Raw genomic sequence first — 72,089 nt, 5'->3', positions numbered from 1 at the left:
CCTTCACATGTAAATAAACACGTATCAGAAACAAATTTCCTCCATCAAAATTCATTTTGTGCATCCTCATTTACAGATGCTAGTCGTAAATCATTATTGAACAGCTCAATATTCAGATTCTGTTCATAAATAAGACTTATTTTTCTTTATAAAATGCAAAAAAAATCAACAAAAAGACTAGTAGCTTTGCACGTATTTTGCACGCATATGTCGCACCAATTAATTTTTACAATATTTGTACCAAAAAGCTTCTATTTGCATACATTCTGAAACTATTTTTTGAGTTATAACATAGAATTGAAGAACAAAAAGTTACAATTTATTTTTGGCTAACAATTCAGAAAAAACTCTATGGGCAACACATAAAAAGTCTATTATGCAATCAATTTTATAAATTTTTTGTATCGCGTGCAATTATTTTGTGTATTTTTTACTGACAGTTCAGACAAACATTAATGACTTAATAGGAAAAGTCTATTACATAAATATAAGCATGATCTTTGATTACTTTTGACAAGTCTTGTAGAGGCCCATTTTAAATCCAACAAAATTTCGATGTCTGCATATACATTCTCAATTCTATCCCCATCTCTGAACTTGTATGCTATCTAACAAATAGAGTGATAAGCAAAGAACAACAATCAATCTGCAGAATCTTTGGCAAAGCACACATGATGAGAAGCATGAATAGATAATCTCCATAATGTGTCTGTCAAAATACAAGAAACACAAACTTAAAATAATGTTGTGGATAATTCACGGCAAAAATATAGATTTGACACGTAAAATAAACCAATGCACAGTAAAAATAATGTCTTATGACTAGTCTTTATATAAAATGGATCGTCTTTTGTACCTTCATACAGAAAATACTTTTCAAAAAGGGGAGGTTTTGTTTTCAAATTTTTGTGTTCAACAAATTCTATTCTTCATTAAAAAAAATAGAATAATTGACGTAATATATATAAGTGCGACACACGTATATATTGACTAGCCTTATATTAGATATATCTTCTGAAATTGGAATCTTTTTCATTTTATTTCGTCAATTTTGGCTAAGAACTCAGAAGTCCAATTTGATTCAAATTAGTTAATAATTAGTTTTGACTGACTGCTTTACGTAAATGATAAGTACTTCAATGTTAGGAACCAGATTAAATATATGCAAGAATATCTACTTTCATAATCTCATCGATTTTTTACTTCGCAATAATTCAGAAAGTAGCCTTTTCTAGCAAATGTTTTTCACAAAGGGGAGGTTTTATCTTCTGGACTTTTTGTTCTTTAATTTATGTTCCTGACACAGATTTGTAATAACTGTCGTGCGAAAAAACGTGTGAGGTCCGTGTTAAATGACTAGTCTTTATAAAGATATATCTTCTTCTGTAACATCTTCTAAATATATATTTCTTTGGTCCAATATTCATTATGGTGGCAATTGCCACGTGCTACATAAAAGCTCTTAGATTGATTACATTATAAGCTTTTTTAGTTAGGCTGATAAAGTTTATCTGAACTTGCTATCAATCAGAAACATAGAAAATAGTTACGCAAGAATAGTTGAAGAGGATAAGATTAGAAATGTGAAATCAATAGTTTAAAAGAAAATGTTTAATGGAGAAGGTTTGGTCTTTGGTACTTGTCGATTTACATGGAAAGTTCTTTAATACTTGTCAAAAGCCATCAAGGGCTTTTCCTGAAAGCATGGGGAGAGAACGAGATTAGATAGCCTGGTAATCCATGCCATAAACAATGAGCGTTCGCCTTTGATCTACGCGGATCAGGGACCCAACTAACACGTGAAATCTCCGCCTAGTGTTTTGTCGGTATAGTTTGTCTGAATTATCAGTCAAAAATACACAAAAACAATTGCCGCGTGGTACAAAAAAATTATAAAATTGATTGGATAATAGACTTCTCCTATAATACCGATAAAGTTTGTTTGAACTGTCAGTAAAAAATAAAGAGGAATTTTTCGTTCTTGAAATTCTCTTTTACAACTCCAAAAATAGTTTTAAAAAGTTAGCAAATAGAAGTTTTTTGGTACAAATTTTGTAAAAAATAATTGGCGCGACATATGCGTGCAAAATACGTGCCAAGCTACTAGTCTTTTATGCAAGAAACTTTTGGCCTATTAGAAAAGAAGAAAAAGTCTTATTTACGAAGAGTGTGTAAATTTTGAGTCCATCCATAAGTGGTGCTTATGGTCCATTACGATAATTAAAGTTAACCCTATATTTCATATATGAGTACACTTACAATGTAATAATTAAATATACTTTCTGCAATATTTTCTTTAACTCTCTACTCTTCTCTACAATAAAATGAGGATTTAGAATGTTAGGGGGTTACTTTCATATAACGTGACAACTACAATCGGCCAGTAATTTTAATTAGCTGCGGTTCGCTAAAGATTTCCTATTCCGCTACACGAAGAACACATAAGTTCTCGTTTTATAGTTTCTACGCTATATAATTAGTTTAGATTAATGTGTTGCATGTAAACCTTCACATGTAAATGCACATGTATCAGAAACCAATTTCCTCCATCAAAGTTCTCTCCACAAATAAGAATTTTGTTTTGGCAAAAAAATTCCTACATAAAAGACTAGTAGCTTGGCACTTATTTTGCAAGCATATGTCGCGCCAATTAATTTTTAAGGAAGATTGATCATACATTGCAAGAAAAAAAAAAAAGGAAAAAGAAAAAAAAAAAAAAAAAAAAAGAAGGAAAAATCCAAGTAAAAAATGAAAAAGGCGAAGCAGAAAAATCAAAAAAGGAAAAAGAGAAAATTATGCGGGATCAGGAAATGTACACGTCTCCTACTAAGGCTATACAAGGAAAGCAGTCAATCTCTACCACTGACACACCAATCAACGTCAAGGAATAGATCCCTTCAACCATCAATTTAGCAATTGCTCAATCATATCCCACTTTCATAAACTTAATTTCCAAGTTTGAATAAGACAACAACTTGCTTTCCACACAGTTTACTACCACAACACAACACAACACCATGGCAAAACAACAATACCAAAAATAGGATAATACCAGTCCAAACAGAAACCAATATCTACCCTATCCTCACAGCTGAACCCCACCAAAATCCAAAATACCACAACACCCCTTTCCATATCACATATGCTGTTCTCTGCACACAAAACTGGAACTGAAAAGACCAAGAAAAGAACAAGTTCAACAAAATTGAATGGGACTCTAATAAGTTGGTATTTTATCAACTCATTTCTTCTTTAATTTTAGATTCTATGTTTGATTGATAAAATAGTGCTTTAATGACGTTTAGTTTCATTTTGCAGATTTTATGTGATTTAGAAATGATCAAGAAGAAATCAAGTGAAAAACAAGTCAAAGAAAGAACCAGAGACATTTCTCGCTTTTTTCACAGCATTATTGTAAGTTTGTGTTTCTTTTATTTTGACGGACACATTTAGAGATTATCTATCCATGCTTCTCATCATCATGTGTGCTTTGCCAAAGATTCTGTAGATTGATTGTTGTTCTCCGCTTATGGTTCTATTTGTTAGATAGTATACAGGTTCAGCGATGGGGATGGAATTGAGAATGTATGCGTGGACATCAAAATTTTATTTGATTTAAGATGGACCTCTACAAGACGAGCTCAATTTGTTTACGGATAAGGCACTATTACCCCCCTGAACTATAGCCGAAGTTGCTATGACACACCTTACCTTTTCCTGGGTCCTATTACCCCCCTAAACGCTGACGTGGCACGGAGAGTGGGTTTCACTCTCTTTGAGAGAGTGAGAAACATAAAAAACGGGAAAACTTAATTTTTTTTCTCAAAAATTTGTATTTTCTTAAAATTTGAAAATAAATCTAGTTTTCCACATTTTAAGAAAATAATTAATTTTTTCAAATTTTTATAAAAATTCAGTTTTTTCACATTTTGACAAGAAAAAACACTTTTTTCGGAGTTTATTTGAAAAATAAAAGTGTTCTAAGAAAATGAAATCATGAAAATAAAGATTTTTTAAGACATTTTTTTAAAAAAATAATCAAGTTTTCCATATTTTTAACAAATCCATTTTTTCATATTTTAAAAAAAATCATTTTTTAGTTTTGTTTTAAAAAAATAAAAAAACGGGTTTTAAAAAAAATCAATTTTAAAAATCATTTTTTTAAAAAGAAAATTCAATTTTTTAATCCATGTTCTCAGTTTTTTTTTTTTATATAAGTACACTTACAGTGTACAATTAAATATATTTTCTACAATATTTTCTTAAGCTCTCTACCCTTCTCTACAATAAACAATTATTAGGGTTTAGAATGTGGTTTAGGGGATTGCTTCGATATACTGTGACAACTACAATGGGCCAGTAATACCAGTTGCGGTTCGTTTCTGACTTCCTCTTTCGCTACACAAAGAATATGTTGGAAATCTTACGGAAAATACTTCATCACTAACACGTGTATGGACTTCTCTTCATCACGAACACTTGTAGGAACTTCTTCTAAGCTTGAGGAAAATACTTGATCTCGAACACTTGTAGAGATTTCTTGGTAGCTTGAGGCATGCCAATGGCACTGTCCTTAAGGATATTTCACCCAGTATGGGTGTATCTCTCAGGATTCAACAAGCTCTTCTAGTACAAAACTAGGAGCCAGAATTTAACAAAGATTAACCAAAAGAAACCCAGCACAAGAAAATAAGAAGAAGAAATATGTTCTTTGTTGCTCACCCAACGAAGTAGAAAAGTTGGAGAATATATAGTCTTAAGACTTGCCAAAGAAACGTTGTAGCTGTGAAGATTAATGCCACCAACGGCATTATATAAATCAATGACAATAAAAGAGGGAGGATAATAGTTAATGGCAATAGAGTACCAATTCAATTGCCATAATCAGCCATTCAATATCAAATATCTGTTACACCACATTAAAAATATCCAAAGATGAATTATATTTTTGAGATATTATATTATTTTTTTAACAGAATACGTAAGTTCTCGTTTTATGATTTACGCGCTATCTAATTAGTTTATATTAATGTGTTGCGTGTAAACCTTCACATGTAAATAAACATGTATCAGAAACCAATTTGCTCCATCAAAGTTCATTTTGTGCTTCCTCAATTACAGATGCTAGTCGTAAATCATATTGAACAACTAAAAATTCATATTCTCTTCACAAATAAGACTTTTTTTTCTTTCTAAAACGCAAAAAAATTCCTACATAAAAGACGAGTAGCTTGGCACGTATTTTGCACTATGTCGCGCCAATCAATTTTAAGGAATATTGATAACACATTGCAAGAACAAAATTAAGAAAAGGAAAAACAAAAAAAAAAAAAAAAAAAAAAAAACGAAAAAGGCGAAGCAGAAAAAACAAAAAAGGAAAAGGTACACGGTACAGAGAAAATTATGCAGAATCAGGAAATGTTCACGTCTCCAACTGAGGTAATACAAGGAAAGCAGCCAATCTCTACCATTGACACACCAATCAAAGTCAAGGCATTGACCCCTTCAGCGATCAATTCAGCAGTTGCTCAATCATATCCGACTTTCAACAACTTGATTTCCATATACCGTGAAAACTACCATCGGCCAGTAACTCCAGTTATGGTTCACTTCAGACTTCCGCTTCCGCTATACGAAGAACACATAAGTTCTTGTTTTATGATTTGCGTGCTATCTAATTAGTTTTGTTGTAATTAAACGAAATTACTAATCAAAATTTATTTAGGATTTGATATTTTATATTTATTTAATTCAAATTTAGTTAGGATTCATTTGTCTAGTTCATATTGGAATGAGTTTTCTAGTCCTAGTATGTGTTGGTTTTCTAATATTATAAATAGAGATGCTCTGTCACATATTTTCATTGTAGTGAGATTCAAGAGTTTTGAGTAAAGTAAAATCCCCTACCTTCTCTCCTTAGTTTGAAAAAATTCTTCTATATAACCACTGTTAGGTCTTTCACTTGTGTACATTATTCCTTTAAGTATTTTTATTTCGTTCAAGTTTAGATTAATGTGTTACATGTAAACCTTCACATGCAAATAAACATGTATCAGAAACCAATTTCCTCCATCAAAGTTCATTTTGTGCTTCCTCAAGTACAAATGCTAGTCGTAAGCAGGGGCGGATCTATTAAGGGTCGGGAGGGTGCCACGCCACCCGCAAGCCTCACCCGAAACCCTGTGTATATATATGTATATATACAGAAGCTATGTACAAATATTTAAAGTGGCACCCCCACTACAAAGTAACTTGCTGGTGCCAGTGGACAGAGGCTTTGATTCCTGCTCTCTGGTCGCGGGATTGAGCCCCAGCGACTGCATAAATGTTTTTATTAACCCTTGCTGCAGTGCTGCTCAACAGATAACAATGAGCAGAACTTTCCCTCTTCCTTCTCATTAAAAAAAAGACACAAACCCTCTCTCTCTTCTCAATTCTCATCAAAGAAACAAACTCTTCTCAATTCTCATCAACTAAACAAACCCTCTACATTGCTCCAAAGTCAAAATCCCATTCTGCTGCTTCCTCCATTGACCCATTGTAATGCTTCCTCCATTGACCCATTGTAAGGATTTTTTCTTTTTTCTTTCTTGATTTCTTTTGAGTTTTTTTTTCTTACAAAAATGCTTTTTTGTGTTAAAATTGCAATCTTGCTTGTGAGTTTTGTACATTTATGTATAAAAGTTGTCATTTTGCTTGTGGGTTTTGTACATTTACGTATAAAAGTTGTAATCTTGATTGTGGGTTTTGTACATTTATGTATAAAAGTTGTAATTTCTTGTGGGTGTGTACTGTTTTATAGAAAAGTTGTAATCTTGCTTGTGCTTTTTGTAGAGTTATGTATAAAAGTGTAATTTTGCTTGTGGGTATGTACATTTTTGTAAAGAAGTTGGCATATTGCTTTGCGTGTTTTTTGTTGGCTGCTTAAATTTGCGGTGCTTTACTTCAGTTTGTTACATAGAGCATGATGTATTCACAAATGTAAGTAATGATGTCGTCATTGATCATTTTCAGAAGATGAAACCTCGTCGAGGACAATTGTAAATGAATGATGGATATTTATGATATTAGTAATATTATTGAAAGTTTTATGCTTTTCTCTTCTGTATATTGCTATAAATAAATGTTTCATCGGAAAAGACTAATAACCCGAATCAAAGTTCGAAAAGACGAATAATCCGACCCGAAGCCCAAATTAATTGAATGACGCATGACACCCGGAAACTTCAAATCCTGGATCCGCCTCTGGTCGTAAGTGAATCATACTGAACAACTCAAAATTTAGAATCTCTTCACAAATAAGACTTTTTTTTTTTCTTTTTCTAAAAGGCCAAAATTTTCCTACGTAAAAGACTAGTAGCTTGGCACGTATTTTGCACGCATATGTCGCGCCAATTAATTTTTACAAAATTGGTACCAAAAAACTTCTATTTGCTAATTTTTTTAAACTATTTTTGGAGTTGTAAAATAGAATTTGAAGAACGAAAAATTACTATTTATTTTTTACTGACAGTTCAAACAAACTTTATCCATAGCATAGAAGAAGGTTATTATCCAATCAATTTAATAATATTTTTGTACCACGTGCCAATTGTTTTTGTGTATTTTTAATTGATAATTTAGACAAACTCTACCGACAAAACAGGAAAAGCCTTTGATTGCTTTTGACAAGTATTAGAGATCTTTCCATGTAAATCAAAGACCAAACTTTCTCCATTTAACCCTTTTCTTTTATACTATTGATTTCACATTTATAATATTATCCTCTTCGTCTATTCTTGCATACTATTTTATATGTTTCTTATTGATAGCAAGTTCAAATAAACTCTATTGAACTAATTGGAAAAGTTTATAATGCAATCCATATAAGAGCTTTTATGTAGCACGTGGCCATTATCACCATAATGAATGTCGGCGACAAAGAAAAACATATTTAAAAGATGTTATAGAAGAAGATATATCTTATATAATAAAAAAAAATAGTCACTGAACATGGTCCTTGCACGTTTTTCACAGTTTTCAGTTATTATAAATCTGTATTAGGAAGAAAAATTAAAGAACAAAAAGTTCAAAAGAATAAAATTCCCCTTTATGAAGATATTTGTGAGAAGAGGCTATGAAAGAAGATATATCTGACATAAGGCTAGTCATTATACAAGTGTGTTTGCGTATATCTTAAGTCAATTATTCTAATTTCTTTTATCAAGAATAGAAATTGATGAAAACAAAAATTTGAAAATAAAACCACCCCTTTTTAAAAAGTATTTTCTATATGAAGGTATGGAAGACGATATATATTATATAAAGACTAGTCATAAGATATTATTTTTAGTGTGTATTTTCTCTTTTACATGTCAAATCTATATTTCTAATGGTAATTCTCTGCAGATCATTGTAAGTTTGGGCCTCTTCTGTTTTGAGAGACACAGTTCTCCCTAAAAGAAAAAAACAGAGACGTTTCTCACTTTTTTTACAACATTATTGTAAGAATGTGTTTGTTGTATTTTGACGAACACATTTTAGAGATTATCTATCCATGCTTCTCATCACGTGTGTTTTGCCAAAGATTCCGCAGATTGATTGTTATTCTTCGCTTATGGTTCTATTTATTAGATAGCATACAGGTTCAGGGATGGGGATGGAATTGAGGATGTATGTGTAGACATCAAAATTTTATTGGATTTATGATGGACATCTACAAGACGAGCTCAATTTGTTTATATTTGAAGATGGTTATTTAATTAAAAAGATTTTAAAATTTTATTTTAATGTTATATTTACAAAATCGAAAATTACATGACTCGACATACACGTGTAACGCATGGGTCGAGAAACTAGTTACAAATAAAAACACGATCTTTAGTTAAATTTCATGACAAATATCTTGAGATTCTCATGCATATTGTAGGAAATTTGAGTCCATCCATAACGGGTGCTTAAGGCCCATTAGGGTAATTAAATTTAACCATAATATTTCATATATAAGAACACTTACAGTGTACAATTAAATATATACTTTTTGCAGTATTTTATTAAGCTCTTTACTCTTCTACAATAAACAATTAGGGTTCAAGTAGTGGTTTATGTGGTTGCTTCGATATACAGTGACAACCACTATCAGCCAGTAATTCCAGACGCTGTTCGCTTCATGCTATTGCTTTTTCCACTCGAAGAACACATAAGTTCTTGGTTTATGATTTACGCGCTATCTAATTAGTTTAGATTAATGTGTTGCGTGTAAACCTTCACATGTAAATAAACATGTAACATAAACCAATTTCCTCCTACAAAGTTCATTTTGTGCTTCCTCAACTACATATGCTAGTCATAAATCATATTGAACAACTGAAAATTCATATTCTCTTCACAAGTAAGACTTATTTTTTTCTTTCTAAAAGGAAAAAAAATTCCTACATAAAAGACTAGTAACTTGGCACGTATTTTGCACGCATACGTCACGCCAATTAATTTTTACAAATTTGTACTAAGAAACTTCTATTTTGCATCCATTCTAAAATTATTTAGTTAAGTTATAAAATAGAATTGAAGAACGAAAAGTTACTATTTATTTTTGACTAACAGTTCAGACAAACTCTATTTTTTGTTACTTACGCTAAGGATATATTTATGTTTAACTATTATTCAAACTAAACACTACCGACGACATAGAAGAAGTCTAATATGCAATTAATTTAATATATTTTTGTACCACGTGGAAATTGTTGTGTATTTTTAATAGACACAGACAAATTTGTAGAAAACACAGTATAGAAAGGGAAAAAGAGAAGCCTTGTATATATTTCAAGTGATGATCTACAAAGTGTACATGAAGCCTTCTTATGCATTGATGTGCCGCAGATTTGTGGCACATTCGACGCCCTTTTATTATGAATTTTGGTTGTTTTCAAGTAAGTCTGGTTCTCGTTAATATGTTTTGTTGTGTTTTTAGGAAAACAATGGCCCAAAAGCAAAAAGCAAAGAACAACCGAAAAATTGGCCAGAAATGAGAATCGACGGTCCGTCGATCAGTCGACGAACTGTCCTTTGAATCGTCAATAAGCCTGATTTTCCAGTGATGACAAAGTTGAAGACGACAAAGGACGGAGGCATCGACGAAGCGTCGAACTGATCGACGTTTCGTCGTTTGTGTCGTCAAGCAGGATCTCTCAACAGAGAAGAAAAAGACGGAATACTCGACGGAGCGTCGAACTGATCGACGACACCATCGAACGATACACAGTGCTGAAGTTACAAAAGACGAATAAAGCGACGGATCGTCGAACGATCGACGGTCCGTCGATCTTGCTATCGGGGGCACTTTTGTCAGTTTTCTGCTGTGCGTTTTTGTAGCCTATTTAAAGAACATTTTAGGTTTTTTCTTTCCATCCAGATTTTATTGTACTCAACTAAAAAGTCCCATTGGTGGGTGAGCATTGAATACTCCCCTTTTGGAGCCTAGTGAAGACACAAGATTCTATATTGCATCGTCTTTATTGCATTTGTAAGCTTTATGTCTCATTTATTGCTTACTACTTTTGAGACCATAATGTGTGAGTAGTCTCTTTAATCAAAGTTGTGGACCTAAATGATGGGTGCTATGTAATGGGTATCTAACATTGTATATATATATATATATATATAATGGGTTGTGATGTATTTTATTAGTTCTCATATTCATTGTTCTATAAGTGGTTGCAAACACTTGTTCAGGCACAAACCCTAGTTTATTTGGGAAAATGAACTAGGGTGTGATTTGAAATAATATAACAAGGACTCGGGGCGCTAACCCTCGTTTAATGAACTCGCTTAGGAATAAGATGAGTTCTACTTGGCATATTTAATCAACCTTATTTATAACTTTTCTGCATTTGGGAAAATCATGAAAAGAAATACTTTCTAACTATTGGAAAATATTAGAAAGTGTGTTTGAGATTAAGTGCATACATACCCGCGACCCATTAGAAATATATCATATTGACACCCATGGCATAACGTCTAATCATTGGGGGGACACAACTTTGGTTCTCCAAATTCAAACAAATTTCAAACAGTTCAAAATAGCAAATACAAACCAAATCTCCTTTTTAAAATACTCGGAATAGGATTAAAGCCTTTAAAGACTAGTACCGCATACAATTAGTACTCTTTTCTCTCCATATTCCCTGTGGGATTCGACCCCAACCTTGTTTGGGTTACTATATTTGACAACGTCCGCTTATAACCATTAATAGGTGTAATTTGAGCGTATCAAATTTTGGCGCCGTTGCCGGGGAATACGGTTCAGAAATTACTGATTGTTGTGTACTCTTCTTTAAAACTTTTTCTATTCCATCACACCTCATTTGCTGTTGTGGTGAACCAGGTGGACATGGCAGGAAGACCGAATCGGAATCAAGGAAACCAATGTGGACTCCAAGTGAACCCACCTGCACTAGAAGAGGATGATGATGAAAATATATTTGCGGAATTCATCAATGAAGCTGATTATGCTTCTGATGTGGTTCCTCCTAGAACTGGAAATGCCACCTTCAAAATTGATAGTTCTATCTATCAGCTGCTGAAACTTGAAGGTTATTTTCAAAATTCTTCGGAGGATTTTCCACTTCGACATTTGATGAACTTCTTGCATGTATGTTCTCAACAATCCCAAGGTGTTGTTTCTGCCGATGCACTTCGATTACGGGTCTTTAAATATTCCTTGGCTGGTCAAGCCAGGGAATGGTATGAAAAGCTCCCCAGCAATTCTATTCATACCTGGAACGAGTTAGCCAATATATTTTTGAAGAAATGGTTCCCTACAAGAAAAAAGGTTGAGCTTCGGGATAAGATCTTTGAGTTCAAACAACTTCCGGGGGAACAATTATATTCAGCATGGGAGCGTTTCAAGTATTATATTCAGCATGGGAGCGTTTCAAGTATTATCTAGCTCAATCTCCTACTCATGGATTTTCAGATGTTATTCTCACGGAGAAATTCTACAAGGGCTTAGATACAATGAACCAGATTGCTGTCAATATTGCCGCAGGAGGATGCTTTTATGGACAAGTCATGTATAGTTATCACCCGTTTTCTTGATAAGCTCACCACTCACAATCAAGCTTGGCACTCGAGTGATAGTGAAGTCCTGTCATATGGTAGTCCCTCTGCTGCCGCGATGGCCAAAGAAAATCATGAGCGAGATCATGCTTTCGCTCAATTGCAAACCACCATGATTTGTTGTCAAAGAGGCTTACGGAGAAAGAAGCTAAAAGTGTAAATGTTGTTGAAGAGATGCCACCTCATGCCCTCGGAATGTACCAAGTCTCGGAAGAAGCTAATCTAGAGGGGCAGCCACAACGTGAGGATGCTAATTATATTGATCACTCTCAAGGGGGTTATCCAAAGCAATGGAGACCCCAACAACAAAGTAATCAGTATGACCGAAATGAATATGGTGGTTCGGACAAGAGGGATTACAACAACAACAATTATGGTAATCGGAATTCGAATGCCTATGTTCCACCAAAGGGCCGTACTTCTAACTCTCAAAATTGGCGAGAAGGTCCTTCCAATGATCAAGGGACCTCTCGGATGGAATCTATACTTGAAAAGATATTGGACAACCAGCATAAGAGTGGCAAGAAGATGGAAAATTTGACCGAAGTGGTAGTCTCTCACACCGCTTCGATTCATAAACTTGAGTCACAGATGAGAGATCTTTCTCATGAGCAACATCTACCGCAAAGAGGGGGCCTTTCTAGCGACACAGTTCCGAACCCAAAGGGTAGTAGAGGTGATCACATTGCCTCATGCAAAGCTATCTCCACTAGAAGCGGAAAGATCCTTGACGCGATAAATCAGAAAGTGGTTGAACCTATCATTGTCGAGCTGATTATTGATGGGGTTATTGAAGAAGAGGTTGAAGAAGAAATAGAGACACCAATTGAACTGCCTATTGTTGTTGAGAAAGAGAAGGAAGTGCACCCTAGTGTTCAAAAGGGTGACGAGGAGCCAAGTGTTGAAAAAACTACGGGTCAGAGCTTTCAAAAGAGCAAGGTCACGGGGGCAATTAAACCCTTGACTCAAACATATAAGTCTCCTCCCCCGTTCCCACAAAGATTGATGAAAAGAACGGAGGATGCCAAGTGCCAACTATTCTACGACCAATTAAAAGGGTTGTCAATGAATATCCCATTCCTAGACGCATTCCAAGAAATGCCGAGATTTGCTAAATACTTGAAAGATTTGTTGACGAAGAAAAGGTCAATCAAGCATGATACGGTGGGAGTCACCCACCGTGTGAGTTCTATTATTTCGTCATCAAATGTTGAGAAGAAGGGAGATCCTGGGGCTTTCACTATCCCTTGCACCATCGGTCTTCATGATTTTGCTCGTGCTTTATGCGACAATGGAGCTAGTATTAATTTGATGCCACTAGCCATATATAAGCAAGATGGTTTGGGAACACCTAGACCAACGAGCATGCATCTCCAGATGGCCGATAGAACCATCAAAAGACCGATAGGGGTTGTTGATGACATCCTTGTTAAAGTGGGGGAGTTCTTATTACCGGCAGATTTTGTCATCCTTGATTGTGCGGTTGACAAAGAAGTCCCAATTATCTTGGGAAGGCCATTTCTTGCCACCGGGAGAGCCCTAATAGACTCGGAAAAGAATGAAATAAAATTCTGGGGCAATGATGAAGTGGTAACCTTCCAAGCTAGCAAGGGGTTAAAATTTCCTAGTGCTTATGAGAGCATTTCGGTCATTAATTCGTTTGATGTGATAGACGAAGCGGTGGATCAGAAGTTAGAAAAGGAACACTTTGACGAGACACTTACGGCTATTTTGGTGAACTTCGAGGCGGATGATATGATGGGGTATATTGAAACAGTTAATTCTCTCATTGGCCGGGGTTCGTACTCTTATGAGCCGAAGAAATTATCTCTTGATCTTGATAAAAGAACCACTCCTCCAGCTAAGCCTTCGTTTATTGAGCCTCCAAAACTTGAGCTCAAGCTACTTCCATCTGATTTGAAGTATGCTTTTCTTGGCCCAGATAATACTTTACCGGTTATTCTCTCATCTTTGTTAAGTGAGGAACAGACTCAAAAGGTGCTTGAAGTGTTGCGGTCTTATCGAAGATCTATCGGGTGGACTATTGCGGATATTAGGGGAATTCCCTCCGGTATTTGTGAACATCGAATCGATCTTGAGGAGGATAGTTCATCAAGTGTAAAGCATCAAAGGAGGCTAAACCCTCATATGCAAGAAGTGTTCAAGAAAGAGATAATCAAATGGTTGGATGCGGGTGTTGTATACCCAATTGCAAATAGTCCATGAGTTATTCCGGTGCAATGTGTGCCAAAAAAGGGGGGCATCACTGTTGTCCCTAACTCCAAGAATGAGCTGATTCCTACAAGGACAGTCACCGGATGGAGAGTGTGTATGGACTACCGAAAGCTGAACACCGCAACTTGTAAAGACCACTTCCCTATGCCTTTTATTGATCAAATGCTTGATTGGCTAGCTGGAAGATCTTATTATTGCTTTTTGGATGGGTACTCGGGGTACAACCAAATAAACATTGCATTAGAGAAGCAGGAGAAGACCACTTTCACTTGTCCTTATGGCACTTTTGCTTTCAGCCGCATGCCTTTCGGCTTGTGCAATGCCCCGGCTACTTCCCAACAGTGTATGATGTCTATTTTTTCAGATATGGTGGAAGATTTCTTGGAAGTCTTCATGGATGATTTTTCTGTTGTTGGTGACTTCTTTGACGAATGTATTTCCAATCTCGGTAAGGTATTGAAGCGGTGTGAAGAGACCAACCTTGTACTTAATTGGGAGAAATGTCATTTCATGGTGACAGAAGGGATTGTCCTGGGCCATAAGATTTCCAAGAAGGGCATTGAAGTAGATCGAGCAAAAGTTGATGTCATAGCCAAGCTCCCTCCACCAATCTCTGTAAAAAGGGGTTCGCAGTTTCTTGGGACATGCCGGTTTCTATCGGCGATTCATCAAAGACTTCTCCAAGATCGCCAACCCGATGTGTAAGCTTTTTGAAAAAAGAAGCTAAGTTTGCATTTGATGAGAAATGCCTTAAGGAATTTAATGAGTTGAAGGAAATGCTCACCTCTACTCCAAGCGGTGCTTGGGCAAAGGCACAACAAAATCATGCACCCAATTTATTATGCTAGCAAGATCCTCAATGGAGCTCAAATGAATTATACCGTCACCGAGCAAGATCTTCTAGCCTATCTACTTAGATCCAAAGTGGTTGTTCATAAGGATCATGCGGCCTTGAGGTACTTGATGACAAAGAAAGATGCAAAGCCAAGGTTGATTCGTTGGGTCTTGTTGTTGCAAGAGTTTGACTTTGAGGTCAAAGATCGAAGAGGTTGTGAAAACCAAGTTGCGGATCATCTATCTAGACTTGAGGAAGCTGGGAGACCAAGTGGAAATCTTGAGTTAAATGATGTCTTCCCTGATGAGAGGCTCTTGGCTGTATCTTGTGATGTTGCCCCTTGGTACGCAGATATCACCAACTTTTTGGTGACAGGTCTTATCCCCGACGATATCAAGGCTTATCAAAAGAAGAAATTCTTGAGGGATAGTCGTCAATACTATTGGGATAAGCCCTATTTATTCCGCACTTGTGCCGACAACATCATTCGGCGATGTGTGGCCGAATCTGAGGCCATGAAAATCTTGAAAGCTTGCCATGACTCTCCCGTGGGGGGTCATCACAGTGGGAACCGCATAGCAGCTAAAGTGCTTGAATGTGGCTATTATTGGCCCACCATTTATCAGGATACAAATTTAATGGTGAAATCTTGTGACCAATGTCAACGCCAAGGATCAATTGGGAGGAAGCATGAAATGCCAATGAATTTTGTCATGGAGGTTGAGCTATTTGATGTGTGGGGCATCGACTTTATGGGCCTATTTGTGAGTTCTCGTGGTATGCGATACATCCTTGTTGCGGTTGACTATATGTCCAAGTGGGTTGAAGCTATAGCATTTCCCAACAATGATTGCAAGAGCGTCACCAAATTTCTCAAAAGAAACATATTCACGAGGTTTAGCACTCCACGAGCAATCATTAGTGATGGTGGCACTCACTTTTGCAACAAGCAATTTGCTAATATCTTGGAGAAATATGGAGTGCAGCACAGGGTGGCAACTCCTTACCACCCCCAAACTAGTGGGCAAGTCGAAGTCTCAAATCGGGAGATAAAGAGCATTTTAGCCAAGACGGTTAATGCAAACCGAACTCATTGGTCATCTAAGCTTGATGACGCTCTGTGGGCTTATAGAACAGCGTTCAAGACACCCATTGGTACTTCTCCTTATCGGTTGTTGTTCGGTAAAGCTTGTCATTTACCTGTTGAACTTGAACACAAGGCTTTGTGGGCATTAAAAAAATTGAACATGAATTGGGATGAAGCAACCAAGCTACGGTTGTTTCAAATGAATGAAATGGATGAGTTTCGGTATCATGCCTATGAGAGTGTAAGTTTGTACAAAGAAAGGATGAAACACTATCATGATGTCAAACTTCTGAAGCGAGATTTTCAACCGGGTGATTCGGTGTTGCTGTTCAATTCAAGGTTGAAACTCTTTCCGGGCAAGTTGAAATCTAACTGGTCCGGCCCTTTTACTTTGGTGAGTGTGTCACCCAATGGGTCAATGGAGTTGAAATCTGACGACGGGACACGTACTTTCAGAGTCAATGACCATCGGGTAAAGCACTATCATTGGATGGTTGATGGAGACAAGATTGTCGACGCTCACCGGTTAAAACATGGCACGGGACCTTTGCATCCAAAGTGGTATCACGTCGTACCGCGACGTTAAATTGTGCGCTTCTTGGGAGGCAACCTTGTGCATTTTTTGCAATATATTTTTCTTTCATTCTGTTGATTTTTGTTGTTGTGTTTTTTTAATGTTTGTTGATGTGTTGCAGAACCTAAGCGTTGAAACCAGAAATTGCCAGGACAGCAGTTACACGACACATTCGACGGTTCGTCGATCTGATCGATGAAACGTCAAATGTGTCGTCGAGTGGATAACATGAAGGATTGGTCACTCGAAATAACGGCAAATCGACGACAGGTTTGACGCTCCGTCGAACTGATCGACGGTCAGATCGACGGGCGTTCTTCTGCTCTTTGAAAAAAAAAAAAAAAAAAAAGACACGGAGGGTCATGATAAAAATACGGACCGTCGATTGATTCGACGATCCGTCGATTGAACAGACCCTTCATCGTTTTAACCCGACGATTCAGGGACGTGGGTTTATAACCCACGTCTGTTACCCCTCCCATTTTTCATCTGTAACGTCTCTCTCTCCTAATCCTCTCTTTGCCTTAACTGCTACCACTTCCCTCCCTTTACCTTAATTGCTACCCAACCCTACCCATTCTCCCCTCCCTTCCCCAACCCCCCTACCGCCATTCCCTCCCCCCCCTGCCTACTACTTTATCCCTCCTTGTGTGTGATTTTTCGAGTAGTTTTCCATCTCTAGCAAGTTGCACTCATCTTCAAGGTATGTACCTTACTGGATTAGTTTTCCCTTGTGATTGTTTTTTTTTGCATTCTAGGGCGTATCTTGCTTATTTTTCATTGTTCTCCTTGTTGATTGCATCGTGTTATTTTCGCCTGGTATGCTCGTAATTTTTGCTGGGGGTGGTTTGTTGATTTGTCTGTGACTGTTGGGTGATTTATTTGTAGCCTAGTCGGAGGGCATTACCACAAACACACCTCATTCATGAGGTTGTTGTGGTTTTGCCCACCAACTGTTCGATGAAATGCCAAAGTAGGGCATTGTGGGTCAAAATGGCTTGGAGGGCATTACGACCTTCGCGTTGTTTTGCCCGCCAAATGTTTTCCCTAGTCTAACCCAAGCCAACATGGGGTGAAGTCTGAGTAACCCCAAAATACGTGACGATTGGCACATCGGCAAAAGAATGTATAAGATCTATAGTCTAGCATGCAAAAATCATTCGACGCTCAGTTAGACGGCCCGTCGATTCAATCGACGGACCGTCCTATTGAACTTCGAATGATCCTTATCAAATGTTCATGGTAAAAATAGCATCGACGGTGGAATCGACGACCCGTCGAATCGATCGACGGGGCGTCTTTCCCACTGTCGTTTGGTTCAAATTTCCAGTGGCCAATTTGTTGCTAACACGAGATCGATGAGGAGGTCGATGGCCCGTCGAATTGATCGACGGTTCGTATTTCTCACCGTCGTTTGATCGAAATTTCCAGTGGCCTAACATAACTAGACGATGCGATCGACGTCGCGTCGAACAGTTTGACGGGAACTTTGACGCTTCGTCGATCTATTCGACGACCCGATAGAAAGATCGACGGACCACTGGCAGCCTTAACAATAATCGTATGTTTTGTACTTTAAACTGATGCTTTTATGTTTTTATGGTTATCCTAACAATAAAGTGTATTCTTTTCTCAGGAATGCCTCCAAAGAAGCAAGTCAAGCGGGGTGGTGGTCCTAGACAAGGCCGAGGTCGGGGTCAAACAGCCCTTACTCTTAGGGACGACCCCTCTGACTCAGACAATCAAGCAGTAGTCCCAACGACTCGATCAAGGACTCAGACCACCACACCCCAAGCAGAATCACCCACTGTGGTCTCCTCTCAGTCTACTGAGGGGACTTCATTCTCCACATCCGCTGATTCTAGTGATGCAGCGACAGACCAACCAGCCGCTCCTGAGCGAAATTCAGACGAGGAGCACGAGCGGCTGCGGCTGCAAAAGATGGAGATAGCGGTAGTCCGCTTCCCCTATGAAGGGTGCCGGAAGTACTATGTCAGGGGGGCCAATACAGACGACCGGGGTCATCCTAGGAGAAATATTCAAGAGGAAGAACAAATCAGTATGAGCGGCTTGGAGAGCTACCCTCGGATCACCGATCTCATCCAGCACTATCATCTTGAGGCATTCACCCAGCCTCCAGGGGATTATTGCCCGACCATGGTTCGGGAATTCTATGCTACATACAGAGTAATGCTCGAGCAGCGCCACAAGAACAAGAAAGCTTTGAAAGCCGCCCCTCCATTGGACACAGTGTATGTTCGGGGTGTTCATGTTGACATCTCAGCACGCACAATCAACCGGTTTTATTTTGGTGATGACTTCGTGGCACCGACCACAGTGGAATATGATGATAAAATGGAAAGACGGGCTGAGCAATCTGTCTGAGAATGGTTTGCGTAATTGATGGCTAGAGGGCCAACGGACCAGGCCCCATGGTTGAGAAAATTGGGTGCCAAAATCCATAAGGTAGATATCAGCTTGGAAGCTAAATTCTGGTGGAATTTCGTCATCTATCAGGTTCTGCCCACGGGAACAGATAACATTGTCACACCAGATAGAGCAGTGGTTGTGGCTTCCATGCTATCGAGGTACCCAATGAACTTGGGTGATTTGATTAGTAGGGCCATCCGGGCACGCGCACCACAGGAGGCGACAACCTTGATATTCCCGTGCCTCATCACGCAGTTGTGTCGGTTGGCCCAGGTGAGGCACCTTGAGGCATTTGCAGCTACTCTTCAAGCAACAAAGGTGTGTGACATCACGCGGAGTAGGGATGAGACCTTCCGTACATCTCAGGCCACTAGTACTTCATTGTTAGAGCTCATGGGTGAGCAGGCTAAGCATGTCACGGATTCAGTACCTCAGGGCACAAAAGGATTGTCCCCCACAGAGGCCTCCACACCATCCGTAGCTAATGCTACCCCTTCTTCTGAGGCACCAACTCGGCTCGCTGTTCCATATGCATCTCATATTCCTCCGTCAGCCACAACATCAGCTTTCGAGGATCTCTTTATCCTCAACAGAGCCAACTTCAGGGAGTTTGCAATCAAAGCAGAGCGTGCCGATCAGCAGGTGACCCGGATACTACAGCAGTTGGGTAGGTTCGTCCGGAAAGAGATTGCACCGGAGTTGAAGCCCCTTCAGGAGGCTATGGAGAGGCATCATGCTAGAGTCAATGCACGACTTGACAGTTTAGAGATGCGGATACTCACTATTGAGAAGAAGAGTGAGTCTGGTGCTTCAGGAGATTTGAAGACCGAGCTTGACCAGATCCGAGCTGAGATTGCGGCCCTTAGGATGAGAGAGCAGATTATTGTGGATGACCCGACACCACCTTCACCAGTCGCCAGCATTTTCGATTTGATTAGAGTAGTTGACTTGGTGACTGAGGATGAGCCTAGGGAGAGTGGCAAAAGTAAGAGGCCTGTCACAATAGCTGATGATGAGGACGAGGAGGACGACAATGTGGATGAAGACCTCGACCTTCAGGAGGGTATTCGGCGGTTACGCTTGGATATGAGGTTCACCGGCGCATCTTCCAGCACTAGTGCTATCCCAGCGCCAGTCAGGCCGATCACGATAGCTCCTCAGGACCTGCAGCCACAGAGCCAGTCAGCTCCACCGCTTCAGTTCACCGAGTCGGTAGCAGAGAGGACCCCCATTCAGAACTGCTGCGGGGGAGGCACCTCAGCAGCAAAAGCAGGATTAGAGTATTTCAGGTCGGCACCACCACCATGGGGTGATGGTATGATTTTTGATGCATTGGGGACAATGCATCTTCTGTTTGCTGGGGGTGGGGTAACCTGATGTACTTTTTATATTTATATTTGTTTTATGGATATTTATATTTGTTTTATGGATTAAAGTAATTGTGACTCTCATGGTTGTTGCATTTTGAACTTATGGCATGGATTTTGGATAAAAAAGGATCTTTATGATATGTTTTATGAATCGATTTGAAATTGACCTCTCCAAAATTTGGTAGCGCATCTCAGGTTGTAATGAATTGACATGTATGGTTCTTTTTGTGACATAATAGATATTAGAGTGTGTATGAATTGAGTGATCAAACCGTTATGTCATTGTGAGTGTGAGAACTTCTTGTGTTCATTATTAACATATGTGGATCCAGAACTTGCCTGGTAGGTCGTGCTATATTGCTTAGGATATTCGGTTGTGAAGTGATCATAGGTTTTCCTTCTGAATATTCACGTCAACCTTAAAAAGCCCAAAACTTGTTCTATATGAATATCACTAGTTCCCATGTTGAGCCTTTGACTTTTTCTCTTGATTAGCTGTAACAAACCTTTTCCCCATTTCATGACTTCATTCCATCTTCGCACCCATTCCCTCCTTGACACTACTAGAGAAAAGAGGCGAATCGCCTAAGCTGGGGGTGGTATATGTGTGAAGTAAAGGCCAAGAGCCTAAAGCTGGGGGTGTGTGAGTTGCATAATCAAAAACTAGATGTGATAGCGGATTAAAAAAAAATCATGTACATATGTGTACGTATATATATATATGTATATATATAGTTTTATAGCAATAACAATATTGTCTCATAAAAATATTGTAAATTCTAGTAAGGGTAAAATCACATCTTAGTCATGAGTTGAAGAATGAATAGATTGGGCATGAGAAGAAAGGTCAAATTCTGTAGTGTCGAGGAGGATAAGTCACTAATTCCCAAATGAGTATCCTACCCGTCCAGGAGCCTACATTACAACCCAAGAACAAGTCCTATAGTGATCACAACTGAACCGTCTGAAAGTGTTAGGCATTGAAATTAAAGGCAAGCATATGATATCTGCACTGGCAAATCATGAATTTCTTTGTGAGCGCGAGTGCTTTATGTTCTCATCAATTCTTGTCCCAATTCTTATTGTAAAAATTATGTGTGCAACATTTCTAAGCTAAGTAAGGGCATAATGGTGAATACTCACGCGCATAAATGCTTCTAATAATGTGATGTCATCAATTGAAGCGTCAGGGTCAATTCTAATAAGTTTATTTTGAAAGAACCTTGTTTGGGAAATGATGAAAGAGGGAGTTGATTTGAAAATACACATGCCGGTAGCAATGAGCAAACACCATTGTAGTCACTTTTACCCTATTTTTAGCATAGTTGCAATTTTATTTTGTAGTTGTTTTGTCTGACTTGCTTGAGGACAAGCAAAGATCTTAAGTTGGGGGTATTGATGTGCCGCGGATTTGTGGCACATTCGACGCCCTTTTACTATGAATTTTGGTTTTTTTCAAGTAAGTCTGGTTCTCGTTAATATGTTTTGTTGTGTTTTTAGGAAAACAATGGCCCAAAAGCAAAAAGCAAAGAACAACAGAAAAATTGGCCAGAAATGAGAATCGACGGTCCGTCGATCAGTCGATGAACTGTCCTTTGAATCGTCGATAAGCCTGATTTTCCAGTGATGACAAAGTTGAAGACGACAAAGGACGGAGGCATCGACGAAGCGTCGAACTGATCGACGTTTCGTCGTTTGTGTCGTCAAGCAGGATCTCTCAACAGAGGAGAAAAAGACGGAATACTCGACGGAGCGTCGAACTGATCGACGGCACCGTCGAACGGTACACAGTGTTGAAGTTACAAACGACGAATAAAGCGACGGATCGTCGAACGATCGACGGTTCGTCGATTTTGCTATCGGGGGCACTTTTGTCAATTTTCTGCTCTGCGTTTTTGTAGCCTATTTAAAGAACATTTTAGGTTTTTTCTTTCCATCCAGATTTTATTGTACTCAACTAAAAAGTCCCATTGGTGGGTGAGCATTGAATACTCCCCTTTTGGAGCCTAGTGAAGACATAAGATTCTATATTCCATCATCTTTATTGCATTTGTAAGCTTTATGTCTCATTTATTGCTTACTACTTTTGAGACCATAATGTGTGAGTAGTCTCTTTAATCAAAGTTGTGGACCCAAATGATGGGTGCTATGTAATGGGTATCTAACATTGTATATATATATATATATATATATAATGTGTTGTGATGTATTTTATTAGTTCTCATATTCATTGTTCTATAAGTGGTTGCAAACACTTGTTCATGCACAAACCCTAGTTTATTTGGGAAAATGAACTAGGGTGTGATTTAAAATAATATAGCAAGGACTCGGGGTGCTAACCCTAGTTTAATGAACTCGCTTAGGAATAAGATGAGTTCTACTTGGCATATTTAATCAACCTTATTTATAACTTTTCTGCATTTGGGAAAATCATGAAAAGAAATACTTTCTAACTATTGGAAAATATTAGAAAGTGTGTTAGAGATTAAGTGCATACATACCCGCGACCCATTAGAAATATATCATATTGACACCCATAGCATAACGTCTAATCATTGGGGGGACACAACTTTGGTTCTCCAAATCCAAACAAATTTCAAACAGTTCAACATAGCAAATACAAACCAAATCTCCTTTTTAAAATACTCAGAATAGGATTAAAGCCTTTAAAGACTAGTACCGCATACAATTAGTACCCTTTTCTCTCCATATTCCCTGTGGGATTCGATCCCAACCTTGTTTGGGTTACTATATTTGACAACGTCCGCTTTACGCCATTACTAGGTGTAATTTAAGCGTATCAAATTTTGCAGGCAAGATGAGTCCTACTTAACTTCTACTACATGTGTGTATCCTAATCATACTCATGCACATCTGATACACTAAGGATATACACAGATATACCACTGATATGCACAAGATATACATAGTCTATATTCTATCTAATGAAGAGTTCTATTGCTACTAGACTGCTACTGACTAAGAGGTCTCTAATACTCCTCCTCAAGCTAGTGAGAGATGGATCAACCACTCCTAGCTTGCTTCTAAATCCTGCAAACTGCTGCTTTGTCAGTGCCTTGGTATGAATATCAGCAACCTAGTCTTGTGATCTCACAAAATGTGTTATAAGCTGTCGTCTAGCCACATTCTCCCTGGAAAAATGATAATCCATTTCTATATGCTTGGTTTTAGCATGAAGAACTGGATTCACAGTCATGTAAAGTGCACTGATGTTATCAGAAAATAGTGTTGGAGTTGTTGACAATGTGACACCAATATCTCAAAGTATGTATGTTATCCATGCGATTTCAGCTGCAGCTGAAGCTAGTGCCCTGTACTCAGCCTCTGCACTTGATCTTGCAACTATATGTTGCTTCTTAGAAGCCCATGAAATGCAATTAGCACCAAATAAATTGAGTATCTTGTGGTTGATCTCCCGGTGGTAGTATATCCTCCCCAGTCTGCATCAGAAAAACCATACAATCTAAGAGGTGATTTGGAAATTAATCTAAGTCCAAGTTGAACTGTTCCCTTCACATATCTGAGAATCCTTTTGACAACCTGAAAGTGCTCATTATTTGTAGTTTGCATGAATTGACTTGCTAGATATACTGCATGAGTTATGTCAGGCCTGATTAGAGTGAGATACTGGAGAATGCCTACAATACTTCTATAAACGGAGGTGTTAGCAGGACTTCCCTGAGCTTCATGTAACCCATGCTTCTGTGCAAAAGGAGTGTTTACTGCCCCAGCCATGATCATATCAGTTTTCTAGAGCAATTTTGTGGCATACTTACTTTGATTTAGATGAATACCTCCATCAAAGTAAGTGACTTCTATTCCAAGAAAGAAATGCAGTGGACCAAGGTCCTTCATTGCAAATTCCTTACCAGCTGTGGTTATTTCTTGAACATTGAAGGAGAGCTGCGAGTAGTCACTAAATCATCAACATACAGGAGGCGTAGGATAGTACCTTTAGTGCAATACAGAACAATCAATGATGAGTCTGCCCTACTACACTTGAAACCAAGGCGAAGTAAGTACAAACTAAACCAATCAAACCATTCTCTAGGTGCTTATTTAAGATCGTACAAAACCTTCTTCAATGAGTAGGCATGATTGGGATACTCAGAGTCAATAAAACCTGGTGGTTGTGCCATATAGACTTCTTCTTGCAGATGTCTATGCAAGAATGCATTTTGGACATCAAGTTATCTAATGGACTATTGCAGACTGACAAGAACTGATAGCATCACTCTTATAGTAGTTTCCTTGACCACAGGACTAAAGGTTTCTTCAAAATCAATTCCCTCAAGCTGAGAGTAACCCTTAGCAACTAACCTGGCTTTGTATCTATCTATAGAACCATCTGACTTTAGATTGGTCTTGAACACCCATCTTGATCCAACCACATTCATCTCTGAAGTTCTAGGTACTAAGGTCCATGTTTCATTCTGATGCAAGTGCATCAAATTCCTCCTTCATAGCAACATACCAATTTGGATTTTTGAGTGCTTGAGTCACTTTTTTTTGGTTCACTACTTGCTGCTATTAGTGATGTGTGAGTGATTGACACCTTCTGTGTCTTCAACCTTGTCATCATGTGATGGCTTGCTGTATCATCAGGAGGTTGTGCCTCCTCTTGTATGATGTCATTGAGAGATTGAGAACTCTGAGAATTCTCAGTATGAGAACTTTGAGAGTTCTCAACATTAAACCTCTTTGACAGATCCACCTCCAACTGTATGCCTTGTGAATTAGCTACAGAAATGTGATCAATTTCTCGTAAAACATGTGAACCAACCTCTTGATCATCAGTAGTACTTTCACTTGCATCAGATTCTGCATCACCATGACTTGCATCATGAACAGGTGAGGCTACTGCATGATCATCAACACCTGGTAAGTCTGCTTCATGGTTAATAGCAGGATCAGCATTAGGAACATCAATGGTGTTAGAACTGGTGTCTAACACTTCCCCTGAGATGGTAGCATCACTGCTTGGCTGAGATTTATCCTGTACATTAGAGAAAAACTCAAGGAAAGTAGCTAAGTGAGTGGAATCCTTTTGAGAGGTCTGTGCACTGTGGTCCTTCTGCACATATGGTGCTCATCAAATATCACATGTCTGGACAAAAAAAACTCTCCTAGTTGATGGTTGATAGTACCTGTAACCTTTGTGTAGATTGCTGTAACCAATAAACACATAAGGGTAAGTCTTTGGAGCAAACTTTGTCTGGACCTTAATATAAGGATAGCACCTACAACCAAAGAATTGAGACTGTTGTAATCAGGAGATGCTCCATGAAGCTTGACAAAGGGAATTTCATTCTTGAGAACTGAAGATGGTAGTCTATTTATCAAGAATACAGCAATGAGAAAAGCTTTTACCCATAGGAATAGGGGCAGTTTTGCATGAAAAAGTAGTGTCAAGCCAGTTTCCACTATATGCCTATGTTTTCTCTTAGAAATCCCATTTTGTTCAAGAGTGTTAGGACATGAAATTTGCCTAATAATTCCACACTTTTCCAAGTGTTTAATGAATTCATTACTGATAAACTCACGTCCTCCATCACTTTGAAATTTTTTGATTGGTTTGGAAAACTGTTTTTCCACCATCTTTTGAAACTTGACAAACTGTCCAAAGAATTCAGACTTCTTCCTTATGGGATATATCCAACTATATCTTGTATGATCATCAACAAACAAAATATAATATTTCATATGCTGAGAAGATTCAACAGGAGCTGGACCCCAGAGGTCACAATGAATTTTAAGCAAAGGTTCCTTCTCAATTTTATTTCTCAATGCAAAAGGAAGTTTACAACTCTTTCCTAACTGGAAGCTAGTACAGATAGTAGGCATTTTATTCCAATTCTTGACATTTATGAAACTATTTCTATTCAAAAACTGAATTGACTTTAAGCTAAGATGTCCTAATCTAGCATGCCAAATCCAATCTGTCTTTTTCCAGTCTGGTGTTGCTGTCAAAGCAAAAATATTGTTATCTTCCAATACATAGAGTCCTCCTTTCTTAGTTTCCTTAACCATGTATTTCCTTGACTTCTTGTCGTTAACAACAAAATCAGATTCATCAAACTTAAGAGTACAGGAATTGTCTCTCGCAAGCTTACTAACAGATAGGAGATTCTTATTTATCTCAGGAATAACTAGGACCTCCTTAATTTTTAATCCAGACTTAGTGGTATTTCCAACATGTGTGATTTTCATATGTGATCCATTACCAATAATTATCTTATCAGTTCTATTATAAGCCTTAACATCAGATAGATTACCTGTATTGTTGGTCAGGTGATTGGTTGCTCCAGAGTCAACATACATGGCACTGTCCTTAGTTGTTGTGCCTTGTAAGTTGACTGCTCCTAAGGCTTGTGGAAGGTCTTCTGTAGCCTGATATGAATATTCCCATCTGTAAAAGCACTTGAGAGCAGTATGAATATTCTTACCATAAATTTGACAAGCACCATCCTTGTCATTGGCTTGATTGGAACCTTAAACACTTTGATTGTTCTGAGTGTAGTTCTGTCCAGCAGATTTGAACCCTCTTCCCCTTGAACTATAGTTAGAGTTTCCTCTATTCTAATTATGATTTCCTCTGCCTCTTTGTGCAGAGAAAGCCATGTTGTGGTTTTCCTGAGGCATTTTTTCATCTTCTCTCATGTCAAAGCCTCTAAGTGCATTGACAAACTGGTTGAGAGTGGGATATGGTGCTTTTCCAAGCATGGCAGTTCTGAAAGTCCTATATTTAGGACCTAGACCTCTAGTAAAGTTAATCACCTTGCTATCCTCATCAACATGTTTGTGTATGGCAGCAAGACCATCACATATTCCCTTAAACTCCTTCTAATATTCATCAAGTTTCTTAGATCCTAACTTGATGTTTTGCAGTTGCTGTTTCAGTTGAAAATCCTTGTCCTTTGTTGCTTGAAGATATGCTTCTTCTAAGCATTCCCACATCTCCTTGGCTGTAAACAGCCAACAATGAGATATATGCTTTCCTCAGTCACAGTACCTGAGATCCATGTTCTCAATAGCACATCTTTCTCCTCCCAATTACTGTCTTGTTTTTCCTTCTCCTTATCTGCAGCAGCCTTTTCCTTTCTAGCAGCAGCCTTTTCCTTTCTATCTGTGATAGGTTATTCTTCCTCTCTTGGTTTCGTCTGCTTAATCCAGTTGAGTACTTTCAGAACTTGCATGAGTTGCATGATCTGAGTCCTCCAAATCAAATAGTTAGTAGGCTTAAGTTTGATAGGACAAGCAGCAATCAAATGGTGTAAAGAAGAAATTGACAGTGACATAGGAGATGAGGTTGAGGCCATTGTGGGAAGTTGTTTAGAGTGATTTGATATGCAGCTGTGGCTTTCTTTAATGCTCTGATACCATGTAGAAAACACAGTATAGAAAGGGAAAAGAGAAGCCTTGTATATATTTCAAGTGATGATCTACAAAGTGTACATGAAGCCTTCTTATATAGGCACGAGATCACTGATGGATATGCATGCAGGTAAGATGAGTTCTACTTAACTTCTACTAAATGTGTGTATCCTAATCATACTCATGTACATCTGATACACTAAGGATATACCACGGATATACACAAGATATACATAGTCTCTATTCTATCTAATGAATAGTTCTATTGCTACTAGACTGCTACTGACTAGGAGTTCTACTCTTAGTCTCTAACAAAATTGGGATAGAACATGAAAAGTCTATTATATTACATAAATATAAACATGATATTTAATTGCTTTTGACAAGTATTAATGAACTTTCCATGTATAATGCAGAGGGGTCCAAGGAGTATACAGAAGCTAGTACGGGTAAGATATTACCTACAAGCTAGTAAGGATAAAATATTTTGGTTTCCAAGGAGTGTGAGAGATGCTGGTAGTAGATACAAAATATTGGAGATCGGGGCGAATTTACATAGAAAAAATGGGTCACGTGAACACATGGTCACCCGACTAAACGCGGTTTATTATGTATATACTTCTTAAATTATATATAATATTAACTGAAGGAACACATGGTCAAACAAGATCAATTAGAGCACTGGTTAAGTGCTGGGCTTAATCCCTTAAGGTTACGGGTTTGTCTACTAAATGCAATTTGGCGTCTTTTTTTTCTTCTAAATTTCTAAGCACCCTTAAACGTTTTGTTCGCCAAGTTGATGTTACAATAAAATTTTATATCTTATCTTAAAAGTAATGGTGAACCCATCCTTTTGAAATCTTGGATTCGCCTCTGATTGGAGATTCTACATAGGAAACATACTTGCAAAGAAAGGAGGTCGATACAAGATATTACAAAGAGCAATTGTATAGATGAGGAGTAGGCATAGCTAGTGATAGATGAGAAAAGCTTCTGTTGGTCTTTCTCCTTGTTTTTTTTTTTTTTCGTTGTTGATGTAATTTGGGATATTTAGTTGCCTTGTGCTTCATATAATATGTGGATAGTTCGACAAAAGAACTTTCTCCTATTTAAATTGTAAATAGGCATATATTGCCCATTTACGATGTTGCATGTAGAAAATGTCGGACAGGCGCTACTGAGATACAAATTTACTGATGATATATTTTTTCTTTTACAGCGGTGGTGCTGGGCCATCAAGTGCAAAGCACGACTAATCTTCCAAATACTTGCAACGTCCCACTAACATATGTACCAGGTAACTATGCCCGTCATGGCGGCTTAGGCACTAAACAACAACAACAACAAACTCAGTGTAATCCCACAAGTGGGATATGGGGAGGATAGTGTGTACGTAGATCTTACCCCTACCTTGAGAAGCTATTTTCGATAGACCCTCGGCTAAAAAACGCTTACGCACTAAAGAATTTTCAAATTTGGAACTCATTCTAAATGCATTGAAAGCAATGGGATTAAGAAGTTTAAACATCAAAGTATAAGATAGACTAATGACCGGATAACGAGAATCTCTGAATTCATATTAAGTGCTAGGGGTTGCCAAACTAGCCCAAATCCATTAGACCCGCTCAATCTTTAATGGATTTGGGCTAAAGTGATTTTGAAGATAGGCTGATTTGGGCTAGCCCTAGTTGGCTCATCACAAATCATCAGCCGAAACTGGCCCTTCAAATGAGCCCAAAGTGATCCATCAATTGTCCTCCATTCATAAGAATAAAAGTTATAAAACATGATTGACTTCTTTTTTAATTATTATTTAAATTTATTTTTGTCATTATTTTTATTTTTTAAAATGTTTATTTTTAATTTTCTTTAGAAAAAAATATTTTTATTTCCTTATTTAAAATTTTTTACTAGTAACTTTTCATTTTTAAGTTTTTAATTTTTTTTCCTGAGGGTTTGTGCTTATCCGTTTTTGTTTAACCTATTTTCGATCCACCCATATCCGACATACGTTTGCCACTCTTAGTTATGTACAAGACAACCATAAAAATATATAAATAAAACAAAGGAGTAAAAGACAGGAATCTGACAAAATCAATATTCATTACGTCAATTACCATTTAATTTTCTTTTGATTTATTTTCAGAATAATTTTGAATATAATTTATGTACTGGGATAACTTATGAGAAAATATTTACAGTGAATATCTTTATTATTTTGAGTAAAAGCATACGTTTGAGTTTTTTATATCCAACAAGTATTTAAATTTGATTTTCAAAACACCGTTTATTTAGAAAAGAATGAGCGAGAGAATATTTACAATCAAAGAATACCGATATTTTTAGTTTCCCAAAATGTTTGAAAAGGTAGGTTAAGTTGGGCGGGTTGAGTTATGACCCTTCATTTAGCTCATCTTGACTCAGCCCATCTTAGCCCAAACAAGCTTTGGGCAGGATTGAGTTTTGGCCCATCTATAGGTTCAACCTATCTTGACCCGCCCAACTTTAGCCCAAATGGCCCATTTGCCCCCGGAACCCCTTCCACAACCCCACAGTCCATCCAAGTCTCTGAGCTACTTAGTTCATTTCCTTCAAGATTATTGATGGATCTTTATGATGAAAATAAGCATTTCATTATGGACTAATTTTATTTGACAATTATGGTATCCGAGCCAACTTGCGTGCACCTTGACTAATTCGAACAGGTACCTGCTACCTCTCACCAGTACAACTACCGGAAACTCTATCCATTAAGGCTTGGGCATCATTCATTATGGACTAATTTTTTACTGATTAGCAGACATCTATTTTTCAGCATTAGTGCTGTAATATGCTTCCCACAACCCTACAAGGAAAACTGCCTCCCTTCAAGTACAATTTGAGAAAAAGAGAATTGGATTTTGATCATGTCAAACTCAACTTGAACACACAGCCACATCTTCTATAAATGCCAAAAATCCATGTAAAATACTCAACTTCAACACATAACAACTTCCATATTCAGAAATTGTTTAATAATTTGTATAGGATGACAAGGCCTTACGAAAAAGAAACAAAAACAAATACAGAGAATTTCTATTCTAGATCCTCTTGAGAGCAACGGGAAATGCAAAAGCACAATAATGTAGCAGATATAAGCGTTTGCAGATTCCTCTCGAATACGAAGAGAATGGATATCACTTTAAAATTTAAATCCATTTTGGACAAAGGGAGTCGTAAAAGAGAGACGAAACGAAGGTGACAAGTTATGCAACTTTTCACACATTGAGTAGCTTGTCATGGATCACAAAACAGAAACCATATAATCATCTATTTCTAATGCAATCACCTGAAAAAGCAATCATTCATAGCTACTTGCCACTAATAAATAGGCATAGGAGCAGGGCAAATACAAGCTTACGACATTAGATGTTTTACAGTAGAATAGGATAATCCAGCCTTTTTTCTGCGCCCTCCATGAAAATTCTGGATTTCATGCAGTTGTTGCAGTGTCGTGTTAGTAGGAGAGTCGTACACTTTAAAAGATACTACATATGAGAATCAATGAAGTAATGCTCCATTATCGTGATGAATGTCAGGAAGATCAGAACTAATGGAGAACTTCAACCATCTCTTATTCTCAATGCGCTTAAGACATGGTTGCATCACCAACCCGATTGCAACAGCAGCAAGGCTTATAATCATGACTTTAACCGTGGAAAATGCCAAAACAACACTGATGAGTATGGTTGGAGGAATACACAGCAGGATGGCTCCGACTGTTCCACCAGGTATCTTGAAAGGGCGCGATGCATTTGGGAACTTTATCCTTAACCGCACAAACGCTATAAATTCCAAGATCATTCCAAAGCAATACAAGAAATTTTCTGCAGCTACAATCTCTTGAAAACTCATCCACGAAAGTAAAACCACACCGGAAGCTGAGACGAGGATCCCGACTATAGGTGTTCCATGACGTGATCGTTTGGCAAAGAACTCAGGTAACATCCCTCTCTCGGCCATACCAAGTAGCTGAAATGAGTCGCTGCTCATTTCCGCTACAAACGTCCCCATATTTGACAATGCAGCGGCCCCTTGAATCCACCATCTTAGCCAAACTCCACCAAGTATTTTCGCAATATCCGCGAAATAACCGTCCGTCCACAAGTCACGTTCGAGTGGAACAGCTCCGGTACCAACCAATAGAGGGAAAAAGTACGATAAAATGACTAGAATCACGGCATAAAACAGAGCCTTAGGCAGAGTTTTCCTCGGGTTGCGTACTTCTCCTACAAGAGTACTTATTGAATCCCAATAATTCAGGTTCCAGAAGAGTGTGTTTAGATACAAGTTCCAATCGACATTGTGCACATCCGCCACCAACCACCTAGTCGGCCTTATTTTTGGAATCGAAATGAGCCCCATTACAACAAAAGGAAGAATCGATAATATCCCGATCAGAACAGCAACCCATCCAACAATAGATAAACCCCTATAGTTCATGTAAGTAAGGACCAAAGTAATGCCTACGACTGCGATAACTCGAGGAAGTCCACCGCCTAATGCAGGAATTCCTGATTTCAGATAATCAAGAAACAAAACCGGGTAAAGGGCGTTGTCGATGACTCCACTTAACCATTTCACCCAACCTTGTTGAAAGCCCCAGTATGGACCCAAAGCAGATGAAACCCAAACAACATAGCCGCTATTTTCGGGGAACATGGTGCCTAATTCAGCTGTAATAAGTGCCTCAGGGACACTCCAAATAATTGGGAAAACCAAGAATCCAACAAGTGCAAGAAGTGGACCAGCTGCTTGTACAGTGTCCTCAACACCAAATGGTCCTCCAGAAACTTCATAGAAAATGAGGAAAACTAAGGGCAAGAGTGAAAGTTTCCTATCATTATTAACCCTTGGAGAAACAACTTCATTAATCCCTATGTATTCTGCATCAGTGTAATCCCCCATTGGAATAGTGGCTTCTCTTTGAGGCAAGCCCCTTGCTTTCTGCAATTAGCATCAAATCATTAACACTAATCTCATTGAAATTAAATAAATAAAGGGATAATTACATTTTTGGACCTCTGAAAAGAATAATAGCCAGAAAATTTATAGATTTTGTATATCGTTTCTAAATATACATATTGTATACACAAAATATACATATAATATACATATATTATACATAATCAGTGTATAGGTTTTGTATATTTTGGCTAGCGCTCATAATTAATTTCGACCAATGGGCCAAAAATGAAAAAATCCAATTAAATGAACAATTACACAAATGGGATACAGAAAGTAAAATACAGAATTATCACTGCTCTAATCAGCACACTAAAAGAATCATCTAGCTAAGCAAAGAAAGGAGCAATATTTACCAATTTATGCCATGGTTCTTCACTAAAAATCAAATCTTTATATAGAATTACTTAGTGGGTCATCAGATTGTTGAACAAGAAGATAGACAGAAGTTAGAGAAACAATTAGAAAAGAAGAAATGCGAATTAACCCATATTATACCAAAAAGAATGAATGAGAACAATATAAAAAATAGAAAGTCACACATTTAGCCAGTCGGCCAAAAATAATTACCCTCACTAGCCAGATAAATATACACTAATATATATCAAACATGTATATTTTACACTAATCTACAAGAAATATACATTTGTTGGCTGTTATTTTGGTGAGAGCTATTTATGTCAATTCCTCTATAATAAACCACATGCCATCCCATTGCAATTAAATAGACAATTAGATAAAATGGGATATAGGAAGTAAATAGAGAATTATTACTGTTCTAATCAACGAACTAAAGGAATCATCTAGCTAAGCAAATAAAGGAGCAATCTTGACCAATTTATGGCATAGTTCTTCACTAAAAATCAAATCTTTAAATAGAAATGAAAGCAAAACAACACAAATTCACTTAGTGGATCATCACATTCTTGAACAAGAAGAAAAAACAGAAGTTAGAGAAACAATTAGAAAAGAAAGAAACACGAATTATTAACACATATTATACCAATAAACAATGCATCAAACACATCAAGAGAAGAATTATTTTCAACTCAAACTATTTATACATATAAAATTAAAGTTAACAAATGCATAATAATTACCTAGTCAGAATCCATCAACTGTAATTCCTGAATATGTTCTTTTAAAGAGATTAAATATTTGCAGAAAATTAAGAGAAGAGATAAAGATGAAGATTTGATTGGAATAAAATCTATGATTACTGAAAATCTTCATGGTATGTTCTGCAACAGCAAGTACAGTCTGTCTGTTGTTTTGCTGAGTACACACACAGTCACCCCACTACAACTTTTCTCTGTCTTTTTCTTTTCTTCTTCGCCTTTTAACCTTTTTTTTTTGTAAGATAAAGAATAACTTTTCTCTCAAATTTACGGACATAAATAAATTTACTCCCTCTTTTCCAATTTATGGCACCGTTTGACATGACACTATATTTAAGAAAGAAAAATTACTCCTTCCGGATTAGGCATGAAGTTTTAAAAAAAAAAAAAAATGAAATTTGTGTCTGAAATAATCATTAAATATTTGTATGTCTGTAAATCATCTCACAAAGTTAAATTGTTTCTAAATATAGAATGGTGGCACTTTGTTAGATAAAGAGTAAAAATGAAAGGGTGTCACATAAATTAATATAGCGAGAGTAAGACTTTTGAAAGTTTGTGGTCTAAAATAAAATTTTGACATTTGTGTGATTATAAATTATTTTATTAGGGTAAAAGGTAAACTTTTAAAGTTAAGTTATTTTTAGTTATAATAAAATGACATTCTTTTAGTAACATACTAAAAAAGAAAATGTGCTACCTAAATTGAAACGGAGTGAGTGTATTTTAACATGATACGAAAAGAAAGATTACTGGAAACTCTGATATAAGGAAAAATTATTAATAAAATAACCTCTCAGGTTTTTTTTTTTTTTTTGGTAGTTACCCATTGTCGTATGTTTTATCAGGGTACTCACCTACGACGACTTCAGATTTTACAATAATAATATTTGTCTAAATTAGGGTGCACCGTCCAAAATAAACTCAAGCGAGTAAATAGATAATGACTTAACACAGTTAATGTTTATACTAAACAAAGGAATAAATGACATATTTTTTATGTGCATTTTTATCACTTAATTCTAACTTAATTAATACGTATTCTTATATTGTAAAGTTACCGACAAACTAACCACACCTACTTGCATATCGCTAACGATGAACTATGAAAAGTTGCAGAAATTATGTTTAAATTTACATTGAAAATTAGTCAATTTAACTCTTATATTTTGAATGTATCGCACAAAATGAAACGGAAGAAGTGGTATTTAGTACTCCCTCCGTCTCATAACAAGTGTCACTTTAGCCAAAAAAAATTATCTCATAATGAGTGTCTCCTTAGGAAACCAAGACATAAATTGACTAGTTTTTTTCAATTCTACCCTTAGACAATAAAGTAACATCTAAATTGGAAAAGCCACATAGTAACCTGCTTTTGGTGGATTCCTAATGTCAAAAGGTTTACTTCTTATGCAAGCTTTAATAGAAAAGGTAAAAGTAATTTATTTTTATTATATAGGGGTAACTTGGTAAACTTTACATTGCATTATTGATTTCTTAATATGCGTAGTTTTAGCTAAGGTGACACTTATTATGAAACGGAGAGAGTATTTATTACTATAATTTTTTTCTTCTCTCTTTTTAGAGAAGGTATCAACAAATCGGATAAGCATTGAAACTGAAAAAGTTTGAACACTAAGACAACTTTCATTAGTTATCATCATCGTTATAAAAGGTTAATTAAGCTACACAATCATGACATATTATAAAACGAAATCCTGATTATAGAAAGTAAACTAAGTCAAGCATGCGGCAAATATATGGAAGCAAAAAAACATGCGTCAATAATTTGTTGTAGTCTTTTGTGTCGCAGCGTGTGTGTGTTTTGTTGTCAAAAGTAAGTACTCTTTTAGAGTTTCTTAATAAATTGTGCTCATTGAGGCGTGCAGAAAAAAACTCTTTTCTCTTCTCCAGCCTACATTTAAACCCCACCACACACACACACACACAGACAAAAAAAAAAAAAAAAGGCGCACACACACAGAGCAGCCCAAAGTAATAGAAAGATACTAAGTTAAATTAGAACAATCCTTATGAGGAAAATAAAATAATTAATAGTATTTTTTGTCCATTAGTACTTGTGATATCTGATTACATACATTTAATTTTCGGAAAAGGGCTTAAAATACCCTCCAACTATTAGAATTGGTGCAAAAATATCCTTCATCCACCTTTGAGCCCCCAAATACCCCTGTCATTCACCTTTGAGGTCCCAAATACCCCTGACATCCACTTATGGGGTCTAATATACCCTTATTTCTAACAGTCCCATGTTGATGCCCAATTTTGTCCATCCTTTTGTCCAATTTACATCGTTAAGCTTCTATTTTAAAATTAATTATATTTTTTTATCACAACCTATAGTTAAATTTCTTGATGATCTCTATTACTAATATTATTATTATTATTACTATTATTATTAGTATTAGTATTACAATTATTACTATTATTATTACTATTACTGTTACTATTACTATTACTTCCCACTACTTTTATTATCATTATGAAAATCGAGAAAATCTATTTGAAATTACTATATTCCCCAAATAAATCAAATAATTTTTTTTCACCCATTTCCTAAAGTTTCTACCCAGCTCATAATCCCTTTCCAACTAAAAATCCCCAAAGGCATCAGGTTACCCTCAAAACCAAATATCCATAACTCATTGTTATTTACTCAAAATTCCTAAGACCCCGTCATCTCTAAATTTCCTTAAAATCAAACATTCCCTGATTCTTGTCGAAATTCCCCGGCTACAAAATCCCTTTCTTTGTGCCTTTTATATTCTTTCATTTATTCTAGTTTGATTTTCTCTTCTCTTCTCTTTTCAATTCCACTTTCTTTCCTTAATTCATTCACCTTAATTTCTTACTAGTAATCATAAAAATCATAGCTTAATATCCTCCTTAATTGCGAAATCAAAACTTTCCTCTTTTCATCTAATATGCCAAGAACAAAATGACAAAGTTTGGACCCGAATCTATTCGAAAAATCCGTCCAAGTTCAAGATTAATAATAATAATAATAATAGTAATAATAAAAGTAATAATAGTAATAGAGATCATCAAGAAATTTGACTACAAGTTGTGATAAAAAAAATATAATTAATAATCTAATAAAATAGAAGCTTAACGATGTAAATTGGACGAAAGGATGGACAAAATTGAGTGTCAATATGGGGCTGTTAGAAAATAAGGGTATATTAGACCCCATAGGTGGATGACATGAGTATTTGGGGGCTCAAAGGTAGATGACAGGGGTATTTGGGGGCTCAAAGGTGGATGGAGGATATTTTTGCACCAATTCTAATAGTTCAAGGGTATTTTAGGCCCTTGTCCGTTTAATTTTTAATTATTTGAAATGTGTATGTTGGATCTAGTGGCGAAGCCAGGAATTTTATTAACGGGGTTGAAAAATATAAAGAAGTAAACACACGAAAAAGTCCAGGGGGTTCAATATCTACTATTCATACATAAAAATAATTTTAACCTAGTATAAATGGTGTATTTTCACCGAAGGAGGTTCAGATGAACCCCTTCGGCTCAACCTAGCTCCGCCCTAGGTTGGATCTCTTGCTAGTTAACATTCACAAATTTTCAAAATTTTCAATGTCATTAGTACTGTTACGGGCTGCCTTCGTTGTGCCTTGGCGCCCATAACCCCTGCGCGCCCAGGAGGGCCAAGCGAGTGTCAGTCGTGCAGGAGACGGGCGCAGATGAGTGTCAGCCGCGCGCAGGCAGTGTCGGCCGTGCGCGCAGGCAGGGTCGGCCGCGCAGGCAGTGTCAGCCGTGCGCGCAGGCAGGGTCGGCCGCGCAGGCAGTGTCAGCCGTGCGCGGGCGACGTGCATGGAAAAGGGGCTCCGACGGGCGAGAGTCAATAAGCATCTAGAGATGCTCTATGGCATATTATAAGAGTGCCAAGGAAGTTTAGCAAGGATCTGGGATGAGCCCATGGGCCGTCGGCGGACGAGGCCACGCGCGAGCCTGAGTGTCAGTCCCGTGCGTTTCCGAGCTATGGATGGAATCTTGGGATTTCGGGTGAGAGGACCCTTCCTAGGATGTTATGGAATGTACTTACCAAGTTTGGCGTCATTTGAAGATCGTTCACCTAAGGGCTTGACTTAGCCAAGGAGCAGTGTCAGTGATTAAGCTCCCGAAGGCTATATCTCGTTCCACGAGTATGGGGATGAGATGAAACTTCATGGAGGAGGGAAGGAAGTCAAGAGAAAGAGTTAGGAACAGACGGCGCCTCATTTGGAGTTCGGGAGAGTGAGAAAGGCCCATTGTGAGTCTCTGGCAAAATGATGTCCAGTGCTAGAACTTGGGTTTTTCTTTTTAAAGCATATATAAGGGGGGCAGAGGTGTCTACAGCTCAGCCAGCCTCCCCCGTGCGTGCTGTCGGCCAGTCGCACTAAGTGAGCAACCTTGAGGGAGGACCTCAAGGGCCTGCCTAGGCATCTCATAGGAGTGTCCTAGGTATCCATACGAGTTAGGGGACTCTATGGACGGCGTCGTGCCTGCGGGCCGCGTTGGGCGCACAACATGTGCCGGAGGCTTGACGTAGGAACTGATTATGCCCCGCGGGCTATCTTTATGCATGTTAAAGACCTCCGTGCCGATTGAGTACTCGAGGCACCACTCAAGAGCCTCGTGTATTGACTTGTGAGCTTGGCTTGGGTTCAGCCTTGCAAGCAAGGGTCCGTTGGCCTAGACGTGCAGTCGTGGGGTGACGCTGCACCACGAGGGATGGAAGTAATTTGCGAGGGCTATGTTTGCCAATGCCATGGGACAACCATAGGCACATCAAAGAGGACCGCACCTGACAAAGGCCAAGGATTGGAAGTTGCCCTACTCGGGCACGACACAAGGCAAGTGTCAAGCTTGAGGATAGGACTGTGCGCGCAGGAGCGACGCTCAGTGCCAGGCGAGGGACATGCATGTCCGTAGCCAACCCAAGGGGTGCGCATAGACGAGACCCCGCATATGAAATGCGCCACAAGGGTATGATAGCAAGACAAGGCTGAAGCCTTGACACCAAACGGGCGGCACAAGGAAAGCTAAGCCTCTGGGGCAAGCTTCACCATAGGCATGGGGTCGTGCCAAGAAAACCTGGGATAAGGAAAGGCTGGCTTGTAGTCAGGTGGGACTATGGGCGCCGCACGGGCTATTTGTGTGCCGCTGCCGCTTAGGAGGAGTCGGCCCGTGACAGTTGGTATCAGAGCGAAGGGTGAGCATTGTGATGCTGAGTTGATATCACGTGTGATTGATATTAGCAATAGTGGATTGCAGTGCGGTTTGAAACGAAGCCATTGGCGAAAGTTGATCTGGCCAGGGTCAGAAAGACGAGTGAAGCCACGGTTATGTTCACAGCTCCCATAAGCTAAATTTTTTTTTAGAGCATTGGTTGAGTGTCAGTGCAGAGATCACATCAAAGCAGGAATGATATTCTTCATGCCAGTCGAATGGGTGAACCCGATACTACTGGTTACAAGGGATTGGTTGCGCGTATTATGGCTAGAATTTGCTATGTCAGCCATGAACTACGACTTTCAGGATCAGGCCATCTCACAGCCGTTGTTTCCGCCATCGTCTGTGTTTTGGGAGTTGATTTTGGGGCATCCTAGTTTGATTGAAGTATCTTCAGGGGATGTCTTCCGTGCAGTGGATGCTGTTTTCAGAGGGATTCCTTTGAGGCATGTTTGGTTGTCTTTTGCGCCATCAGAGGATGGTCATCTTAGTGCACCAGCGTGCCATACTGTTGGGATAGTGTTGCAAGACGGGACAAACGGATAGCTGGGGCTCAAATGTTCTTTATTGTGATGATCCATCAGTTAGTTAGAAACTCTGTTAGCAGTGGGCTAGCAGCTTTGCTGAGCAAGGCATGGACTTGGCTAGAATGTCAAGCGGAAGGTAGCGAGCGTTCCAGAGGGTTCACTTGCATCAGAAACTTGTCGGTTCAAAATGTCTGGTCGTGTGATGCAACAAGTAAGAGTTGTTGGCCATTTTGAAGAGGGGAAATAGGAAACAAAATTTTCTTTCAAACAGTCTGGGCTCCCGTTGAGGAGAGGGACATGCCGATGAATCGGGTGGTCAGGAAAAAGGCCATGTTTGCCAGGTTGAGCAACCATGTTGTGGAGAGCTACGAGCCATGGACTATAAACTTTGGGATTGATCGTGGAGATCCTACAGTGGATGCGACGGACGCATCAGTTGAGTGTCTTTCCAGGATGGATAGACTTGAGTATTGCCTGAGGGCATTGGAAAGCGTCCTTCGAGGGTTGGACGTTATGGGGAAAATGACGGATGCCTAGCCATCTTAAGGGTTGCAATGAATGGAAGGTGAGACCCTCAAAAACCATGTCGGACAAGTGGGCTTGGTGCCTACAACATGGAGCAAGCTTCGCTTGCTGGATTGGGTGCTACGTTCGACGGGAGACGAGCTAGCACCACAAAGTTGGAGCTCTACAGAGTTAGAGCAAGGCGTGCCAGTGAGCCGCGACAACGTAAGGAATGGCCTGAGAGCAGGATTCCTTGCGGGATGATTGAATGTCACAATGAGGTGGAGGCAGCCACCATGTTTGTGAAATAGAAGGCCAAACCATTTTAATGGGGAGGCAAATTCAGAAGGGCGCCACTACAGAGGTAGGGACGCATAGACAAAAACCAAGCTGAACCGCTAGACGGAGAGGCATTGTTGGTTAGAATGTGGAATTGCGTGGAGCAGGAAGAGGACGGAGTCGAACCGCGTGAAGCGGGGAGATCCTTGAAGGATGATGGACCACTTTGTAGGGAGGCAAAGATGGAATGGGGCCAAACTGCCAGGGCAGGGCGGCAATGCTGAAGGCGAGCCAAACCACTTAGCGTGGGGAGGCAGATGTGTGGAAACGTGTCGAACCACCAGAGTGGGGAGATACAAGAGTTAGCCGAGGAGGCAATGGGCTGAATCACGAATGTGAGGAGGCCGAGGTAAAGTGGGGTTAGCTAAGCTTCGAATTGGATGGGTTTCCAAGTTTGAGAATGTAGTCTTTCCAGAGCAGAGAGTACTGGGGTACACCAAACGACCGAGGAACCACAGAGATGGAACCAAGTGCTGAGGCACACCGGCATCGTAGGGAATTTGTTAAGGGAATGACAGTTTAAGAACAAAGATGTTGTTCAGAATGGGCGAAGCTACCACTTGGAGGAAATGAAGTACTCACCACGAGTACGTCCCAAGAAGTTGACGAGTGCCAAGAGGGTGCAAAGTATGTAAGTGCCAAAGACACCACTGTGGAGCGTGGGTCATGCAGAGGCCGTGTTAGACGTCAAAGGGGACAAGATTGGATTTGAAAAGCCGCTAGTGTCAGTGTGTGGGCAAGTTAACTTCGATTTATGGGGTCGAGCCTTGATTTGTTTATACAGTTGGCATAGCGGGATCTTGCGGAGGAAAACGGACAAAGGACCATGAGGAAATGGTTGGCAAAGGTTGCCACATCGAGGGATGCCTATCTTGAAAAATAAGGGAAAGTGTCTTCCACTTTTAGTGGGGGAGTATTTGCCCATGAAGAGGCGTTGGGCCATGTGAAAATTGAAGGACGATTGTCTTCTGAAGTAAACGGTAAGAAGGAGCTGCAAAGGTTGCAGTTGGACTGTGGAAGTCCCACCAATGGGTGCTACGTAGGAATTACCAAGATGGGAGACAAATGTTCCTGATCTGATGAAGGCCGTGAGGAACATGGTGTGGATGACAGGCAGTCACCACAAAGTTAGCCACCAGAGGGTGCAAGTGCGGAGGCACTTTCCAAGCGAGGTGCAGAGGCACGCTTGGGAGAAACTAGGGAGGAGAAGTGCATGGGGCACGACTCCATTTTTAAGAGGAGATGAGATGGGTTTTAGACCCAAAGGACTAGGGAAGGAGATGTGAGACCCCGAGGGGGCAAACTCCGGGTTGGCGTGGACGTGTCTATGTCATCGAGGACGATGACGAGCTTGAGTGGGGGAGAATGTTACGGGCTGCCTTCGTTGTGCCTTGGCGCCCATAACCCCTGCGCGCCCAGGAGGGCCAAGCGAGTGTCAGTCGTGCAGGAGACGGGCGCAGATGAGTGTCAGCCGCGCGCAGGCAGTGTCGGCCGTGCGCGCAGGCAGGGTCGGCCGCGCAGGCAGTGTCAGCCGTGCGCGCAGGCAGGGTCGGCCGCGCAGGCAGTGTCAGCCGTGCGCGGGCGACGTGCATGGAAAAGGGGCTCCGACGGGCGAGAGTCAATAAGCATCTAGAGATGCTCTATGGCATATTATAAGAGTGCCAAGGAAGTTTAGCAAGGATCTGGGATGAGCCCATGGGCCGTCGGCGGACGAGGCCACGCGCGAGCCTGAGTGTCAGTCCCGTGCGTTTCCGAGCTATGGATGGAATCTTGGGATTTCGGGTGAGAGGACCCTTCCTAGGATGTTATGGAATGTACTTACCAAGTTTGGCGTCATTTGAAGATCGTTCACCTAAGGGCTTGACTTAGCCAAGGAGCAGTGTCAGTGATTAAGCTCCCGAAGGCTATATCTCGTTCCACGAGTATGGGGATGAGATGAAACTTCATGGAGGAGGGAAGGAAGTCAAGAGAAAGAGTTAGGAACAGACGGCGCCTCATTTGGAGTTCGGGAGAGTGAGAAAGGCCCATTGTGAGTCTCTGGCAAAATGATGTCCAGTGCTAGAACTTGGGTTTTTCTTTTTAAAGCATATATAAGGGGGGCAGAGGTGTCTACAGCTCAGCCAGCCTCCCCCGTGCGTGCTGTCGGCCAGTCGCACTAAGTGAGCAACCTTGAGGGAGGACCTCAAGGGCCTGCCTAGGCATCTCATAGGAGTGTCCTAGGTATCCATACGAGTTAGGGGACTCTATGGACGGCGTCGTGCCTGCGGGCCGCGTTGGGCGCACAACATGTGCCGGAGGCTTGACGTAGGAACTGATTATGCCCCGCGGGCTATCTTTATGCATGTTAAAGACCTCCGTGCCGATTGAGTACTCGAGGCACCACTCAAGAGCCTCGTGTATTGACTTGTGAGCTTGGCTTGGGTTCAGCCTTGCAAGCAAGGGTCCGTTGGCCTAGACGTGCAGTCGTGGGGTGACGCTGCACCACGAGGGATGGAAGTAATTTGCGAGGGCTATGTTTGCCAATGCCATGGGACAACCATAGGCACATCAAAGAGGACCGCACCTGACAAAGGCCAAGGATTGGAAGTTGCCCTACTCGGGCACGACACAAGGCAAGTGTCAAGCTTGAGGATAGGACTGTGCGCGCAGGAGCGACGCTCAGTGCCAGGCGAGGGACATGCATGTCCGTAGCCAACCCAAGGGGTGCGCATAGACGAGACCCCGCATATGAAATGCGCCACAAGGGTATGATAGCAAGACAAGGCTGAAGCCTTGACACCAAACGGGCGGCACAAGGAAAGCTAAGCCTCTGGGGCAAGCTTCACCATAGGCATGGGGTCGTGCCAAGAAAACCTGGGATAAGGAAAGGCTGGCTTGTAGTCAGGTGGGACTATGGGCGCCGCACGGGCTATTTGTGTGCCGCTGCCGCTTAGGAGGAGTCGGCCCGTGACAGTACTCATGTTTTAAGTTAATTTTATATTGTTATTACATACTGCTGAAACTAGTCTAAATATAATATTTTCATATATAAAGAGATTAAACACATATTTTAATTAATTAAAAGTTAAATATGTCGAGTCATATATCACAATGACTAAAATTAGAATTTGTTAATAATTAAAAGACCAAAATTGTTATTATATTATATAAAGAAAATTGTTGCACAATCCTCACTGTTATATTAAATCAACGGATCTCCATTTTTTCAAAAATATTGCACGTAAACTATAACCAAGACGTAGGAAGCATTTAGGATAATGTAAAACGGGAAATAGTACACGTGATATAAAATAAAATATTGGAACAAAAGAAGATATAAAATAAAATAATATTACAGGACTTAAAAAGACTAAGTTCAACTACTTTTTCTTGCATTTCTATCCGTTAAAAGAAAAACTTAGAGATAGTTTAGGTTTATAACTTCAACAAAGGTATTAAATTCACAAAAATCTTAATGTTAGCTAACTCTAATGTTATCCTGTTCCTTATCGTATCCAATCATTCTCTTAACTATTGATTAATTAATAAAAAAAAAAAAAAAAAAAAAAAGAGTACTGCCATTCAACAGCTATTATTCGCGGAAATTGTTGCAAAAAGCACCAGTTTTTTTTTTAGTTCTTGGCAAACATGCTTATGAACTCATCACATGAATAGAAAACACAAAGGGAAAAAAGAGTAAAAATGTAAGAATTTCAGACATTAGCTTTAAGAGTTTAACTTTTATACACTGACACTATCTGGACGCACATAAATGACTAGCATGTACCATGTCGTTCATAACACGTTCAATTAGTCATTTGAAAAATAAGGTAGATTAATTGTTATAACTATAGATATAATAACTCATCTTTTCGTTCTTGGGAAGACATGGTTATGACTTATGAACTCATCACATAAATAAAAATGAACAAGGAAGAAACAAGAGAAAAAAAATAGGAATTTTAGCAATTAATGAAAGAATTAATTTCTTATACTACTTTTACACTGTCAGATCACCTAATTAAATTATAACTAAAATCTTAACTCATAATAAGCGATATTAGCAAGATAAGACAAGTAACCTGTTTGAACACGTTAAATTACATTAGTAGTGTAAAAATATTCAGAACAACAGTGTATATAAGTTAAAGTCCTTTGATGAAAAGGGTAGTTTTTGTCTGAATGAGATAAATTAATTACCTGATCATCACCATTCAGAGAATTCTGCACAGATTTATCAGTAGCAGTAGGGGAAGAAGGAACAGAGGCTCTTTTTTCAGCTACTAAAACTGCAACTTGCTGAGCATTGGGAACTTCAATGGTGGATTTAGTTTCAGAGTTTTGAACTGTTTCTGATTTTGTTGACACCATTCTTCTCAAGTTACAAATTAGAAGAAAATATATCAAGAAAATGAGGAAGATTAATTATATTTCTAGCTAGTTGAGAATGAAGGAAAATAGAAAGAAAGCAGAGAATCTTTGTGATATTTTCATATTTATTGCTTGAAGATAAGATACGTAAAAGGGAACTTGGAGAAAGTTGTGGGGATAAGGAAGTGACAAAATTATATATAGAGTCAGTGATTAGGAAGAAATTAAGGGTTGTTTTTTGAGAGTTTGATGTGATATGCTCATTTGCCTTCTTTATATACAGTCCCGTTTTAATAGCATAGTTTGAATAGAATTAAAGTGTAAGAAAAATCGGAAACAGGGAAAAGGTCTGTGTACACTCTATCTTTCTCAGACCTCATCTAGTAGGATTATACTGGTGTGTGTTGTTGTTGTTGTAGTAGTAATTTGAATAGAATTAAAGTGTAATAAAAAATAAAAATTTAAAACTTTGTAATCTTAAACATGTCACGAGATTTATGTAGTATGTCATTAATGGGGCATTTGGTTTGTAGGAGAAGAAATAACAGTCCCAGAATAAAGAACCAGACTATTTTATCTAGCTAGTTAAACTTTTAATTTTAGGGATAGCAACCCTTGGATTGTTTATACCATAATTATGGTATTGTTTTTATACGTCCTTCAATGGCGGATGATTATTCAATATTAAACGCCTTAATAACAAGGATGCCCTTATCTGAAGTTCTTCTCTCGATATCCTTTTAAAAAGTCAGGGTTAAAGTTGAAAATAAAAAATTTATCTCAATTTATTCGGTGTAAAACCAAGCACTTATTTTACATTATATCATGTATATTCTATTTTTAGTTCAATGAACTGAACATCTATCAATAAAAGTATATTCACTAGATAATCTAGTCATTATTTAACTCCATAATATAACTTTGTTATTATAATTTCGATATAGCTTGTTCACCAACCACATGATCATTAAAAGTCAAAGGGAACATCTAAAGGGATTATCTTCAAATATTAATCTTTTTAAAGTAAATTAAAAAATAAATATTGATGAGTTTTTCACGTCAGAAAATTGGTCCAAAAAGGAAATTAGGAAGACATGTCATTCTCTCATGTGATCCAAATAAAGGCAAGAAGTCAAAGGCAGAGTAGTCAAAATGATCAGATTTATTCATGTAATAGGGAATTCCAAATCCAATAATTTGTGTGATTTTTCTATTTTATTTTTATAATAATTTAATAATATATGTTATATGTGAACTGAAATTGAACCAATTCCATCATGAACAAGCTGTATGGTTGTCTATTTCTGCTCCAATTGTGGGTGTGGGGTGGGGTGTTTTGCAAATTTAATAAATAAATGGGAATGATGCTTTATTTTGAAGTTATCGGAAATCATAAAGTAATTCATTAATTAATTATTAAAAAAAAAAATCATGACGAGTGTGATACAGAAATCCTTGTCAAAGTTAATGCAAGTAACTTAGGACTATTTAATCCGATAGTTTAGGTTCGATCTTTGGAATGGAAAATATTTGGAAAGACAATATTTCTCTTTTAATAGGTCTTACGCGACATGAATTCAGATCAATCAATCCTAGAATGTGTACCACGAACACCAAACACAAGTAAAAACTATTAGAGAAAAAACAACCTTCAAATTTTTAATTTTGTTGACATTAAAGTTATGCCAATAAAAAATATATTAAATTGAAACCAGTTTAAATGATTAATGAATCTCAAGAATATATATATAATTGATCTTATAAATTTGGTTGATAATAAAGCGTAACACTCTATGTTTATATGTTGCGTATTTTCAGAAATTACGTTGTACTTTCAAATATTATTACAATCATGATATAATAGCCATGAAGAATGCTAAAATTCTTGCCACCATTGCCATGGTAAAATTAAGTACTCGATAATAGCAAGTACTAGTTTAACTGGGGTGGAAAATTTTTGTTCTCTGTACATATTAAATTGAAACGAGTTTTAGATGGATTGATAAATAGTAAGAATTTATATAGTTGATTCAACTTGTTCAATATTAAGGCGTCATTTTATATTTGTATATGTTGTGACTTTTCGCGGTGTACTTTTAAATATTATTATCGTAACATAGTAAACCGTTAAGAATGCTAAAATGCTTGCTACCATTATCATGGTAAAATTAAGTGCTCTATGATCACATTTCTTTTAATTAACCACGAGTTATAGTGATGGTTAAATACTCCTATATATGTATCAGAATTCGGAAAATTTGCCACGTTACTCATCCACATGAGTTTTTCTTGAAATAATATAAGTTCTCAGGGGGAAAAGAATAAAAAAACTCAATTCAGACTAGGATATTTTTATGACCTGAAAAAGTGAGTGGCTTGATCCAACTTGTGAATTAATTATAGAAGGTTTAATCTTAATTTGATTATGTGGGGAATAAGTGAGGCCTGTTAATTGTTGGTTTGTAAATGAGGTAGACATTCTCTATAAATAAAGGTCGACAATTTCGAGACCTTGTGCTTGAATTTATGAGGAATGGTATGCTGCTCCAACAACTGAATGCTACAGTCATCAATTTAATCCCAAAGGTAAAAAATATAGAGTATGTGATGTGCCGTGAATTTTAGCACATTTTATGCCTTTGTAACTAAACATGTTGCTTGATTTTAAGTGTTTTTACATTGTTTCTTATGTTATTTTTGTGTTTTATAGGGTTGATTAACTAAGGATTGGAAATGAGAAGTAATGCTGAAAAAATGGACAAATTGGAGCTAAGCGACGCTCCGTAACTCATGTTACGGACCGTAACAGGGTCCGTAACTCATGTTACGGTCCGTACCTTTGAACCGTAACAGGGCCTGAATTTCCAGAAAGTTTTCATTGAAACCATCAGTGTTACGGTGGAGTGTTACGGTCCGTAACTCATGTTACGGTCCGTAACATGTCACCGTAACATGAGCTAAATTTCCAGAGAGTTTCAATAAAACCTTCAGTGTTACGGTTTAGTGTTACGGTCCGTAACTCATGTTACGGTCCGTAACCCTTCACCATAACATCATTCAAAATTCCAGAGAGTTGCCAAGTAATTGTCACCACTTACGCTTCAGAAGGACGGACCGTAACACAGGGTACGGTCCGTCGCATGGTGGCCGTAACGTCAAAGTGGTCAAATGACGAAATGAAGGACGGACCGTAACCTGAGTTACGGTCCGTAACAATGCGGCGTAAGGGCATTTTTGTCCAGAAACTTGGCGCGATTTTTGGCTCTATAAATACATAATGTAGGGTTTTAATTCAAGATTCAGATTTTATTTTAGAGGCATAAACCCTAGGTTTTTAATCTTGAAGTGGTTGGAGCATTTAAGGCAACAACTTCACTCTCATTCCATCTTGTATTAGTATTGTAAGTGTATTATGTTAATCTTTAAGCTTTTTCTATCAAGAAACATTATGAGTAGCTAATTTCAATTCTAAGGTTGTGAATCCCATGATGGGTATTATGTGAATGGGTTTCTATTATTGATATATGCATAATGGTTGTTGTTAGTTATTCTATCTTTGAGTTGTAACGTTGGGTAATGATTGCAAGCATTAGCCGAAGCCATTATATTGACTTTTCTTGGGAAAGAGAGTCAATATTGGTAAGATTGAATAACAATAACTCGAGGCGTTAACCCTCGTTTAATAGACTAATTTAGGAATAAGAATAAGTCTAAATTGGCATCATTGGTCGCTCTTCGATTGTAACTCTTTTATATTCGGAAGAATCATAAAGAGGAAATACTGCTTAACTGTTGGGAAACATTAAGAAGTCTTTAAGAGACCAAGTGCATATTCATAGAACAACCATTAGAAGTATATCACTTTGAAACCTGAAGCATAATATCTAATCAAATTGGGGAACACAACCTTAGTCTCTCTCTCTCTCACATTAATTACATTTTAAGTCAAAGTATTAAATTACATTATTCAACAATCAATTCAAACTATCCGGAATAGGATTAAAGCATTTAAAGACCGGTATCGCATACGAATAGTACTCTTTTCTCTCCATATTCCCTGTGGGATTCGACCCCAACCTTGTTGGGTTACTATATTTGACAACGTCCGCTTTACGCCATTAATAGGTGTAATTTGAGCATATCAAATTTTGGCGCCGTTGCCGGGGAATACGGTTCAGAAATTACTAATTGTTGTGTACTATTCTTTAAAAAATTTTCTATTCCATCACACCTCGTTTGCTGTTTTAGTGAACCAGGTGAACATGGCTGGAAGACCCCATCGCAATCAAGGGAACCAAGGGGGGATCCAAGTGAACCATCCTGCACCAGAAGAAGAGGAGGATGAGAATGTATTTGCAGAATTCATCGACGAAGCTGATTATGCTTCTGCTGTAGTTCCCCCGAGAACAGGAAATGCTAATTTCAAAATTGATAGTTCTATCTATCAGCTATTGAAACTTGAAGGCTATTTCCGAAATTCTTCGGAGGACTGTCCACTTCGACACCTAAAGAATTTCGTGCATGTATGTTCCCAACAATCTCAAGGTGTTGTTCCTGCTGATGCACTGCGACTGCGGGTTTTCAAATATTCCTTAGCTGGCCAAGCTAGGGAATGGTATGAAAAGCTCCCGAGCAATACTATTCATACCTGGAATGAGCTGGCCAATATCTTTCTAAAAAAATGGTTCCCACCCAGCAAAAAGGCTGAGCTTCGGGATAAGATTTTTGGGTTTAAACAACTTCCAGGGGAACAACTATATGCTGCATGGGAGAGGTTCAAATATTATCTAGCTCAATCTCCGACTCATGGATTTCCAGATGCAATTCTCACAGAGAAGTTCTACAAGGGGCTAGATACAATGAATCAAATAGCTGTCAACACTGCAGCTGGGGGATGCTTCATGGACAAATCCTTTGTCAACATCACCCGGTTGCTCGACAAGCTTACTACCCATAATCAAGCCTGGCATTCGACTAATAGCGAATTCCTATCATATGGTAGTCCCTCTGTGGCCGCGGTGGCCAAAGAAAATCATGAGCGAGATCATGCGTTCGCTCAATTGCAAACCACCGTGGATTTATTATCCAAAAGGCTTATGGAGAAAGAGGCCAAATGTGTAAATGTTGTCGATGAGATGCCACCTCATGCTCCCGGAATGTATCAAGTTTCTGACGAAACTTATCTTGAGGGGCAGCCACAATATGAGGATGCGAATTATGTCAATAACTCGCAAGGGGGTTATCAACGGCAAAACTACCAAGGTCCCGGTAATCACCCATGGCAAAGGCCTCAACAAAATTACCAAGGAAATAATTATGGAAGAACTGATCAGGGTAATCCCAATCAAGGGAATTACAATAACAATAATTATGGCAACAAGAGCTCTAACCCCTACATTCCACCTAGGGGGCAAGCATCCAATTCCCAGCCATGGAAAGATAATTCAGCGACTAACTCTGCTGGCAACACGTCTAATGATTCTGCAGAACTGAAGAGTATGATGCAGAAAATGCTGATGAATCAAGACAGAACAGAGAGCACAATCAAGAGAATGTCCCAGGTCCAACTATCGCATTCAGCTTCCATTCAGAAGCTTGAAGCGCAATTCAGAGACCTTTCCCGAGAAGTGCATACTCCTCAACGGGGACAATTACCGAGTGATACAGTTCCTAATCCAAAAGGTAGTGGAGTGAACTCTGTGGAGAATGTACTTGCCATTAGCACCAGAAGTGGAAAAATACTTCAGGGTGACAATAAAAAGCCAATTGATCAGGAACCAATTGTTAAAAAAAAAGCGCAGCCTAATGTATTGGATGATATTGTCGAGGAAGAAGCAGGGGAGGAAGTCCCCATTGTAGTTGAAGAAGAGCTGAATCTTAATAAACCAAAGGAACCGGTGGAAAACCAGGAAAAGGGGAAGGCAAAACTTTCCGGTGCTCTTCACCCTTTGAGCCAATTGTTCAAATCTTCACCACCTTTTCCTCAAAGGCTGGTGAGAAAAACAGAAGATGAGAAGTGCTTGCGATTTTATGATCAACTCAAGCAGTTAACGATGAATTTTCCGTTCATGGATGCTGTCCAAGAAATGCCTGGCTTTGCTAAGTATTTGAAGGACCTTTTAACATAGAAGAAAAAATCATTGAAACATGACACTGTGGGCATCACTCACCGCGTTAGTGCCGTTCTTTCCAAGACCACAGTGCAAAAGAGGGAAGATCCTGGAGCATTCACAATTCCATGCACCATAGGGCAGCAAAATTTTGCTAGGGCTTTATGTGATAACGGGGCTAGCATAAATCTTATGCCCCTGGAATTTTTTATGAGATCAGGGTTAGCGGTGCCGAGGCCAACTACCATGAGATTGCAGATGGCTGACAGATCGATAAAAAGGCCAGTGGGGGTAGTTGATGATGTACTGGTTCAAATCGAGAAATTCCTTCTGCCGGCAGATTTCGTGATTCTTGATTGTGCTATTGATCAAGAAATTCCAATTATTCTGGGAAGACCTTTCCTTGCCACAGGGAGAGCTCTTATGGATTCCGAGAAGCACGAAATAAAGTTCCGGGTGAACGATGAAGAGGTGACTTTCCACGCAAGCAGAGGTATGAAATTACCTAGTCCTTATCAAAGTATTTCAGTCATCAATTCTGTTGATGAGGTGGATGATGCTGTGGAATTCAAAATGGAGGAAGAATGTTTGAGTGAAGCACTATCGGCCATCTTGGTAAATTTTGATGCTGAACAAATGGAGGGATATACTGAGACAATAAATGCACTCATCGGTCTGGGGTCTTACTCTTATGAGCCCAAGAAACTATCTCTTGATCTAGAGAAGTGAACAACTCCTCCAGCAAAACCCTCAATTATTGAGCCACCGAAGTTGGATCTCAAGCAACTTCCAGCTCATCTTAAATATGTGTTTCTTGAATACAGTTGGAGGAGGAAAGTTCGCCGAGTGTTGAGCATCAGCGAAGATTAAATCCACCGATGCAAGAGGTGGTGAAGAAGGAGATAATTAAGTGGTTAGATACTGGGGTGGTTTACCCGATTGCCAACAGTCCATGGGTAAGCCCAGTTCAGTGTGTGCCAAAGAAAGGGGGCATCACTGTTGTCCCTAACTCTAAAAATGAGTTGATTCCGACAAGGACTGTCACCGGTTGGAGAGTGTGTATGGACTATCGGAAGCTGAATACCGCATCTTGCAAGGACCACTTCCCTATGCCTTTTATTGATCAAATGCTTGATCGGCTAGCCGGAAGATCTTATTACTGTTTCTTGGATGGGTACTCAGGATACAACCAGATCAACATTGCGTTGGAAGACCAAGAAAAGACTACTTTCACTTGTCCCTATGGGACATTCGCTTTCAGCCGGATGCCATTTGGTCTTTGAAATGCACCAGCTACCTTCCAACGATGCATGATGTCCATATTCTCTGATATGGTTGAAAAATTTCTTGAAGTTTTCATGGATGATTTCTCTGTGGTGGGAGATTCATTCGATGAATGTTTGGGTCATCTTGATCGGGTGCTGTAACGGTGTGAGGAAACCAACCTCGTGCTCAACTGGGAGAAGTGTCATTTTATGGTCAAGGAGGGCATTGTCCTTGGCCATAATATTTCAAAACATGGTATTGAGGTTGATCAAGCTAAAATCGATGTGATTTCACAACTCCCTCCGCCCGTTTCAGTAAAAGGAGTTCGGAGTTTCTTGGGGCACGCCGGATTCTATAGAAGGTTTATCAAAGACTTCTAAAAAATTGCAAATCCCATGTGCAAACTCTTAGAAAAAGAATCCAAATTCAATTTTGATGAGAAGTGCATCAAGGCGTTTGACGAGTTGAAGCTGAAATTAACCTCCGCACCGATTGTGGTGTCCCCAGATTGGTCACTTCCCTTTGAATTAATGTGTGACGCCAGTGGTCTTGCAATTGGTGCTGTGCTTGGTCAGCGGCTAAACAAAATCGTACACCCAATTTATTATGCCAGCAAAACATTGAATGGAGCCCAGCTGAACTATACAGTAACGGAGCAAGAATTACTTGCTATTGTTTATGCTTTTGAAAAGTTCCGGGCTTATTTGTTGGGTGCCAAGGTAGTGGTTCACACTGACCATGCTGCATTGCGCTATTTGATGGCGAAGAAGGATGCTAAGCCTCGGTTGATAAGATGGGTGTTGTTGCTACAGGAATTTGACTTTGAAGTCAAAGACCGGAAAGGGTCAGAAAATCAAGTAGCTGACCATCTTTCCAGACTGGAAGCACCAGGGAGACCGAGTGATGTGCTAGATATTGATGACACTTTCCCGGATGAAAGAGTTTTGGTCATTTCCAATGATGTGGCACCATGGTATGCCGATATTGCCAATTATTTGGTAACTGGCATCGTTCCTGAAGAGTTGAAGACATATCAAAAGAAGAAGTTCTTGAGAGACTGCCGACAGTATTGTTGGGATGAGCCTTACTTATTCAGAACGTGTGCTGACAATATGATCCGGAGATGTGTGGCGGAATCTGAGGTGATGGACATTTTGAAAGCGTGCCATGATTCTCCAGTTGGTGGACATCACAGTGGAAATCGAACAGCAGCCAAGGTGCTAGAGTGTGGCTACTACTGGCCAGCCATTTATCGTGATGCAAATATGTTGGCACGCTCTTGTGATAAATGCCAACGCCAGGGCACAATAGGTCGGAGGCATGAAACTCCGATGAACTTTGTTCTTGAGGTGGAGCTATTTGATGTATGGGGAATTGATTTTATGAGGCCCTTCGTGAGCTCCTACGGCCTGAAATACATTCTTGTCGCAGTGGATTATGTCTCCAAATGGGTGGAGGCGGTGGCCTTGCCTAACAATGATGGTAGGAGAGTCAATGCGTTTCTCAAAAAGAACATCTTTACTAGATTTGGCACTCCTAGAGCTATTATTAGCGATGGTGGATCTCATTTCTGCAATAAACCATTTGCTGATCTTCTTGAAAAATATGGCGTGCATCACAGGGTTGCCACTCTATATCATCCTCAGACGAGTGGTCAGGTTGAGGTCTCAAACAGAGAAATAAAAAGCATCTTGGCAAAGACGGTCAATGTGAATCGCACTGACTGGTCTAAAAAGTTGGATGATGCTTTATGGGCATATCGCACGGCATTCAAAACGCCTATAGGGACTTCACCGTATAAGTTGGTATTCGGGAAGGCATGTCATTTGCCTATTAAGCTTGAGCATAAAGCCCTTTGGGCATTGAAAAAGCTGAATATGGATTGGCATGAAGCAACCAAGCTGCGGTTGTTTCAAATCAACGAGATGGATGAATTTAGGAACAATGCCTATGAAAGTGCAACACTGTACAAGGAAAAGATGAAATACTATCATGACTCGAAGATCCTAAAAAGGGATTTTCAGCCAAAAGACTTGGTCTTGTTGTACAATTCACGCCTGAAGTTCTTTCCAGGCAAGTTAAAGTCCCGTTGGTCTGGCCCTTTTGAAATTGTGAGTGTATCCCCAAATGGAAGCGTCATTGAGGTGAAATCCGAGGATGGCACTCGGACGTTTAAGGTGAATGCACAAAGAGTGAAGCATTACCATTGGTGTATTGATGATGGTAAGGTCGTGGATAGGTATCGTTTGAAATATGGCTCCTGAACTCGAAAATGAGGTACCACGTCGAGCTGTCACGTTAAACCAAGCGCTGTGTGGGAGGTGATAAGTTGGTATTTTACCAACTTATCTCTTCTTTAATCTTATATTTTTGCTATGTTTGCTTGAGAAAATAGTGCATTTAATATCATTTACATCTATTTTACAGGTTTTATATGATTTATAAGTGATCGGAAGAAACCAAGTGAAAATAAAGTCAAAAAGAGGTCAAATTGGACAGATTTGCAAAACTGTCAAAACTGGACAGTTTTGCAAAAATGGGACAGATTCACAAAACACGGGCAGAACTGCAAAAACGAAAATCTGGGGCATATTTTGTCATTTTTTGGACTTGGAAAAATTGGGAAACATAAAAGGAAGACTAGGGGGCAAAAACATATCATCTTTGGCTCAACACAAGTCCTTGGAGGCTAGGGTTTCACACCAACACATTGGAGGAGAAGATTGGAAGCACTTTAATGAGATATTCTTAATCCTTTCTTCAATTTCTTGTTTGGTATTGAATATTTATGTGTGTAGTATTTCATTTCAATATTTGAACCTTGTTTATGGAAGTATATATTGTTTAAGTTTGGATTGAATCTCTTGTTTTGCTTATGTGTTGAATGATTTTATCCCTAATGAAGTGAGTTATTGTTTCTTTAATTAATCTCATGTTGAATGATTCTTAAGGGAGTAGCTAACCCTAAGACTTGCCCATTTATTTCGGTTTAAACTTGGAAGAGGCAAACTCGGGATTGGGAAAGATTAATTAACAAGAATTTGGGGCGTTAACCCTCATCTAATGGAAATCGACCTAGGAATAGGCGACACCACTTGTAGCCATATTCGGGTGTTCTTAATGCTCCTAATTGCTTTAGGGATATTCAATTAGGTAGTCTAGTTAGTCTTCGGAAGAAGCTAAATTAGAGTCATTATCCGAGGCTAAGTAATATAAAGTCACCATTATTTGTAAATCATGAAGTACATTGGATCATTACTTGAGCGTAGTTTCCCTTGTATCCATGCTTGTGGCCATTGATCATTTTACTTGCTTTCTAGGTTAGTTTACATTTTTGCATTAGTTATAATTTTCCCTCAAACAAAACCAAAATATTATCTATCGTTTGGCTTTAGCGTAGTTGGTGAAAATTCCTACTTTTCCTAATCGCCTACATATTGTTCTCTGTGGGATTCGACCCCGACTCATAGTTGGGTAAAATATATTTGCATACGACCGTGCCCATTCTAATTAATAGGGTGGATTTGGACGTTATCAAAAATGGCGCCGTTGCCGGGGAACAATTTGGCGTATTTGGTTTAGTTTGGGATTTAAGCTAACTTGCTTTGGTCCAAACTTTCTTTGCTTTATTTTATCTTTAAAAAAAAAAAAAAAAAAAAAACTGATCAGTTTTTGCAAAACTGTCCAGTTTTTATTTCTGCAAAACTGTCCAGTTTTTGCAGAACTGTCCAGTTTTTGCCTCTGCAAAACTGTCCAATTTTTGCAGAACTGTCCAGTTTTTGCCTCTGCAAAACTGTCCAGTTTTTGCTTTTGCTAAAATAAATAAAAAAAAAAAACAATGGCATCTTGTAATGAAAATGGGTCGGATGGAAGTTGTCCATACTTTGATGACCCTTGTCCCTATTGTGGAGGACCTCACTCTTGGCAAAATTGTTTAAAGTCTCCCGGGGGAGGATTGTGCGCACAATCTCGAACCCATGAGTGGAGCATATGTGATAGATGTGGTGGTCAAAATGGCTATTGGGCTAATTGTGCTTATGTGTCCTTCCCTTCCCCGAACCCCCACTATGACGATTCTACTTTTTGTTGTGACAATGATAAGGAAATGGAAGTGGAAGAAGTTGAGAATGGACAAAATGGAGAGTTCAAGCTCATGATGGAATGCCTACTTGAAGGAGGAAATGAAAAGCAAAAAGCCTTGGAGGAGTACTTGGAAACTAGTCTCCAAAATGGCTTGATGAATGAATACAAAAATCTTCCATGGGCATTTGAACAAAATCAAGAAGAATTCTCAAATGCTCAATATGAGGAGAGAATGCCCATGTTGGAGGCCAATCATGGAAAGGAGGAATCAAGAATTGAAAATCCTCCAAACGAATTTATTTTCATTAGAGATGCCAAAGAAGAAAAGAAATTAGAGTCAACCGTTGTCTTGAGAAAAATGGTGGAAGTTGACTCTAGTTTGGGGGAAAATGAGAATGTCAAAATCCAGAAAAATTTGCAAATCGGAAGGTTGAAGTCTCACTCCAAGCATTTTTCAACATTGGATTTGTATGGTGATATGGGAATTGAGCCACATACATCCATGTTGGATGGTGAAGAAGAAAGACAAGTGCCTTACATCTTGCAATTCGAAAGAGTAAGAACGCAAAATGACATTCCTCATTTGAAAGCCAAGAAGTGCAGAATGAAGGAATTAACGTTTGGCTTGTTCATCTACTTACCACCCCCCACCGCTCGTGGTCACAAACTTGAGTCCAAGTTGGGTGCCCAATTCATAAGCTCCAAATGGCGAGAAAAGCGGTAAAGGTAACTGTCGTGCCGCGACGTTAACTTAAGCGCTTGGTGGGAGGCAACCCATCGTTTTAAAAAATTTAAATCGTTTTTGAAATTTTATTTTTTAGAATAGTTTAGTTTATGGTTTTTGACTAATCTGCAAAGTTTCAGAATTTTTGGAGTTGTTTTGAGCAGGTCGGATTTCCGGACAGCTCCAAACCAGTAGCTGCTGAAAATTGCAGCACTGTTAACAGAACTGTTTTGCACAGTTTTTGCAAAACTGTCCAGTTTTTGCAAAATTGTCCAGTTTCTGCAGAACTGTCCAGTTGCAAAAACTGTCCAGTTTCTGCAGAACTGTCCAGTTTCTGCAGAACTGTCCAGTTTCTGCAAAACTGTCCAGTTTTTTTTGCAAAACTGTCCAGTTGCACAAAAAAAAATATATATTTTTATGTTTTGTTTTGATTATGTGCAATGAGGACACTGCAATATTTTTAGTTGGGGGTGGCATGTGGTAGCACGTTATATTTTGGTTATGCTTGATTGTGTGCCCTTGTCGGGTTTATTTTGTGACTGTTGGTGTGGCTGTGGATAAACGTTACAAATGGAACTTGCTCAAATTCTTGAAAATTTCGTTCTTTTTGCATGTTGTGGATTAGTCACTTTTGTTATTTTATTTCCGTTCTAAGTTAGGTAGTTTAGGAGTAAAAACTTTTGTTATTTTATTTCCGTTCTTAGTTAGGTAGTTTAGGAGTAAAAATGGTGTTGGGATGTGATTTTTTACCCCTTGGTTAATTTTTGGCTTGCTTGGTACCAACTTATTTAAACCTTAACATATGAACTCTTGATTTTTGAAAAAGAAAAATGATTGAAGTAAGGTTTCTTGTTGTGACTTTTAGATTTAATTTTTGGCTCTTACTTTCACTAATTAGTCTCTTTAGGCTATGAGTGACTTTTTGAGTTCATTTGTTTAAATTGGTTCTTGGATACATATTCTACTTGAGTTTTCATGTGCCATGTGTGATGAGGTTTATTTGTGAGTTCTTTTGCATTATTTGTGGTCTAGAACTTGTCCGGAATGAGTTTCAAGGCGAAATCCTAGACTACACTTGGTTTGAAAAATGATGTTAGGCCTTCCTTGAACCGCTTTTGTGCCTTAAATATCCTACCCTTGCATATTTTCCCTAGTCAACCCCGTTTGAGCCTTTAACCTTTTCTTTGGCAACCATGTTACAAGTTTTAACCTTTTGTTCTTTATTGATCTATCTTTTGGTACCCTACCTCCTTAAGTGCGTTGAAAGTGCAAATGTAGGCTAAAAGCCTAAGTTTGAGGGTGATAGTTGGAAAAAGTTGTGATGTGGGAGTTACTTTAAGGTGAAAGAAAAAAAATGAAGTAGTAGAAAAAAAAAATTGGAAACTTCCTTGTTATTTTGAAAAAGAAAAAAAGAAAAATAAAGGAAGGAATAATAAAGGGTTGTGAATAAAGGGAAGACTAGTTGGCGAAATGAAAAATGAAAAAAATGGTGGAAAAGCTTGAAAGGAAGTGTGCTTTGCTTGTTGAAAATTGTAGTGCTTAGGGAGGTTTTTGAGTCACTATTTCCAAATTATGTCCCTACCTTAACTAAAAGCCTACATTACAACCCTTTAAGTCCTAATTGATTTTGAACCAAGTGTGTCTATATTAGTGGAGAAATACATGAAGGGCAAGCTTATGGTACTACTTGTGCAATTGAACATCTTTGTGAGAGAAGAGAGTTAATTCTTTCTATTTAATATCCCATTTGTGTTTTGAATTACATTTTCTAAGTGTGGGATTCTCTCTTGAGTGTGAGGGCACATGAGAATTTAAGTTGTGAAAGTGTTTCATTTTCCAATTGAGAGGAATGAACAAAAGAAAGTTGTTTTGCGATAAGGAGGCAAATTTTGAAGCTTTAGTGTCATGACTTGATTGCTACTTTGATTAATTTGGTGTTTGAGCACTTGAAAGGAAAATGAAGTTTTTAAGAAGAAGTTGGTGATTCATATGTTTTGAATTAATTGTTGGTACCAATCAAAGTCACGTTTTTGTGCTTAAAGTAGACTTTTTAACTTGGTATGATGTTGGTGCACTATTGAGTCGATTTCTTCGAAAGAGATTGTATGTTTTGAATTGCTTGAGGACAAGCAATAGTTTAAGTTTGGGGGTTTGATAAGTTGGTATTTTACCAACTTATCTCTTCTTTAATCTTATATTTTTGCTATGTTTGCTTGAGAAAATAGTGCATTTAATATCATTTACATCTATTTTACAGGTTTTATATGATTTATAAGTGATCGGAAGAAACCAAGTGAAAATAAAGTCAAAAAGAGGTCAAATTGGACAGATTTGCAAAACTGTCAAAACTGGACAGTTTTGCAAAAATGGGACAGATTCACAAAACACGGGCAGAACTGCAAAAACGAAAATCTGGGGCATATTTTGTCATTTTTTGGACTTGGAAAAATTGGGGAACATAAAAGGAAGACTAGGGGGCAAAAACATATCATCTTTGGCTCAACACAAGTCCTTGGAGGCTAGGGTTTCACACCAACACATTGGAGGAGAAGATTGGAAGCACTTTAATGAGATATTCTTAATCCTTTCTTCAATTTCTTGTTTGGTATTGAATATTTATGTGTGTAGTATTTCATTTCAATATTTGAACCTTGTTTATGGAAGTATATATTGTTTAAGTTTGGATTGAATCTCTTGTTTTGCTTATGTGTTGAATGATTTTATCCCTAATGAAGTGAGTTATTGTTTCTTTAATTAATCTCATGTTGAATGATTCTTAAGGGAGTAGCTAACCCTAAGACTTGCCCATTTATTTCGGTTTAAACTTGGAAGAGGCAAACTCGGGATTGGGAAAGATTAATTAACAAGAATTTGGGGCGTTAACCCTCATCTAATGGAAATCGACCTAGGAATAGGCGACACCACTTGTAGCCATATTCGGGTGTTCTTAATGCTCCTAATTGCTTTAGGGATATTCAATTAGGTAGTCTAGTTAGTCTTCGGAAGAAGCTAAATTAGAGTCATTATCCGAGGCTAAGTAATATAAAGTCACCATTATTTGTAAATCATGAAGTACATTGGATCATTACTTGAGCGTAGTTTCCCTTGTATCCATGCTTGTGGCCATTGATCATTTTACTTGCTTTCTAGGTTAGTTTACATTTTTGCATTAGTTATAATTTTCCCTCAAACAAAACCAAAATATTATCTATCGTTTGGCTTTAGCGTAGTTGGTGAAAATTCCTACTTTTCCTAATCGCCTACATATTGTTCTCTGTGGGATTCGACCCCGACTCATAGTTGGGTAAAATATATTTGCATACGACCGTGGATGAAAATTTATTTGAAAATTCCTACTTTTCCTAATAGGGTGGATTTGGACGTTATCAGGAGGCAACCCACATTTACCGCTTTGTAAGTAGTTTAAAGTTTGTATTGTCCTTGTATTCTTTTGTGTTGTTGATGTGCTAATGTGGTGGGATTTTGAGAACTGAAGGGACCAAATAACTGCTGAATGATTCAAGGCGAGACGCTCCATGTTACGGCCCGTAACTCATGTTACGGTCCGTATCATGAAGCGTAACAGGCAAAAAGAAAAAAATAAAAAACTCACTGAAGGATGAGGAAGAGTGTTACGGTACAAGTTACGGTCCGTCGTACGTATTACGGACCGTAACACTGGGTCGTAACGTTGATACAAAATCTGGGCTTCACTGGAAATTTTCAACATGTTACGCCAGGTGATACGGACCGTAACACGAGTTACGGTCCGTCGATTGGACTGCCAGGTCATTAATGAATAAGTGAAACGGGGTCGTTTGATGGACCGTAACACAAGATACGGCCCGTATCTCAGGATACGGTCCGTAACAGGTAACGTAATTGTCGGAAATGTTTAAATACATTACCGACGGTTCCCATTTCAAATTAAAAGGATTCTTAAAACGTTTTTCAACTCCCTCTCCCTCATAAATCCTCTCTTCTCTTCTTCACATCCTCCTCTCTTCATCTTTCCATTCTCCCCCATATTTCTCTAAAAATCTCTTTACTATCTTCTTATCACAATCCCTGTTGTAAGTTTGAGTTTCATCCTTACAATCACCAACGATCAGGTATTACATGTCTTTGCTCTTTTCTTTTAGCTATCAATGCGAGTTCTATGATGCTCATGAGTAATTTCGTATAATATGCGTTGAAATTCGTGTTTTGGGCTGTGTTGGTTGAGTTTGAATTTCAATTGATAAGTTATGGGGGATTTGACAATGGTTGGGGGTTGGGATTGGTATTGGTGCTGTTTAAAAGATTCTTGGGCACGAGCAATTGCTTCCCACTGAATTGGAGGGCAAATCCGGTTAAAGGTTTCATTTGTGAAATTACTAAATTGGTTTGCCCACCAACTGTTCGATAAAAGTCCCCAATAAAAACTTTAATAAAACCGGGTGAAGTCTGAGTAACCCGAGGCATGTGAGGGGATATAATATTGTTTTACAACATACCCATGGGACATTAAGTCGAAAATCTTGGCCTCGTGCTTAAAACGAGAAAATTTGGCCAAGTCATTTGTTTGCTAATCCGTTGCCCGTCATTATGTGTTACGGTCCGTATCGTAGGATACGGTTCGTAACGTCTCACCGTAACATGATCAAAATTTTCAGAAAAGTTACTGAAAATTTGAGAGGTGTTACGGTGGGATGTTACGGTCCGTATCCTATGTTACGGACCGTAACACCACACCGTAACATCGATGGATTCCATGAAAACCTTCTGGAATTTTGACAGACGTTACGGTGAGGTGTTACGGACCGTAACACGAGTGACGGACCGTAACATCATACCGTAACACCTCTCAAATTTCCAGTAACTTTTCTGAAAATTTTGATCATGTTACGGTGAGACGTTACGAACCGTATCCTACGATACGGACCGTCGACTGTGTTACGGTCCCTTTGCTTAATTGAACCATTTCAGTTACGGATGAAGATACGGCCCGTAACACCATCGACGGTCCGTCGACTGTGTTACGGTACCTGACCTAATTAAAGTCTTTGGCTTAAATTCATAAGGTGTAAAATTTTTACAACTTCTCGTACATCATATCTAACTTTTCCTTCCACAGGCATGGGTAAACCACGACAATCAAAGAAGGCTTCACCTAAGGTCGCGCAAAAAGGAAAAGGTCGTGTTGCAAGCAAGGTAACCTCACGGCTGCGCGACGACGATCTGATCAAGGACGCCAGGCCTAAAAAGAGGCCGGTCGCACCTAGCAAGCCACCCCCACCAGTTGCACCCAGCCAACCAGACCCACAATCAGAAAGTTCCTCCTCGACTGAGGAGTTAAGAGAGTCGAGCTCGTCGAGTTCGTCGAGCCAAAGTGAACCCCAGCGGGCTATCACACCAACACACCGACCTCAACCACCCATTAGACAGCCTACTGCGGAGGAGCGCGAAAAAGAGCGCGAATAGGAAAGAAGGAAACTTGACATTCGGCTGCAAGCTATGACTGAGAAGATCCTCCGGTTTAATGTGGAGGGATCTGAAGATTTGTATAACAAGGGGTGTGAGCGGGTAAAAGGTGAGGGAATGGACCCAAGGCGGAGTATTTTCGAGGAACGGAATGTCATCTTCGATGGAATAGAAGGATATCCCGGCATTAGTGATACTATCCGATTCCACAAGTTGGAGTTTTTGAAAAACCCCGTTGGGTCCTACATATCGGTTTTTGTTAGGGAATTCTACGCTTCATATGGGGCAGCTGTATTCAAAGTAGTGAAGAAAGGGCAGCGAGCAACTCAAGTACCGGCAATGAATGAGGTTGTATTCCGGACAAAGAAGATAGATGTCTCTCCATCGGCTATAAATAAAACACTATTCGGGGAAGATTATATAGAGCCTACAGCAGCGGAAGAAGGGGAGTTTGCCTACAAAATTGAACAGAAGGATACAATCCCCGTCCGAAAATGGGTAGCTTCTGTTATTGCACGGACAACAGATCCTGAATGGGCCATAGTGCCAAAGTTGACAGCCACCACGCGGATTTGGAAAAACACCCTAACGCCAGAGGCAAAGTTTTGGTGGCAAATTGTTCTGTTCCGCATCCGTCCTACCCAATCAGATAATTATTTGGCTCCAGACAGGGTTGTTCTTGTGGCTTCCATAATGTCGCGATATAAGATCAACTTCGGATGACTGATAGCCGAAGACCTCCGAGAGAGAGCCACCCAGCCGGCCACTTCCCTCATTCATCCATGCCTGCTTACGCTACTATGCTTGCGTGCAGAACCAGAACCCCTACCCCATATCGATCACAGTGTGATTGCCAGCCATATTTATGACATCACAAAAGGGAAAGATGAGGTGTTCAGCCAGGGTTCGTTTCCCTCTGCATCGGTTTCTGAGGTGCCGAAGGGGCCTACGGGGTCAGATGTTATACCCTTGGCTATCATGGGTGAAGAGGGAGCTGCTGCGGATCAGCCCACAGATTCTGAGGCTCCACCGGCTGATCATGCTACACAGCCTATGCCACCTCCAGCTGCACCTACTTCGGGTGGTCCTACCTCTTCCACTGGAGCAAGCCCAGCACCACCGCAGGCAACACCAGGAGTCCCACCCGAGCTTGCGAGAAAAATGATGTTCAACCGAGACAATTTTGGGGCAGTGGTCCTGCAAGCGGATCGCACAGATAGGCAGGTCAAGTAGATCATGACTGAGCTAAAATTATACACAAAAAGGGCTATTGATGCAGCGCTGCGACCGATAAAAGAACAAATGGCTGCGGACCACCTACAAATCCACTCCCGAATAGATGGTATTGAGGGCATGATGACTGAGCTGACTAGGACACACCCTACATTGGAATTGGACGCTATTCGGAGTGAGTTGCGGTCTGTCAAGGATGATGTGCAGAAATTGAAGGCCCAGGAAGTGGATGTGGCGACAGACCAGGTTCCTAAAGTACACACGGAGTTGGTACAGAGCCTATACCAGCCGGTTCAGAGCCTACTAGGGGATGATGACAACGAAGACACGGTGGAGGAACAGCACGATGAGGAGTTGGAGGAGGATATCCCCTCTGTGGACAAAGGGAAGCGAAGCAGAGCATCGCCAGATCTCGAGCCCATTCTCCAAAGTCTTGATCCATATGCTGAGTTGCGCCCACAGAATGAGGAAGAGGAGCGGCGTACTTTGAAAAGAATCCGCCAGGAGTCCCGGTTAAGTTCCGACACCGCAGGAGCTACTTCTAGCTCAGCTCAGCCCATTGAGCCGGCTCACCGTATTTCTCCCCCACCCACTGCTCCACCCCATGATGCTGCGACAGATCCGAGTGCCTAGTGCGCTCCAGGGAGGCCCTCCATTTTTTTAATGCGTTATCTTGATGCTTTGAGGGCAATGCATGCTTTTAAGTTGGGGGTGTAGTATTTACTGATTGGTTGTTGGGATTGCTGTTTTAGTATACTGGAGATTGTTTTTAGTATTTTTTGTTTTGATGGGTATTTTATCCCAAAATTGTGATAATAAGCATGTGTTTAAGACAATTGTTATTGTTTTGTTTTGTTGGTATTATTTTTATTAGCAAGTATGGGTTAGGACGTTCTTCGGCTGTTCTTTGCTATGTGTGTCTATTCCCGAAGAATGCTATGTGTATGTTAAACCTAGCATGTTTAGGATGTTTAATATAGAAGTAAAGTAATGATGACTTAAGTGGTAGTGGTCCGTGTTTCTAGCATAGATATAAATGGTTTTTACAAGTTCAATGATATCCCTCCGAAAAATAATTTGTGATACACATCAAAAATGAGTTGTTGATATTGACATGTATGGTTCTTTTAATGACATTGCAAAGAAAGGGTGTTTATGCATATGAAATCTTCAAACGGAAATGAAGTCGGAATATTTAAACAATCCTTATACCATTGTGTGGTGAGTTTTTAGCTTCTATTTGCATATGATGCTTGCAATCTAGAACTTGCCCGGTTGGTCGTGCGTGAATTCTAAGGAGAATTTGATTGTGAAGTGATCTTAGGCTTTCTTTGTATTAACCCCCAAGTATCTTAAATGAGCCTGGCCCGTACAGAAAATGATCCCTAGTCTCCCATTTTTGAGCCTATAGACTTTTTCTTTGATTAACCATGAACTAACCTATTTCCCTTCTGTGAATAATCCCATTTGGCACCAAGTCCCTCCTTGACACGGAAGAATGACAAATGAGGCTAAAAGCCTAAGTTGGGGGTGACAAGTCAAAAGTGCGGAAAATGAGGCTAAAAGCCTAAGTTGGGGGTGATAAGTCAAGATGCGGAAAATGAGGCCAAAGGCCTGTTGGGGGTGATCACGAATATAAAGGGACATAATTCAGCATATAGGTATATAAGTTCTAAATAAATCCACGCTAAAGATCGAGGGTCGGAAATGATAGGAAGAATGATGAATGAAGTCAAAAAGAAGTGTCGAGGAGAGTGAGTCACCGATACCCAAATATTCATCCTACCCGTCCCTAAGCCAACGTTACAAGCCCAAAAAGTCCTAATGTGATCACGATCAAATTGTTCAGAGTTGAATGCATGGAAAATAAAGGCAAGCCTATGGTTTGTGCACGCATGGTATGCAAATTTCTTTGTGAGTGTGAGTGTTCTTCTGTCTCTTTAGTCTTCTGTCCCATTTATGTCGTAAATGTGTGTTGGGACATTCTTTGGTCTATGTGAGGGCATGAGGATTGTAGGTTTCAAAGTAACTAGCTTTCCGGAAGTTGAAATTCATGTGCATAGAGACCCCCGTACTATGATTGTGTCATTAATTGAGGTTGCATAGTTAATTGAAATTTTTCTGAAATGTGCGTTTTGTGTCACAAACAGGAGATGGATAACAGCCTAAATATTTTTCTTGGATCGAAGAGTCCGTGCTAACAACACATGCCAAACCCACCGTAGTCATTCTTATTTTGCTAAGATGTCGTGTGTTAGTAGCGAGTATTGTTGTAGTTGCTTGAGGACAAGCAAAAGCTTAAGTTGGGGGTGTTGATGTGCCGTGAATTTTAGCACATTTTATGCCTTTGTAACTAGACATGTTGCTTGATTTTAAGTGTTTTTACATTGTTTCTTATGTTATTTTTGTGTTTTATAGGGTTGATTAACTAAGGATTGGAAATGAGAAGTAATGCTGAAAAAACAGACAAATTGGAGCTAAGCGACGCTCCGTAACTCATGTTACGGACCGTAACAGGGTCCGTAACTCATGTTACGGTCCGTACCTTTGAACCGTAACAGGGCCTGAATTTCCAGAAAGTTTTCATTGAAACCATCAGTGTTACGGTGGAGTGTTACGGTCCGTAACTCATGTTACGGTCCGTAACATGTCACCGTAACATGAGCTAAATTTCCAGAGAGTTTCAATAAAACCTTCAGTGTTACGGTTTAGTGTTACGGTCCGTAACTCATGTTACGGTCCGTAACCCTTCACCGTAACATCATTCAAAATTCCAGAGAGTTGCCAAGAAATTGTCACCACTTACGCTTCAGAAGGACGGACCGTAACACAGGGTACGGTCCGTCGCATGGTGGCCGTAACGTCAAAGTGGTCAAATGACGAAATGAAGGACGGACCGTAACCTGAGTTACGGTCCGTAACAATGCGGCGTAAGGGCATTTTTGTCCAGAAACTTGGCGCGATTTTTGGCTCTATAAATACATAATGTAGGGTTTTAATTCAAGATTCAGATTTTATTTTAGAGGCATAAACCCTAGGTTTTTAATCTTAAAGTGGTTGGAGCATTTAAGGCAACAACTTCACTCTCATTCCATCTTGTATTAGTATTGTAAGTGTATTATGTTAATCTTTAAGCTTTTTCTATCAAGAAACATTATGAGTAGCTAATTTCAATTCTAAGGTTGTGAATCCCATGATGGGTATTATGTGAATGGGTTTCTATTATTGATATATGCATAATAGTTGTTGTTATTTATTCTATCTTTGAGTTGTAACGTTGGGTAATGATTGCAAGCATTAGCCGAAGCCATTATATTGACTTTTCTTGGGAAAGAGAGTCAATATTGGTAAAATTGAATAACAATGACTCGAGGCGTTAACCCTCGTTTAATAGACTAACTTAGGAATAAGAATAAGTCTAAATTGGCATCATTGGTCGCTCTTCGATTGTAACTCTTTTATATTCGGAAGAATCATAAAGAGGAAATACTGCTTAACTGTTGGGAAACATTAAGAAGTCTTTAAGAGACCAAGTGCATATTCATAGAACAACCATTAGAAGTATATCACTTTGAAACCTGAAGCATAATATCTAATCAAATTGGGGAACACAACCTTAGTCTCTCTCTCTCTCACATTAATTACATTTTAAGTCAAAGTATTAAATTACATTATTCAACAATCAATTCAAACTATCCGGAATAGGATTAAAGCATTTAAAGACCGGTATCGCATACGAATAGTACTCTTTTCTCTCCATATTCCCTGTGGGATTCGACCCCAACCTTGTTGGGTTACTATATTTGACAACGTTCGCTTTACGCCATTAATAGGTGTAATTTGAGCGTATCAGTATGCAATTCATTTCATACCAATGTCCTACTGCAGTTGTTGTATAAGTGTATTTCTAAGTTGATGTGTGGCAGATTGAAGCAGGTGTTGCCATCTCTGGTAAATTAGATTCAGGCAACATTTGTCCAAAGTAGGTCAATGGTGCATAATGTTCTCATTTGTCATGATTTGATGAGACCTTATAATAGGAAGACTTCCTCAAAGTGTATGATGAAAATAGATCTTAGGAAGGCCTATGACATGATAAGGTGGGAATTTACAAAGTTTTCTATCAAGATTAATGGGGACTGCCATGGATATTTTGAGGGTAAAAAGGGGTTAAGGCAAGGAGATCACATTTCTCCATTGTTGTTTGTTATGGTGATGGAATACCTCTCAAGAATCTTGGCAAAAATGGCAAAATTACCTGATTTTAGACATCATCCAATGTGTAAGCAGCAGGGGTTAACACACCTCATCTTTGCAGATGACGTGATGATATTTTGCAAGGTCAGGTGGCTTCAGTAAGAACAATTATGGAAGCACTGAATCATTTTTCCCAAGTGACTGATTTGGTAGCAAATATTGAGAAGTCTAATATGTTTGTAGTTGGGGTGGACGACGAAACAAAGCAGGGGTTACTGCAGTTTATTGGTTTTTCAGTAGGATTATTTCCTATAAGGTATCTAGGTCTTCTGGTGTCTCCAAGGAAGTGGATTAAGATAGAGTGCAATCAACTATGTCAAAAAATAACAGAGAAAATTAGAGTTGTTTCCACATGACAAGTAAATTAGAGTTGTTTCCACATGACACTTGTCCTATGCAGGAAAACTGCAACTTATAAATTCTGTATTGTTTTCTCTGCACAATTTCTGGGGTTCAATGTTCATCCTACCACAAAGTGTACTCAAGAAAGTGGATAAGTGGTGTAGAGAGTTTTTATGGGGAAGCATAATAGATAAGAGGGAAATAAACCTGGTTGCTTGGAAAATGTTATGCATATCAAAACATTAGGGTGGGTTGAATATCAAGGGGTGCAAACTTTGGAACATGACACCTTTGGAAAGTTAATATGGTTGGTAATGAAAAAAAAAAAGGATATTTTATGGGTAAAATGGGTGAATGAGATGTATATGAACAACATGGCTGATTTTTGGGGCACAGTACCCCACCATCTGATTGCAGTAGCTACTGGAAGAGAATTCATAAGTTGAAGTTGAAAATGATCAACTGGTATTCTAGTGGACAATACTACCTGACCACCAACAAGAAGTATTCTATCTCTAGTGGTTATATGCAGTTAATGGGTGATACACCTAGATGGGAGGTTACTAAATTGGTGTGGAACAGGACAGCTGTTACACCTCGTACATTTCTGTGTCGTCGTAAGCAAACTAACTTGAGTACAGAGAGGATATGATACTCCTATAAGGTTAAGGAAGACTTATAATAAGTGTTAGACAAGTATTTAAAAGTTTCGGGATCAAGCGAATCGAAGAAATTAGGTTTGTTGAAAATTTGAAAAAACTTGGCAGAATTTTGGATAGGATTTTTGGTCCAACTTTAAAGAGGCATATCTCCTAGGATATGAGGAGTTACGGAATCCATAGCATACGTAAATTGAAGTTCGGCGAGTCTTCTTTCCAATGCAACTAACAAATCGCATTTCTGTGAAGTACGGGATGAAGTACGACTCATACAAAAATGTACGTCCCGTACATTTTGGACGTACTTTACCTTAAATTTCCAGAAAGTTGAAAAAATTTGAATTTTTTTTTACCTGCAATGTACGGGATGAACAATAACTCGTACTTTGTCTCGATTTTTCCAGAAACTTGGAAGTTGGTGGAGACTTCCTATAAAATTATTTCCCACGACTTGGGCCTCATTTTCATTCAAAAATAAATCCCTAATCTCTCGCTAAGTTTCCCTTAACATCCATAAACACTCCAAATCATTCCAAATCAAATCAAGAGATGATCAACCTTGAAAACCTAAGTTAATTCATGGAAGTTGGATGTTCTTGCTTTCACTTGGAATTGTGGGGATCAAGTCTTGGAGCAAAGTGTGTGAGTTGAAATTCTTCAAATTCAAGGTATGTTTTTCATATTATCTCTTATGTTAAGTTGATTGGAAGGTTTAGCAAGCCTGAGAAAGTGAAAAGAGTTACGGGGAAAAGTTCAAATATGAATTGATGATATTTTGAGTTGCAAATTAACTTTAACTATAATTGTTAGCATGTTATGAGTATAATCTTGTTATGAGGGGTAATAATGATGTTGCGGAAGTGTGGTATACAAGTGTATAAGGGGTTGTATTGAAGTTGTTGTTATAGATTGTTCATGAAAAGAAGTTTGGGATTGGAATGTGATCTTTAGATTATGGGATTGTTGATGTTTTTATTGTGGTTTTGGAAATTGTTTTGAGTTGGAGGAAATAGAAGATATGAGGGGAAATGCTTCCCAATTTTCGTTGGCTCATTTATTAATTTAGTTTGACCACATGTATAAACGTATCAATGACTTACCCGAAGTGCGAATCATCTTGAATGAAGATTTACGAGCTCGGATGGATAGGCGTTGAGTAGTTAAGGAGACGACGAGGTATGATAAGGCTAACCCTTTCTTTCTAAAGGCATGATTCCCTTATTGTGAACCCATATATGATATCCATAATATCCTATTTCCTAGAATTGCTAGAAACTCATAACTCTCGAGATTCTTATGGTATTGTTGATAAAAGTTCTCTATGATGATGATGATGATTCCATTTCTAAAGATACCAAAGCTTATAGTTATTGATGTTCTTATGACATCATTGAGCTTGCTCCATGATTATTGGTTTTATTCATTATTGTTGATATCACCTTATGATAATTATTCTTTCAAGGTGAGATATAGCGATGATGATCATTCCATAATAGAAATCGGAGGTTTACCGACCTTACTTCACTCCGATAGAGTTATAGCTTTTATTTGGGCTCTCATGCATTTTTTATATATATGTATGTATTTTCTTACATCATGTCGCGCTATAGTCTGCTGGGCAGGCACATAGATGTGCACACCACTGCCGTGGGCAGATTATGATGTTACCCCGGACGCGAGATGATATGATATATGGATCGGGCTGCACGTTCTGCAGCACTAACACTTATATTATATATGTATGAAATGTTTTTTTTAAAAAAAGCTAAGCATGCATGATATCCACCTTAAGAGACATTCAGAGGTACGTGTTGATTTGTTTTATCTTATGTTCTTTTCATACTTTCATTATGTTGTTACCTATGCCTTACATACTCGGTACATCATTCGTACTGACGTCATTTTGCTTGTGGATGCTACGTTCATGCTCGCAGGTAGACAAGGAGACAGTTCAGACTCATAGACTGCCATCTCATCGTTGGTACAGGAGCACTCCACTTGTTCCGTAGTTGCAGTCCAGTTGGTATGGTCTTTTTATATACAGATGGGTATGGCGGGGTCCTATCCCATCCTTATTATGTTATGCATTCCAGTAAAGGCTTGTAGACAGATATGTACAGCTAGATATTTTGTGATCTTCTCGGTCCTTCTTGTGTTGTATCATCGTTTTGGTAGCCCTGTTGGCTCGAGTACATGGGCCCAGTTTGATGATGTATATATATGTATAGCTCTTTCGGGCTTGTGTCCCCTGCAGACTATGAGATATATTAGCTAGCACAATGGCCCACCTATGTATAGCTATGAGATGCATATACGTGTTGTGGTGCTTGGTAGGTTAGTTCCAAGTGCCCGCCATGGCCCTCCGATTGGGTCATGATAGCAGCAGTGCCAAAGCACAGATTCATTCTGTGGCTTGCAATACTGGGAAGAATTTTAACAAAGGAAAGTCTGCAGGAGATGGGTTTAGCCAAAGAGGAGCACCACTGTGTGCTGTGTACCGATGGTGCTAGTGAAAACATCGCACACCTCTTCTCAGTGCTTGGACAGGATAAGTATGGGGTGCATTACACGGATTTTTGAGAGTTACAATACATCATCAAGGGGTCAAGGAAGATCTACAAATCATCAAGTCAAAACACTGGAATAGGCTCAAGAAGGAGGTGTTCGTTGCTATTTATGGTGTTGTGGTATACTATATATGGATGGCAAGGAACAACAAGATTTTTCAAGGGAAGGTTGTGCATAGAAATTTTGTAATACTGCAAATACAAATTGGAATTAGGGAAATTAAAGGATAGATATATTTAGAAACACAAAGAGAGGTAGGAAATGTAGTACTTT

General features: G+C 38.9%; 1 protein-coding gene and 1 non-coding gene across 3 annotated transcripts; both read right to left on the bottom strand.

Annotated features, from left to right (window-relative positions):
* Positions 1–31,243: 31,243 nt before the first annotated feature.
* On the bottom strand, positions 31,244–45,326 carry LOC132609640 (probable polyamine transporter At1g31830). Of its 2 annotated transcripts, none has more exons than XM_060323710.1 (2): positions 44,941–45,326; positions 31,244–33,008 (listed from the first exon to the last, which is right to left on the bottom strand). In XM_060323710.1, the coding sequence occupies exons 1-2, from the start codon at positions 45,109–45,111 to the stop codon at positions 31,563–31,565; spliced, it is 1,617 nt and encodes a 538-aa protein (XP_060179693.1). In that variant the 5' UTR covers positions 45,112–45,326; the 3' UTR covers positions 31,244–31,562. The 2 variants fall into 2 exon arrangements, with proteins under 2 accessions (XP_060179693.1, XP_060179694.1); XM_060323711.1 differs by lacking the exon at positions 44,941–45,326 and adding an exon at positions 34,127–34,327.
* A 4,491-nt stretch (positions 45,327–49,817) lies between these two features.
* Positions 49,818–49,924, bottom strand: LOC132612432 (small nucleolar RNA R71). The gene has a single exon (XR_009571793.1). It is a non-coding gene; the product is annotated as a small nucleolar RNA R71 (small nucleolar RNA).
* Between the last annotated feature and the right edge of the window lie 22,165 nt (positions 49,925–72,089).

Source organism: Lycium barbarum, chromosome 9, assembly GCF_019175385.1.
Source record: "Lycium barbarum isolate Lr01 chromosome 9, ASM1917538v2, whole genome shotgun sequence".
NCBI classification, from domain to species: domain Eukaryota; kingdom Viridiplantae; phylum Streptophyta; class Magnoliopsida; order Solanales; family Solanaceae; genus Lycium; species Lycium barbarum.
Note: the sequence above shows the minus strand (reverse complement) of the source record. Positions and strands in the feature narration are given on the sequence as shown.

What these genes read in the sequence shown, in the direction of transcription:
- LOC132609640 (XM_060323710.1), bottom strand. Translation starts at nt 45,111, where the DNA reads ATGGTGTCAACAAAATCAGAAACAGTTCAAAACTCTGAAACTAAATCC. An exon ending in CTCTGAATGGTGATGATCAG is followed by an intron (nt 33,009 to 44,940) that starts GTAATTAATTTA and finishes TGCTAATTGCAG; the next exon opens with AAAGCAAGGGGCTTGCCTCA.